At 38.8% G+C, this 72,089-nt stretch overlaps 3 protein-coding genes and 1 long non-coding RNA gene across 5 annotated transcripts; all 4 read right to left on the bottom strand.

The window, feature by feature from the left end:
* Positions 1 to 27,277: 27,277 nt before the first annotated feature.
* LOC139917824 (uncharacterized) lies at positions 27,278 to 33,208 on the bottom strand. Its single transcript, XM_078287613.1, has 9 exons — positions 33,200 to 33,208; positions 32,860 to 32,886; positions 31,558 to 31,593; positions 31,308 to 31,382; positions 31,133 to 31,165; positions 30,806 to 30,871; positions 29,196 to 29,247; positions 28,775 to 28,849; positions 27,278 to 27,462 (listed from the first exon to the last, which is right to left on the bottom strand). The coding sequence occupies exons 1-9, from the start codon at positions 33,206 to 33,208 to the stop codon at positions 27,446 to 27,448; spliced, it is 390 nt and encodes a 129-aa protein (XP_078143739.1). The 3' UTR covers positions 27,278 to 27,445.
* Positions 33,209 to 33,436: 228 nt separating this feature from the next.
* LOC139917825 (uncharacterized) lies at positions 33,437 to 34,140 on the bottom strand. The gene is made up of 3 exons (XR_011784940.2): positions 34,064 to 34,140; positions 33,801 to 33,853; positions 33,437 to 33,503 (listed from the first exon to the last, which is right to left on the bottom strand). It is a non-coding gene; the product is annotated as an uncharacterized LOC139917825 (long non-coding RNA).
* A 12,885-nt stretch (positions 34,141 to 47,025) lies between these two features.
* LOC144542138 (uncharacterized) lies at positions 47,026 to 53,149 on the bottom strand. 2 transcript variants are annotated; one of them, XM_078287763.1, is made up of 9 exons: positions 53,042 to 53,149; positions 51,711 to 52,326; positions 50,457 to 50,501; positions 50,054 to 50,125; positions 49,683 to 49,810; positions 49,067 to 49,118; positions 48,750 to 48,921; positions 48,569 to 48,622; positions 47,026 to 47,253 (listed from the first exon to the last, which is right to left on the bottom strand). In XM_078287763.1, exons 5-9 carry the CDS (start codon positions 49,686 to 49,688, stop codon positions 47,175 to 47,177), a joined length of 363 nt encoding a protein of 120 aa, XP_078143889.1. In that variant the 5' UTR covers positions 49,689 to 49,810; positions 50,054 to 50,125; positions 50,457 to 50,501; positions 51,711 to 52,326; positions 53,042 to 53,149; the 3' UTR covers positions 47,026 to 47,174. The 2 variants fall into 2 exon arrangements, with proteins under 2 accessions (XP_078143889.1, XP_078143888.1); XM_078287762.1 differs by lacking the exon at positions 49,683 to 49,810.
* An 8,713-nt stretch (positions 53,150 to 61,862) lies between these two features.
* Positions 61,863 to 66,896, bottom strand: LOC144542139 (uncharacterized). The gene is made up of 9 exons (XM_078287764.1): positions 66,638 to 66,896; positions 65,602 to 65,637; positions 65,263 to 65,337; positions 64,377 to 64,415; positions 64,002 to 64,076; positions 63,785 to 63,836; positions 63,468 to 63,639; positions 63,287 to 63,340; positions 61,863 to 62,036 (listed from the first exon to the last, which is right to left on the bottom strand). The coding sequence occupies exons 5-9, from the start codon at positions 64,035 to 64,037 to the stop codon at positions 61,970 to 61,972; spliced, it is 381 nt and encodes a 126-aa protein (XP_078143890.1). The 5' UTR covers positions 64,038 to 64,076; positions 64,377 to 64,415; positions 65,263 to 65,337; positions 65,602 to 65,637; positions 66,638 to 66,896; the 3' UTR covers positions 61,863 to 61,969.
* Positions 66,897 to 72,089: the final 5,193 nt, after the last annotated feature.

The raw sequence follows: 72,089 nt of genomic DNA on the forward strand, positions 1-72,089 counted from the left end.
CTGATGGTCCACTAGTATGCTAGAACCATGTGGAAGTAGGCAGTGCCCTTACTTCAAACAAATCTTTCACAATAAAAGTCCCAATAAAAAGAGTGGACAGTCCTTTGCCAGTGTCCTTCCTAATGTTTAGAGATTGGTTAGATACCATTTCTTTTCTCATGACTCAATCAAACCTGCAACTGCTGCAGCCTCAAGGAAGGTAATTTTAAAAGCAACTAAAAGTGTTTTGTTTTCTCCCTGCAGAAGGACTCTTAGGAACAAAGATCTTTGTGAGCTACCGAGACAAACTCTTCAGGGAGTGGCTCAAGTTCAAGAGCAATGCTCTAAAACTTAAGACGCTTTATACATACTGGCTCTCCAACATTAGGAAGGAGAAGAAACTAAAAAATGTAGTTTTGTTGTGGGGGTAAATAGTGTGGCTGATTCATTCAGTATGCGGTCGAGGTTAAGAAGCTGAGCAAAAGTCAGAGGAGTGTGAAGAGGAAGAGGCCCCCTCGATGCCGGGCCCGTCACGGAAGGTTTCATTGTATAGAGGGGCGTCCGTCTGGGAATTTCTCTCAGGGAGATACAATATCCATAATTCTGCAAACCACAAGCCGTGCTCTGCGGCTTGAAACAGCACCCTGCATGCTCCGAGTAAATGCACTTTTTGTTTAGCATCTAATGAGCAGTAGCTTGAATCGGAGTAGCCGGCGGGTACAGAGAATGACAACAAGACTGGAAATGTGGAGGGAGACGCAAGATGAATTCACCGGTGAATGAAATAAATTGGTGTCACGTAATTATCTGCCAGCATACCTGTATAATACATTAACGCTGACAACTCTACACGGTGCCGTCATGTATAGAGGCGCATCTGTCAGGGAATTTACCCAAGAAGGCACAAATTCCAAATCTGCAAACATAAGCTGTGCTCCGTGGTCGGAAATGGTAATCTGCCTACCCAGCATTTAATGAACAATACCTTGAAACTGAGTAGGCAGGTGCTATCCATTTTACAATCGGTTTTGAATAGGCTTCGTAGGCCCATGGATTTCTTCTATTCGAATAAAAGAAAAAGATTTTTTTTTGGCAGCAAGAGTGCACAAGAAGGAAAACTGGACTTAAGAGAAGAAGTGGGATGAAAGAGGATTCTGCAGGTACTCAAAATACAAGATGCCTTGAATATATTGATCTTCTCTCGGTTTTGCTTTATAGATGAGCATCAGTCAGGTAATTTGTCCCGTGAGGATGCAAATATCCATAACTGCGCAAACTCAAGTGATGCTCTAATGCCTGAAATGGCATGCTAAGAGGAGTAACACTGTTGTTTGGCAATAGAGCATTAGTGAAGAACAGTCAGACTTATTTGAGAATTCAAGAGGCAAATGGGTGAATATCCGAAAAGAGGGAAAGCACAAATAAATCCTATTCAGTGCTAAAGTTGGCACCCTGCCTACTGTGAATGAAACAAGAGCCAAGGAGCTTTTTTTTGCTTATTGTTTAGCATATATAAAAACTAGAATTATAAGTGATGAGATGAGCTGTCAACGCAAAGGGGAAAAAACTGGCTTCCCCTGGTGTAAACTCCTGTGTTGAAATACCTATTGCACCATTTGTTTGACTTAATCTCTCTCAGGCATTTGCCGGGATGAGTGTAGCTGCTGTGAACGAGTTTTGAAGCAGGGGAGTAAAAATGACATGGCTGCAGCTGGATTGCATTTTGTTACCCCCCCCCCAAAAAAAAAGTTTGGCATGGTACCTCGACTGGACGTTTGAGGATATATGGGCCACCTGGAGAGGACGAGATAACTGGAGCAGCTTATGTTGTGTGTTTACAGGTCTGTCTGTCCATCTCAGCTGTTGCTGTTGCTGCCAGAGCTACGCTTGGTGATAGGCAACCTGTATATCTTGCTGTTTTTAAAGGAAAAATCCACTCTCCAACATGTCACCATTGTTAAAAAAATGGCGGTGTACCTTGCATTTCTGGGCCCATTTTGTCATTGAACGGTAAACGTCAGGTTTCGGTGTCAGTCCCTCAGAATCAAAGAGTGAGGGCTTCTTTCTAGAACCGCCATTTTGCAACAATCACACAGGGAGAAACCCATCGTAGAAGTGGCAAAGATTCCAATTTCTCCACCCGTAGCCTCAATAGACCATGATGGAATGCAGCTATCGCTATTGCTCTCTCCACCTACAGCTATCCTACCCACAGCTCAACGATCGCACTTACAAGATATTCATACGTCCATACTCCCACCTTTCGATTGAATGCAGAAAGTTCACACCCTTTCTGTGGGGTTCGTAGAAAGTCGTTGTGGGAAATGAAGGAAAAAGGCAACCGAAGTACACGCCATTGCAAAATAACGCCTGGAATGCCTTGAACATTATAGATTGATGAGGTCTAACAGTGGAAGAGCATCTGAGGGTGGAATTCTCCTTTGATACCTGCAGGAGGTGTGATTATATATTTATTGCTCACTGTACTCATTCAGGGTCATCGTGGTTATGGGAGATCATTTACTTTACTCCTTTGTGTTGATGCTCACTGCCAGAGAAGCAGATACAGTAATGATGAAGATGATGAGACTACTTACTCTGATTTGACAGCTGTCAGTCTTGCAAGATCATTAAATAACATTGTAACTTGATAAAGATCCACACACTGTCTCTGACTTGTCGACACTGATCAAAATAGCTTTCAGCTGACTGAAGAAAACACAGCGGTTTTGCACTATCAATTATGAATTGATGGATGGCTGGATGAAACATTATAGTGGAAAGGGTGGCCGCAAAAGTGCGCTCTCTGCCATGAAATCAAACGCCACCAACAAGTTGTTTGTGAGGCAGAACACATCAGAGGAATCTAATGTGAGCCAGGCAGAGCTACTTGCCACTCACCATGGGGTAAGGCACAGTCTGGCTGTTCAGAACCAAAATATAACTGGCTTTCATCACAATGTGCTATCATCTTCTACGGCGTAAATAACATCCGTTCGATATGTTAATTCACTGCACTTTCTCTGAATTAAATTGAATTTTAATTAGTGAGCGTATTTCTTTTCATCAGGCTAATGTTGATTTACAGATGAGCCCAATCGAATGTTTCTTCGAATGCAGATTGATGATAATATAAGCTTGAGGCATGGTAATGTGTATCTTAGTAGCATTTAACAAGGAAAATATGGATTGCTGGTGCTATGTTGTGCATGTCAAAAATGCATTGCATATTTATGTTTTAACCTAGTAGACGTGTTTATTATGGATGGCTTGCGTGTCCATAGAGTTTACATCTCCATTATATTATATAAAAATGGTTATACTATTTACATAAGAACAGCAAAAACGTCCTACAATATATTTTCAATGTAAGGTGGTGAGATAACTTGTTAACAACAGTCACCTTCATAATGAAGAGTTTCATGTTGTTTGACAGTGATGATATTGGTGATATTGTGTGCTATTTCAATTTTACAAGAAATGTATCAGTTTTATTTTGAAGGCGATTTCCTGCAAACTGTAAGCCTAACTCATAGATCCATCTTGCTTTGAGGGGCAGTAGTAATCCTTTTTAATAACCAACACCTTAATCTCACTTAATTATAGACTTTATAGAATTTGTGGAGGGATCTAAAATTAAAAAAGTTCCAAGTTGAGTTTAAAACTCCTATTGTACACTGCAAGCAGAAATTAAAGAAATTCCAGGGGGGCACATCAGGACGTCTGCGATGACCGTTGGCGACTTTGGCACATTGTGATAATTTTGTGGAGTAGTTTCTTTATTGTTATAGTGGGTTAAAACCACAGAAAGCTGAATGGATAGAACGGTCATTCCCATTCAAATCAACGTTACTGGATGGTCGGAGCGGCGGCCATGTTTATGTGTACCGTGGGGCTAGCTTCTGTATAAACCGACTTACGGCAAGTTGAGGAGAGGTTTTTGCAGCAAGGACCACAAGAGCTTTCTCTATCACCTTGCTGCCATGGATTGCTAATATGCTAATGTTGACTAGAAGAGCTAGCTTTGATAAAGCTACATTAACCTCGTCGCTAACGTTAGCTTTCAGTTGAGTTTTGACAGTTTGTAAAACTTTGCCACTTTTGCTGTAGAGGCTAACAAATGCTATTGTTTAGGCTTATTTGCATCACCTCCTGTAATATTTATCAGTGATGTTCCAGTGAGACTGGCATCCTTACAAGCCAAGATCACTTTGATGTCAGTGTGAGGGAGAATTTCACAGCTCTAGCGTGTTGGGTGCTGGTTGGGTGGTAATGCCTCGGAGGGGAGAATCGGGATCAGTGAGAATCAAATCATATAGCGAGCATGGGACACACTCCTATACAGTAGAGCCTCACACTTATACACACATGTGTACACATGATTCACACCACCGCTGCTGCTGTGAATCTTTATACCCGTGTTTGTGTAGGTGTGTGTGTAGGTCCGAGCTGCGTGTGCATATGCAACTGTGTGTGTATATTGTTCATGTTTCTCCGGATGTTATGTGTACGTCTGTGTGCCAGTGTGCATATGTGTGTGTAACCGTGTGTGTTGTGTCCCCATACATAATTAAACCAGTGTGAGATGATGCTAATGCCCCCATGGCAAGGCGGTGTCAGTGAACTAGGCACAGCTTATTTGCTCCCATATGGTTTCTGCTGTAATGCAGACCCCATTCTGTTGGATGTCATTTAATGAGCGCTCCTGCATGGCCGCAGCCACATATGAGGAGGACACCGAGGTCGGATAGAAAATTTCAACAGCCGCTTGCATAGATGTTGGAAATGGGAGGGGTGCGGGTTGTCCGGCCACACCGGCAGTTCTGGTCTCCTGGTTTAGTTCATATATGCATCGACTGAGTTCCTTTCACAGCACTTTGTATGGAGGTGGTGTACAGTTAGAAACCTTTCTTAACATCAGATTTTGACGTATTAATTGCATAGACCCACAAAACTGTGAGGAAGATGTGACATCTCCTACCTGGTAACAGCAGCCTGGAGGAGGCGACGCCAGAAAAACTGCCTTGCCTTTGTTAAGCGAGCCTCACACCTTAACAGCAAAAAAAAAAAAAAAATCATAAATGTTCAACAAATGTGCTTCTAAAACTTTATGGACCATTTGGCTGCTCGTTAAAAGCACTTGTGCCTGGGTTGGTGTATCATAAAGCATCTATCTGACAAACATTTTCACTTATCAAGTCACAAACAAAGAAAAGGTATGCATTTTTGAAGGTTTGTGTTTTTATCATTATTATAAGCTGCTGCATGAGCTTTTAGATATCATTTATAACCATTGTGGCATGGCAATCTGTTGAATTTTGGGCTGAGGTGGATTCCCCAGGCTATATGCTTGTATTTATCAATGTAGAATGAATAACATACAGTGATTTGATAAATTTCCACATTTTTCATGCATATTTTAATTATCCAGACATTTCAGTCACCTGGATAATCCCGTTCCAGATATTAATGGAGTTGACATTTGAAGTCACTTTGGCTGCTGTGGAGAAACATTCCATATATTCAGAAGCACACACACACACACACACACCTCTGACACTAGTGTTTATTCCCCCCCACCCCACCCCCATGCGCGCGCACACACACACACACACACACACACACACACACACACATACACACAATACTACACAGTTCAGTTCAACAGTGTATCACATTGTAAAAAAAATAGTAATACAAAATTGCAAGCAATTGGAGCTATATTATAAAAAAAACTTTCATTTTCTTTTTATTACAGTTGTGTCTATACAGCTATGCTTAGTCATTTGCTTTGAACAGAACTCAAACCCTGAATGCACACTAGATCTACAGGAGGCAGCTGCCTGGCAAAACCTACATCTAACTTTAGAGTAACTGGGGCTTTAGAGTAACTGGGGCGTTGTGATCACTGGAATTGAAGGAGAATTCAATTTTTTCTATAGTTCAGATGGACATAAATGCAGGAAACTGGCTTTAAATAGCTGAAATTGCTCTTATGCAACCTCCACTTCATATGGGAAACAAGCTTCTGTAATTTGAATGTGTTCATACATTAGAAAAATATTTTTCAAATATTGAAACCAGCAGTTGTAAATTGTTCTTCCTCTTCCAGTAATCACAATTATATTCACTTATGTATTTTTCCTTGTTTGCTTCACAGGTTATTGAATGAAACAACTACCCACTGAATGTCCAATATCAAACCAACTTCAGTCTGGTTTTTACGTGTGGGTGGACAAAGCAATAGCATTAGCATTAGCTGTTGTTGCCAGCTGGTGTAGCTGCATTGCATTCTGGTCTCTCTCCTGCTCCTGTGGGTGGACGATGGATTTCTCCCTGTATGATTGTTGAATGTCTCTTGGTGCAAAATGGCGGCTCTAGAAAGAAGCCCTCGCTCTTTGATTCTGAGGGACTGACACCAAAACCTGATGTTTACCGTTGATGTTTTAGATTGCTGAAAATTTTGCTTCAATTAGGCTACAGCTATCGTTGCCCAAGAGCTGAAGACCTGCAATATGGCCGCCGGAGGGTGAGTTAGCCTACATCACCTGAACGCTCTCCATAGACAACTTTTTATCTGTGGAATGAACAGGTTTGCCAGTTCTCTGAGTGGGCAGCAGTGAATGTGAGAATGGTGAACACACACACACATTTTCTCCCTCACACACACACACACCTTTCCAACAAACACTCTCTCTCACACAGACACACACAGGCAGAGTGCCAACGGGTTGCTGTTTGCTGCCTGTGGATGAGTTAATCCTCAAAGTCCCTTTGAATCAAATCACTCAATGTTGCTGCTGGCAGGTTAGCAACACACACATACACACACACCGATAGCACTATCATTGATTTCAGTGCGGGGACCAAAATGCAGACAAGGTGCATTTGGAATCCCTGGCAGGTAGCGCCGACTGTGAAGGCCGCCTGAATAATACGCAGAGTTCTTTTCTATCAGGCTCTGTTACTGCTCGCCGCGGCGCCGTGCCCTGACTTACATGCAGTCACCCGCCTGGAAAGAGATGATGGAGAGATAGATTGGCAGACAGATATATCGGCATTGTCATGTGAAAACCTCAGAACTCTGACTTCGGCGATTTTAACCTGAATTGAAGGATTACGCGGTTCTCTATGGCAGGGGCGTTGTTAGGATTTCAGAACATCCGGGGCTCAGCCCAGAGGAAGTCACAGAACCATATTCGGGGGGTCCGGGGGCATCGTCCCCTGGGAGAAAAATTTTAAAATTTCAACAGCAAAATGCATCAATCTGGTGTAATTTGACATGAACATGGGTGTAAATGAAGCAGCACAGTAAACAGTTTGAGCAGCACTCTGTACAGGCCAACAGTGATACAGTATATTGTAGTCTGTCTGTCTCTCTCCTCAGGCCTGCCTCCTGAATTCTTCTCTTGACACTTATTTGTCTCCTCCCCTCATCTCTCTTTGTCTCTGTCTCCTCCTCTCGTTCATTTCAGGTTTTGCAAAAAATGAACAGAGACACAGTCATCAATTAATATATAAAACTTTAAATGTATATGATATACAGTATGTGCTCCTCACTCCTCATCTGTCTCTTTACTGTAAAAAAAAGATCCAATCCAATCGTAATCCAGTGAGTTATATTTAATCAAAAGTTATATTTCTATATATTTCACTACCTATATCACTATATTATTACAACCTAATAGTGAGCTAGTTTGGTTTGTTTGTTACGTATGGAAACTTAACTTTAAGCATAACTCATTTTAAGAAGTAAATTATTTAACCTGTGATGTCCTTCTGTTAGGAAGCTGATATTTTCAATGCCACATCAAAGATCACCATGAAAAGCCTAATCCATTCTGAATGGCTGGAGGAGTCTACCAGCATAGTAAAATATACAGAGGCACAAATTAAAAATTACATTTTTAAACATTTTCTCACGTTTACGGGAAACAATATCTTAAGTTGAAAATAATGTTTCATGTGAAGAGAATTAGTTAAAATATATATATAAACATATAAAATATATAATATATATATATAGCCTATATATATATATATATATTTCTATAAAAGATAATTCGTTTTTGCATTTAATGTTCAGCAGCCCACATAAGTAGACCTGAATGGGAGGATTCAGTAACTAACTGACTAACCTGCTGACTGGAGAGAAATAGTAACATTTTGTTTACAGTGATCCAATATTATATTGAAGATGTTGAGCTAAAAAAAAAACTGCTGTAGCTTGTAGGCATCTAACCATGAAGCTATCAACCAAGTGTCAGTCAACTCGCCACCACACAGCTGCCTGATTTTTGCTGTCTTTCCAGATATGGATAATCAATCACTTGATTAAACTAACCTATAACATATCTTACCTTTCTTCCTCTTTTGAAAACGTGAAGAAGATCCATAACCTGTCTTTTCCTGACATTGTGTTTCCTGGCTGTAGCCTACCTTGCCTTCTCTGACCCAGACTAGGACCGACCGATTAAAATCATCCATAACGTAGCCTATTTCTTTAGTTCGACTCAAACTACAGGATGACAGATTGGCAGAGCCCACTACCAAACAGACACACTAGCAAGCAGCGACAGGTGAGTTTGATTTGTGTCCCGGCATGTACCTCGATGCACCCAAAGCCGGGCTTCAAAGCTGGCTCACGTAAAATAACCGGCCCGCTCTGACTACTAAGTCAAATTTTTTTTGTTTTGTTTGAGATCCGGGGCTATTCATAAAACATTTGGGGCTGTAGCCTCGGACGCCCAGGCCTAACGACGCCGCTGCTCTATGGGTTGAGAAGATTCTACTGCCCTTGGTCTTTTGAGACCTTTTCGAACCCTGTTGGAAAAATTCAAAAATACATGGAGGTGAAGCTAAACACAAGGCTGTTTTTCTTAGTTTGGAGATACAAGGTTTTCACCCGACAGTGACCATACGCATGGGGAGAACCTCTTATCGTTGCACATGCACCAAATATGTTTGGGTTTTTTTTTTTGTCTCGGTGTCACACCCGGACAAGCCATCAACATTTTCATTTTTTTTTTCTTTTTTTTTTTCAATACACATGATCATTTGTGACTCGGTCTCGGTGACAGTGTTGAGTGACTACTTAATAATACTCTAGATTTTCGTGACAGTGATGAAGTGGAACTATTTCTGTACCCTACTCTGCCATATGCCGCCCTCAGGAGAAAACCTCCCTTCTCCAACCGGTCAGCTTTGCAGCAATGTATAGAAAAGCCAGGCGATTCTGGCATTTTTGAAACTTTACCATGGGTTTTAATGGTTGGTCATGAAATATACCAATCGGGTAGAGTAGCGTGTACACGTTCAATTCCATTAAAAACGAGAAAAACCAAAAACAAGTTGGAGTTATGAGGTTTTCATGTGACAGCAGCAGTACGCAGCCCACCCTGCCTGCCTCGCCGTGATCGATGCCCTCACCGCCTTGGAGACATGAGCTTCATAGGAGAGACATCCGTTGTGTTAATACTGTATTTCAGCAATATCTCCCCTCCATCTGCTCACCGCCCTTCCTTTCTTTCTCGTCTTTTTTTTTTCTCGTCTTTTGCTCCCATGTTGTTTTAACATGGACATTTTTCATGACTCCGTTCTGCAGCGACGTTACGCGCCGTTTCAGTGTCCGGGCATTGGTTTGGTACATAGAAAAGGAGGGAAGGACGGAGGAGAAGAAGGAAGAGGAAGAAAGAACACCTGTGATATTATTAATTCGTAGTAAAATGAATAAAAATACATGGGCGTCAATGCCAAAATTTGTCAGTTTTCTCAATTCCTGATTTTTTTTTGGGAGATTCAAGGTTCTTGCAGGACACTGGCACAATACAGTATACATTCCAGTATATATTATGGTAATGTGTGGCATGTGATCAAGAAATGAGCTAAATTAAACCACAGTGTTGGGGAATATAGCCTGGGATGGGGGATTTGAGCACTAAACCAGCATATGTACTGTATTGTTATTGCCAAATCTTCTCCATTAATCCCTATTCAAATTCCTGCTTTTTGGGAAAATTGTTAACTGGCCATGTTAGACAAAAAAAAAAATACTACCAGAAGCAAGTAAAACATGCAATCCTGTGTATTACTGAACATATTCATACCCATATTGAGCTCATTATAAATTAATGTCTTGTTCTTCTTGCTCTTGGTATACTTGTGCATGTGAATACAATTCTTCAGATGCAGAAGATACACTAAGATGCTCTGTGCTTGGATTTAAACAGTGAACTCTATAGTAGCATATTGTGTGCTAGGTGTCATTCATACTAGCAATTATACCTTTATTAGATTTCCTTGGTTTGAGATGGAGCAACATGGAGGGCTGTGCAGGTTTCTCCCGGGGTGAATTCCTTCATAATCTCAAACTCACGAGGGGGAATATTCTTTATCAGATGAGCCAGTTTTAATGAACTTTCTCCAATGCTTTATCCATATTGTACATAAAAACGGATTTAATTGATGAACTCCACGTAAAAGCTTATTGCGAGTACGAGTTGCAACCGAGAGGAGTAATTAAACTTTAATATTTAAGCACTCTAACTTTTTTTGTGTGCCTCCGTCATCACAGCAGCCGTCGCTCCACTTGCTCCAGCCTCTTGTCTCCCCACTTGCACTCTCTATACACATCTCTATATGATCAACCTATGTCTATCTAAAGTCTAAAAATCACCCCAACAGCTTCTTTTTGCAAGGACAGGTGTTTATTGATTTTGTATTTTTAACCAATTGACGGGGCATTTTATTCAATCTGTTTGAACTCTGGATGTTGGCTGGGTAATGCGACCGTGAGATACCTGTTCTTCACTCTGGAGAAGCTAGGTTGGCTGGGTGGACAAAGCCATTTTCCCCATGAGCTGCCTCAGCAAGCGCAAACAGGCGAAATGTGAGTCATGGCGGTGTACCATGGCACTGATTAATCTGGCAAAGGTGGGAAAACAGCAGTCCCGGGATTCATCATTCAATTCTGCAAATAGTTTGATACCATGACAGGCTCAAACGCAAGAGATTTGGTCAGACGTAACTTCAAAAATCAAACAAATTGTGATTTCACATTAGCTTCCCTGGCAGGATTCATAGACCACAACACCAGGCTCTCAAGGGCGGATGGGGGGTAGAAACCACAGGACCCACACAGGAGGGAAAGTAATGGGCGGGCTGGTTGGAGTGGGGACTCATTATGGAGTCCTGTCGTATCGCCTTGGTTTGAGATGGAGCGACACGGAGCTAACAAGATGGCCATTTGGCATCATCTTGGCCATGGACATCAGCAAACCACAGGGCCACTCTGATACGCAATATGGGATAATATGGGATACTACTCTTTCTACTGTAGAAAAAGAAAATTCGTACATATTTTTACCAATGCACTTTTTACTTTAAGTTTGATCATTATCCCACAATGAAACTGCATAATATGTAATTCCCATCAAAGAACAGAACCATTTCAGGGAATAGCACCTCAGCACTAAGTATGAGTCCATATGGGGAGAACAATTTCTGCAGACGCTCATTAGCGGATTCATCAGCCAGGTGAACAAAGAAGAAATCAATCCTGACAGCGGGAAACCAAGAGGTTTCGTCGAATTTAATCTGAAATTATAATGTAATTACACTGTAATGTGGAATTAATCGGATGAACTTCTCTCTGATTTCCGCTTAAGGGATTGTTACACTAATCAATATGACAAACAGTGCATTTTCAATTAAACCGGATGCTTACGAGGTGGGATGCAACGCGGCTGTGGGGCAGCTGTGACGTCAAATGAAAGGAAAGGGAAATGTCAAACCCGAATGAATCTGTGCTAAAAATTATAACTTGACTGTGCGAGCCGGACACACAAACTGATCATGAATGATCACTGATCATGAAACATGAAGTGCGGTGGGCCTGAAGAAAACCCATCAGCTTTAGTGGCTGAGCTTCAGGGGACTCTGTTAGTGACTCCAGCAGCAGGCACTGCAGTCGTCCAGCAGAACTGTAAACAACAGTGCTGGTTATGAAGCACCGCAGTGTCGATGGGGTGCATACGGCCATGGCATGTGTTACAGAAGAAGTTGAGGTTACTACTTGACCTTGACTACAAGACCTTGCTAGTAATGAGGACTCTGGTTACATCTGGTTAAGTGTGGCAGTGGAAGGGCTGGTTCAAATTATTAAAGCTTTTGTTTAAGAAAAGTGGGCCATGTTAACACTCTGATGAATTTTGAAGTGGACTGTTCATTAAAGATGTGTTTATAATGTTTTATGGATCACATTGAGAATAATATCAGAAATTATATTGAAACATTCTAATGCTGAAACCCGACCCTCGTGGCTTATCTTATCCATTGCCGACTGGACACCGAGGCCTTTTGATCACTTTTTAAAATACAAACAGGCTTTCATCTAATTTGCTTTTAGCAACTTTAGATCTTGTTTTATGTTTATGCTTGTCTTGTTACCCTGTTTTTAATTCATGTGTTATTCATCTTAATGGCTTTTATACAATATTTAAATATTATGATGTAACTTGGTAAACAAAAGGCACTTAAGCTGCCTGATGTCCCGCCACAATCACCATGAAATATTAAACATAAGTTATGCTAATGATCCATTAAGTAAGCTAATTAATGCATTAATTAGCACGTATTTCTATGCCAACATACTTGTCTTAATGTGAACTCTATCTTAAAGCATCAAGGAGTTTCAAGAAGACTTTTCCTCATTAATATGCAAATTTATGCAGCAAGTTGCTCCAAGTAATGTCCATAATGTCCCGCATACTATGAGTCATGGTGGTGGGACATAACAAGTGCTATGTAAATGAAATTTAACATTGCTTTTTTTTTGGTGTTTCCTCGAAATACCTTAACTTATATAAATGAATTCTGTGAGCATAGTCACTTTCTGCATTACATTACAGTCACTCAAAAAAAAACCTTATAATTAAAATTTCCTTTTCTTTCCTACCTGTCCCCAGCAGATCGTCCGTGTGTGTGGGAGGTCGCCAAGGAAGTATCGGCGGGACCAATTTCCATTCCGTGTCCCACCGTGACACAAGCGGGAATTACTGTGACCTCCCACACTGATTGGCCGGGACATAATTTCCAGGCGTCCCGTAATTAGGATTGGAGTTAATCCCTCTCTATCTTATCCCCGCTGTCTTTTTTCCTTGTGAGAGCTGACCTCTATCAAAGATAAGGAGCGCACCTTCCTTCTCTTCCTTCTCTCTCTCTCTCTCTCTCTCTCCTCTCCGCTCACATGGAGACTCCTGAGCCGAGCTGATAAACCTCACTTTTGAAGAGACTTTTGTTGGACATCGTCTTTCTTCCCCCCCCCCCCACCCCTCTGTCTTTCTGATTGGTTGTCTCTCAGTTAATCAGTAGGTAATTAAGACTATCTCATGCTCGTCTCCTCCGTCGCTATCTTCCTCTGTCACCCTCTCACTCTATCTCGCTGTGTGAAAACTTGTCTTAACATTCCCATTCACTTGTGGCTGTTGACAAAGCCGAAAGGAAGGTCGCAGCACATTGAGCTAATTCTAGTAAGGTTTAAAAGTCAGAGTACAAGATAAAAAAAAATGCTTGGCTGAGCGTTTTTGCAGTATGTGCCACCTACAATGGAATTAACCTACTGTAGCTTTCATTGTATGATGAATCCACAGTCTTCTTGAATAGGAGGATGAATACAAGGATGGGAAATGTATTGGCCCACCAGCCTATGGCTAGTACTTTCTCAGCTGGAGTAGTGCAGCATTAGGTAATGGGAATGTGGTTTGATAGAAATGTTTTAGAGATGGACGCCAAATAAACTCCTCTTAACCCAAAATTGATGTGTGTGTGTGCATGAATGCATACATGTCTATTCTATGCATGAACCCATGCGTGTGCGCATTTGTGCATATGGCTTGTGCATGTGTGTGGATTTGCCCTTATCTTTTTTTGTGTCTGCGTGTGTGTGTGTGCGTGTGTGCGAATGATGTACAGCAGTATTAACCAGTGTGTCAGATGTTGCTCCCAGCTGAGCGAGGATTTAAAGTCAGCTTAATGAACAATGTAATTTCACTCTCTGCTCTGTCAGCACTGCACTCAATCCCTTTTTTACTGTCAGAATGAAGGTGCGGGCTATACAGTACTTTACCAACTTTTAATCTTGCTTTTTATGAGTGCAGACATTCCTTTTATTCCCGATTTAAAATGCTAAGCCATTGATTTTTCTGTATTCATTTACAGAACAATTGACGGTCCACCTCCCATAAAGGGAAATGCTCATGGACGGTCTAATGTTAACTTATGAACATGAACAAAGGCTTTTATAAAGAAGCAGATATTCAAGTACCACTATTCAAGTTTAATGTGAAAAGTCATTTAAATTATCATATTAATATTGTTTGTAGGGTGTCTCTCGTGGTGTGTGGGTGGTTGCATATGTGTTTGCAAGGGGGATCTGCATTTCAGGAGGTCAAAAATGCTTCACATGGCATTTCTGTAGAATAGCCAGCTGTTAACTAGTGCACTATTTAGAGATCAGCTGAACATGGGCCTTGACTATGACTTTGTCGTAGAAACGCTTCTCCTTTTTCCATTGTTTGATGTTCCTTCCGAGTATTGTCCTGGGACATTTGTTGCCAAAGTGACAACATTGTTATCCCTCCATCTAATAAGAAGTTTTTCTCCTTCAGTCAGTACCTCTGAGGTACTTCTGACAGATCTCTCAAATGCTTTCAATGGGGAGAAAGGGACATCAAACAAACGGTGTTGGCACACGGTCCCAGAGCATCCAAAGCCTCTTCTTGTCATTTCATCCAAAAGTGACAACGATGTGCAGAGATTGTCATTCTACATCCCTGTGGTAGTTCATCCTGTTCAGCAAGCCCCAATGCAGCAACTCGTCCCTGACCCAACCCAGACTTGGGTATGGCAGTGTGGGATACCGCATATGGTTCCATATGGTACATGCATGTTCTATATGTTGATGAGACTCCTCTGATGTACTGTTTGCAGCCATGTCGACCATAATATGCTATTATGCTTTCATCAACGGAGAGGCATTCGCTTGATGGAAGATCTTATTGGATTCATGGGAAGCTATGAAGATTGGCCTGACCTTATTAAAGGTCAGATTTTGAAAGATTTTGTGTTGTCAACAAATTGAAAGGTGGGGATAATTTCATTGATCCTTCGTCTCATGGCTCCTGATATACTCTCATTCTGGACATCTATATCCTGTGACCATAACATGTGGCTCCTGGGGACAGGGTTGTAGTCAGAAGTGTGAAGAATACCATAGAAACTCGGAAGCTCATCCATGGTCAGGTTCCGTTGCTTGCCCTTGGTCTGGTCATGTCTCTCAGTGTTGGAGGATATAACTTCAGGAAGACATCCTCTGGATCAGGGTTGGTTGCCTTGAAATGTTGTGCTGTAGTGGGTTCATAGATCACGTGTTCTGGAATATTGCTGCTGGCCTCTTTGATCTTCTAAAGGTATAGTCTTTATTTCTGACAATCTGCGGCTTTTCTCTTGATTGCATGGGTGAGGGGTCAGATAGGGGGTCTGAGGACTGCACTGGACAACTTATTGTGACAACTGCTCATTTAGTCACTATTGTGACCAACAAAAACTGGTGGGGTAAAATGGCTTTGTTTGTAGGTTGTCTCTCTTGGCATGTGGGAGCGTGCATATGTGTTTTGTACATATGTCCAGAAAAATACCATAGAAGATATTCAGGATAAAACAAAAAACAATTCATTTTCAGTGTCAGGATGTCCCACAGAGGGTCGCAGGCATCTGTTGGTATGTGAAATGTTGCAGTCCTCTAACTGCCTTGTCTGAACAGGGTTACTGAAATAGAAATGAAAATGTTCATTGTAAATCATATTGTACTGGGAAAAACAATGGATTTTAGAGTACAGTCGTTTAGTTATACAAACATTTCTCAGTGGCAGAATTGCTCTGGAGGCAGGAATAATCTAGTTAAACCCCAATGAGCGAATTACGAAGCCTAGTGCTCTTGCTACTAACTGGAAAAAAATAAATAAAATGCAATCTAGCCATACTAAGTTATCTAGTCTAGCTTACCTTCCAAATTCAAAATTGCCATACCAGCCTATAGCTATCTAGGTAAACTAGTTAGCTAGCATGCTGACGGTTTAACACCATGGTCATGAGTGAAGGAAAACTCACTACCATTTTTATTTTTTTCTATTTGACCAGAGTTCCTTGTTTGCCATTCATGTTAGCTAACTTGTGAGCCAAAAACTGCTTTGGAAGCAGAACTAATTTATTGGTTGAATTAAACTTAAATGGGCAGAGCCAGAGCAGTTCTGCCTCCAAGAAATGTTTGTATAACTTAAACGCACAGTATGTAATTTCTGCCGCTAGGGGTCTCTCAATCAAAACAATAACAAAAGACGTAGTTTGATGACGTTGTGAAGTAGCGTGGAATCATGGGAGTTTTTTTACGGGGACAGCTTCGGCGACAGAACGCGCAGCAAACGGGAATGAATAATCGTGATCCATCACGAGTGAGCAATAAAAACAATAGAATGAAAAAAACAACAGAGTGGCTAGCTAGCTAGTTCTGTGTTTCTTTGGTTAGAGAGAGTGCCTCTAGCCTGTATTTGTTGTTCCATTGCTTAATAAATGTGGACAGATGGAGGGCAGTTAAAAAACAAGGCACTCACATCTGAAAGTTCTTTTGAAAATTTCAAACTATCATTTGTCCGTCAGGAAATAAAAGAAAATGGTTGGCTAGAATTTTTGTTTTTCATTTTGCCATTGGTATGTACAGTAATGGATTTTTAGTTAAGAGGTTGTTGCTCTTATTGTCCCTCCATGAGTTCAATACAAATGTATTGGCAGAGCAAAACTAATCTTACGTTGCCAAAGCATTTACACAACAAGATCGAGAGTAACAGCAATATAACATGAATAGAAAATAAAGTGCTGTAAATCAATTATTCTCGAATCAATTATTCAGTCAACACCATTTACACCAAATTAAATTCACCAATAGCTCCGAACAGAATTAGTGGTCTTTCTCTCTTACTCTCTCTTTGTCTCTCCCTCATGCTCATCTCCCTCCCTCCCCCTCTCTCTCATCCCCTGCGCTCTCTCCTCGATCTCTCCTCGTTTACCGTCTCTATCTCTCCTATCCCCTCTCTCTCTCCTTGAATTTCCATCAGGCAGAGGCTGTAGTGGTTGTTTGATGTGGGGGCGACCGTGTCAGGGTTACGCTGGTGGAGGCTGAGGCCGGGATGTGCAGTGCAAGACCTGGCAGCAGCTCCACCACAATGGAGACAAACAGGCTACAGGCTTGTTATCTGCTGTCTTTCTTTCTCCTTACCGCTCTCTAACTGTCTCCCTCTCTCTCTCTCTCTCTCCCTCTCTCCCTCTCTCTCTCTCTCTCTCTCTCTCTCTCTCTCTCTCTCTCTCTCTCTCTCTCTATCTCGCTCCCACATATTACATTGTCTAATTTGTCCTCCCTGTGTATAGTGCTGATGTTCTTGTAACCAGTGCACCATCATGCGTGGACTAGTGTGTGTGTCTTCAGTTGAAGGTGCTACATGTGCTTTGTTTGAGCGATATAAAATTGGAGCGATCTAAAGGTAAAGGTGCAACGTGTAGCTTTTTTAAACACAGATTTATCATTGTCAAATTAATTGTGATACCTCAGTATAATTACCATAAACAAATGAGACCATGGTCGAGATGATTGGTGGCCTCTGTCTCACTCCGTTGGTATAGTTTGTGCCAGTGTTTCTAAAAATTAAGATCACGTTTCCCATGAACCCTGTTGCTTCCTGTCTTCCTGATATTGCTACTTGTCCTCCTCCCCGGTGTTATTCCATTTGTTTTGAAGGGAAAGTTCAAGTTCGAGTCCTTTATTGTCAAATGTGCAGAAACGCAGGTTTATCTATACAATGAAATGCTTAGGGTGAGGCTCAGGTCAAACAACGTAAACAACCAACAAAGAATAGAAAGAGAAATACAAAATAGGAAATAAAAATATATATGTAAAGACTATGTACAGGGCAGGTCGAACAAAGTGTTTACTAAAATGTGCAAAAGTAGCAGCGGATGTATTGAAACTTGACTATTGCAGAAGTAAAGCAGTAACATTATAAAGGATAATAGCATATAGGCATATAACAATTATAAATATATAAATTATAAATATAATCTATCATAAAATATAATGAATATGAATAATATTAATAATGATAATAATACTCATAACAATAGTAATTAACAACATTAATAATCATCACATAAATAATAGTTAATATAATTTATTATTATTATTATTATTATAGTTACTATCATAAGGGAAAGAAGAGCTGATAATCGCCTTGATGCTGTAGTGAACATGCATTCTGACCAGGTTAGTTGAAACTATGCAGTTAGAATAGTGTGGATTAAAGTTGTATATTAGTTGCAAAGTAAAATGGTTCCTATTTTGTGTTGTAAATCAATCCAGCAAACTTCCCACAAACATTTATGTAAAACAAACGCATATCTGTGATGGTATTGTTTATTTACAGTAATTATACGTCTATATGTCTCAAAATGTATGTAGTAATGATTCCTTGGTGTTAAAATGCTACATAGCATCTTTAAGAACTGATGATGGTTTAATTGGGGACAAAGAGCAGACCACAGTTGGCCTCTGTGGTTTTCCCTCTCTTAATCTCCCATTCCTCGCTGTGCCAGCCTTTCTTTCTCCCTTCTTTCTCTCTTCCTTTTGCCTCTCTCTGCACACCTCTATCCATATCTCCAATGATAGCAGAGCTTGCTTTCTATGCCAGAAAGCACACTGAGGCTCACTAGCTGCCCTGGTGGCTGTCCATGGAGCAAGAAAACACTGTTTGTGTGTGTATTTGTATATGTGCACATTCTTGTGTGTGTTTTTGTTGGTATGTACATGTGAATGCACAGTGTTTATGTGAATGTACAAGGTTGTACAACATGTTGATTGTATTGTTTGTATTGTGTTGTTCAGCACGGTATGTCCTATACTGTTCTTTGCACTGTTTGTGACCTGTCCTGTCTGTCCTAGTACATTGTGTGTTGTTATGTAAGCATGTAAATTAATGTGAGTTGTGTAACTGCACCGTTAACACCAAGCAAAAATTCCAGTACTTTATTGTGTTTTTAAGTGTTTTCTGTTCTAGTGTACAAAGCTCTGTCATCAAAACAGGAGAGATAGAGGGAAAGAAGAAGACAGATTAGTAGGAGGCAAAATATTCACTACACTATATAAATGTACTTCTCAAAAGCACAACAATGGGACAGAACTGCACTTTTCCCTTATCCCTTTACATACAAAACTCATCCGGTTTCTCCTGCAGGTCTAGAGATTTCTTATTACGTTGGTTTCTCGGCTTCCCTGCGGCGTCGTTCATTGATGGAAGGTGAAAGGTTGCACATAGCACTTAATCCTGTCACAGCGTGGCAAGGCACCATTTATTGTAATTGTGATGACTGCACCGCCTCTCCTGATCGGTCCTTATTTTTTACCCTCTCACCAGATGGCGTTGTGTGGGTTATACCCAGGCCCTGGCAACCCCTACTTGTCCCTGCTGAGAGGAAACGACCGCCGAGCCCATCACCTTCCCCTCAGGCTGAACTTAAAAGTTGCAGAGGTGATACTTACCACAGCTCATTAGACTTCTGTTCTCCTTGAGCACAGGAAGGAGCCGGTTCAAGAACCAATTACAGCGTGTAGAGTGTTATGATGGGGAATTTTGCCGCAGTGAATGTGTATTGAGGAACCAGGAGGAGAATATAATTTAGTGAAATAACTACTGAGGTATAAGACATTTGAAGTGTGGTGATTCATCCAGCTATGCCGCCACTGGAGACGACGCTTTTCTGAACAGCCAGTCAAGTGGTGGCTGCCAGCTCTCTTGCAATATGCCATTTTGTGTTCACAATATCCGCAGTATTTTTTGTGAAAGACCGGTCAAATGACAGAAAATTGCCCGTGCCACAGAAAAGTAGGAGCCATGGACTCGTGCAGAAAATCGTTAAAAATTCTCTGCAGTGCCCATCACCACCTCTGGGTGTTACTGAAGAATGGCTGAGCTTTTATCACTCCAGCCTGTACGCACCAATGGCTAAGTACCATGGGGTATGACATAATTTGACATACTTGATCTAAAGGGGAACACTGGCCATTTTAAACATTATAATTGGATTCAGAAGGTAGAACATAATGGAAGATACTGCCTCGATAAGGCCCAGCAGAGCCACTAGATGGCCGTGTCATCACACTATAAAGCCATAAGCTTCCAATGGGAGAATGAACGGAGTATAGAATTGCAACGGAATTATGATCTCAATAACTGCTCGGTTACCGTCTGAATCTCTTTTATGTGAACAATAAATGCTTCTAACACAGAAAAACAATGCCATACCTTTCCGAGTTATTTCATTTCTCAGTAGTCATAGTTTATGTGAGGCCAACTGAAGTCATGGCTAGACCTCTTGTTACCAAAAGACAGACACAGGTTACATTAGCATTGTTATCCAAAAAAGAGTTTGTCTGTTGCTATAAAATAATTACAGTCTAATAATATTGTGTTAATTGCATTATTGTGATGTTTGTATTGAGCATTTGAAATTGAAGGCAGCATTTAATTTGTGTTTTACTCTGAATCATTTCTTTGTCACCTCTGCTCTAATATCGGTCACATTCATTTTCCATTAGCATGCTAACTAATAATTACAATTCCTTGCATTCGTCAATTGTGATAATAATATTAATGTTTCATATTAATTAATGTTTAATATTAATGTTTCATCTGGTATTTGACTTTGCTGTTTGCATTTATTTTGTAATTAACCCTTGATCTTTGGTTCATTAGCTCCACTCATCGTTTGGCACACTAACACAAATATAGATAGCATAAATTCAATGTTAGTGCATGACAAGTGATTGTGAACACACATCGAAATAGTGTGAAGGCTATGACTATGTCTAGGTTTGGAAAGAATCTCTCTGGAGAATCCATTAGCAACCATCCATGAGCTAGTAAACTAGGCTACTTTCCCATGTTCTGTTTGTGACAGTTACATGAGCTTAGCCAGATAACCTAGCTAACTAGAGATAATAAACAACCTCCAGTTACTGCATTATGCATTGATTTTCCTTGGCTTTGGATTAGAAATCATATGAAGTTTGGAACACTATCATTATTTTGAGCGCACAATTTCATAATTTTCACCAACAAATTAATTAACATGTACCCTCAAATTAATGAAATGTACATGTTAGTGTTTGCTCTATTTAGCTTATTTAGCAAGGTTGAAACTGATTTCACCCATTTGCCATAATTAGTTGAATTTACTTGATTGCATTGATTTATTTGGTTTTAATTAGCCTGATATTTAGTTGAATACAGATATATTTAGTTGAATCAGGCTTTTGATAAGGTATGATGGAGGTTTAAAGGTGTAATTTCTTTCAGGTAAACACAGGATAATGTTGCGATGCGAGGCGTTATTGTTAGTAAGAAAAACTAATGGGCTCCACTGTTGTCAATTAGCAAGATTTTAGGGATCTTATAGACGTTACACAACAGAGCAATAGCGCTGTGTTATATATTTGATATACTGTCATGTTGTGTATATAAGGTAATACTTTGTTACTACAAAACACATTTTTTACCTACAGGGCGGCCATTCTGTATTTGTCTGTGTTGCCCTTCCTGTTTTATGTGTACACATTCTAACGAGCCTAACAAAATCAGGACAAGTGGTATATTTAATTGTATCTGATGGGCTATGAAGATATGCTGCCACCTCTTTCACTGTATTGCTGGTCGACTAAAAATAAATAAAATAGTGCTTCACAGTGCATAAACAAGGTTTTAACCAGGCTGGGCCAGCCCACATGATTAATTATGTGGTATATAGCTACTGTTAAAAACTATAATCTTCATATACCAGTGCCTTATGTTGCAATTGGCCACATTATTATTTCCCCTCCTTGGTTTTCTTTCTCTCTCCTCTCCTCTCTCTCTTACCTTTCTTTCTCCCTCCTCCAGTGGCTCTATAGAAACCCTGCAGAGCACTCAGCCTCACCATAGTCTCCAATTGACTAGCACTAGCAAACTCTTTAAGAGATAATGGCAGCATGTGCTCCAGGGAGTATATCACCTTTTAACCTGGTAATGTCAATCACATACTGTCATCCATCGCAATGGTAGTTTGCAGTCACTATTGTCTGGTCTAGCTTTCACCACCCTGGCATAATTTACTCTACTGAAGTGTAACTCCATTGTCTATTGTGGGTGATTGTGGGCAATGTCAAGTAACAATTGTAGCTTTTTATTTCCATGAGATACTCAGGCAACAGTATATGCAAACACATGCACAGGAAGTAAAAAATGAAAAGTAAACTTAGAGGACATGTGGGGTAATGGTAAATGCACACATTTCCCATGGTAAATCCAGTATATCTGCACACTTTCTGATTAATGTGGGTTGAAATTGCCAATCCAAGTGATACAAGACTCCCAGTCCTTGCGGTACCTGCTGACCCTGCGTCCATTGCACATTGATAGAACATCTGTTCGTGCCGTCTACAGCTCCCCAGTTCTACACCTGAAAGTCTTTTGATGAATAATTGAATCACATTAGGGTATTGGCTGCCTAATGTTCACTGACACAGCAGAGCCTTTCTTTAAATCCATAGGCCTAATTGAAAGAGGCAAAAATGGTTTGCTGCATGCACGAAATGAGATGCAGAGTGCGCCCACTGTCGGTCTAACGTCTATGAAAGCTGAAAAGAGGCTCAACCAATGCACTCTCCATTTTCCATTCACATTTTCCATAACATTTACAGTATTTCCTCTGTAATTAGATGTAGTGGTGGTGCTTGGGTAACTGTAGAATCTTGTATCTTGCTTTTTCCTTGTTATTATACTGAGTGTTCATCAAACTTTGATTCATAAGAAAGTCTTCCAAAGGTTTAATCCCAATTCATCCTCTCTCCACAAGTGAAGAGAGGATGACAATGGAGTGAAAGGTTTCTGTGCCTGTTATTTCATTTTTGGGAGAAGATATTGTCTTTATGCTGTGATACCTTTCTTCTGATGCAAATGATGTTTTTACAGGATGACAACACCTATCTTGAGATGAGTGGTCAGCCAATATACCTGTAATATCAGCATGTTAGTGACATGGGGCAGAGAAACCTAGGTCTACCTGCTAACATGTCATGGGTGGAAAAGGAGGCATGTGCTGGAGCGAGGTCCTCCTCAAAGTTCAAGACAGTCACCAACATCATCATCATCTCCTCAGACATCTTGCTCATCGATGCAGGAGGTAATGATCTTGGGAATGTTTGGAGCCTGTGTGAAAGATAAAGAATGATCTTGCCTGGCTGCATTCTCACCACCCACAAAAAAAGCAAATCCCTCAGCAATTCCTCAGACAGCGTCGGAGGAATTTATGGAATCCAGTTCAGATAAATAAAGCTCGCACGTAGGTGAACAATGTAACGTCAGCGTTGTCAGTCGACTCTGTGGAGCAGCTGTAAAACACACGAAATATCAGCTACGATCACCCGTAACAGTTTCTCTGGGACGGGGTTCACTTCACCACATAGGTTGGTACTGCACATAGGTAGGCAGGCACTTTATTTATCCCAGAGCAAAATTCAACAGTCCCAGCAGCAACAAAATTGAGACACAATACACAGCATGACAAAATGCTTTAATAAAGCTAATAAAAATAAAAACACTACATTTGCCCTCTACAATAATGTGATCTATTAACACATCAACATGACACAGTATTACAATAAACACTGACCCCCCATAAATATCAATATTTGACACAGTAAGCAATAGAAAATAGAAATTCTATGTCCTCTCCACACATGCAACACATAAAAGAAAGATATTGCACCTCAGATGTTGATGTTGATCTGTATCCACAGGCTGATGTACAGTATTGTATATAAGACATTTTCATTTCTTTGATCGGTTAACATGTTGCCCAGGCTAACATATTGTTCATGCTGACACACAACTCATAATGGCATTTTGGCACATTGACATACTACAATGACATAGTGGCTTATTATTGTCCTAAAAGGAAGGATACAAGAGATAGCATCCTGGTTTGTCTGAGATTTTTTATTCTGAATAAAACAATACACTAAACCTAGAACCTGCACCACTGATCCTTCTGTCACTATTGTTATCCCTTTCAATGGAGTCAAACAGACTTTATTTAGCCCTTTTCAGGCTGATCCTTCAGCAGCATATTTACACTAAGTGCATGGCAACAGCTATAGCACTTGCTACTCGATCACTTGCATGGTTCATCCGGTCAATCCTTAATGTATATTTTTAGACTTGAAATCTCTGAAGCAATATCGCTGCCACAAAGCTGCCACAGCACCATTAAAAAAAATATGTTTTTGTCACACAAGTTTCAAGTGTTACCTCACCAAAATAAAAGTTCTACGTATGCTCAAACAGTTTAATGTAGGCGATCATTGGTTTATTGGTTTATTAGATAGGATCCCCATTAGCTGCTGCGTGAACAGCCACTATTCTTCCTGGGATCCACACACAGATATCACATACAATTACAGCATATAATATCAAACAGTTTACTGTTAATGTTTGTAACAAACTGTTGATTGCTTAATAATTTAATGTTGCTGTTGATTTAATGTTAATGTTTGTAACATGTAACATCAACGCCTAATAGACCTTTTTCACAGCAGCCATCTTGACGTGTCATAGCAGGTAAACACAGGTGTAACTAATAACATTAATGATGGTTACATCCCATTTTGATGTTCCACAGCCATTCCAATGAGCCAGCATGCACAATACCAGGCCCTGGCACTGGAACTCCTAAATGGAATGGAACCATCATTAATGTTATTAGTTACACCTGTGTTTACACTGCTATGACACGTCAAAATGGCTGCTGTGAAAAGGGTCTATATAGATGTTCATTCTCAAAGACTTGAAGCAGACACAGAAACTGACTTTTATTTTGAAGAGGTAATGTTCTGGAATGAGTGCGACATCACATATTTCTTTACACATCGCTTCAGATATTTCAAGTCTGAAATTATACATTAAGGAATGACCGGAAGAATCATGCAAGTGATCGAGTAGCGAGTGCAACTCTGCAACTAGTGCTGCCATAGCTGTGCATGCACTTGGTGAGTGTAAATATGCCTGTTTTTTCAATTTTGGACCTGCAGTGCTGAGTGTTCCCAAACCCAAATGGCATTTGAATGAAGCTTCTTACAGACCTACAGGCCATAGGAGGTACTGACTACTGATTTCCAGACTTCCTCTGAGCTCAGGAGCGTGTACGGCCCCCTCTAGCATTCTCACAGGCAACACAGCATCTCCTCATATGGAACCAGGTTCCTGGTATACTGGACATTCTGGTGGTGACCCTAGGACGTCCTGATCTTGGTCGATCACTGGCACTCCCTGTACGCCTCAGTCGTTCATGCAGCCGGTGAATGATGCATCTGTGGACGTCGAATCTAGTAAACCTGTAACTCCAGCCTCCATTTTAGACATTACCTGAAGATTCAACTCAGATGTGAAAATTAGCAAATCCCACATGACCTCAACTTTGGCTAGCACTGAAACTGCAGTGAGCATGATTATTGTTCACTAATGAAGTAAACAAAGTCCAATGTAATTAAGTTATGCTACATTCACCCAGCTATATAGCCATTGAAAATCCAAATAAATGTCAAATCTGCCACTGTCTTGAATGATGTTTTGAGGTTAAATTATCATAAATTACAGTGACTTCTTGTGGATAACCTTGTTCCAATGGGCAATTGTTTCAGCAGCGAGTATTAGTATTCTTACTTTAATACATTTTCCCCACGTGGGATAAATCAAGTTCTACTGAAACTGAGATGAGTTTGGGAGCTGACTAGAGGCACATGGAGACTTGCAGACCCCAAATTTCACCACTGTGGCAGTAGGACAGTCATGAGAACGCAAAGGTATGAAGAAAACTGACTCCATGTGCTGTAGAAACTGCATATATACAGTAGCTATTTATAGCTATTCACATAAACTTGTCCCATTTAAAAATTCCCATCCTTCCAGTTGAAGACACTGTTCCACATCTTTACTGCCTCAAAACACACAGAAGCATGACTGATACCCTTTGTGGGAATGTCATTTTGGCAAAATAACAATTTAAATGATTTGTGGCCAATACAGTTTAAGACTTTTGTTTACAACAGGTCATAAGTTGACCTAATAATCACATTAATTATATATGTTCAATAAATAAAGACTGTTCTTGCAATGATAAAACAAAGGCATACAACCGCGAGGCGGTTATTTCTAGTTTAGAATTGAATTCAACAAGTAATTCTCTAATTCTTGAGAGTATGTGCCATCTGATCACTGTTTTGCCTTGTTTTTGTTCTATCCTGCTGTAACGGTAGCAGGTTAAAGTTACCATTCTTTTGGAATCTCATTTAACAAAATTCCATTACATGTAATAAGTTACTTCCACTTCCTTTTGACACTTTGCAAGGGTACACTAAAATAACTGTTTGGCTGTGTCTGTGTAGGCTCTAACAAATTTCACATGCTGACATGACATTTTTGTACAAATTTACATATCCAGCTCTACAGAAGAAACAAAAAACAACATTCTGGTTCATCTTGTCTTCCATGTTGAATATTGTGTATTGATCTTTTTTTTTTGTCACTGGACAAACATGTCAAAAGCAAAGCAAGTGAAATTTGTCAAAGCTAACATGGATGTTAAAGAGAATATAGTCAGGGCTGTTATGGAAAAGATGGATAATTAATGTTAATGTTCTAGTTACCTCTGGATAACACAAATAACACATTTCCTGATAAATCTCCAAGTGAAAGCGAAAACAACACATGGGATATTAAAATCAGCTATTAACCAAAACAGTTTTTAAGTTTCAAGACAGATGCTGAACAATATTGCCCATGGAATATGTAAAGGCATAATCATGGAAAGGACATTTAAATGTATTTGTGAAAATGCATATGAACCCTGTGTATTGTGGATATTTATGTGCAGTCATTGCTCTTGTTTTAATGGAGCTGTGTTCTAAGGTACAATTTGGTACATTTATTTCTATTTTGTCAAACAGTGGCACCCTGCACTGTGTACAAAATTCTGCCAAGTCTGCCATGACATATGTTTATGACCCTTTGGTTAATGTCAAGTTGTCATGACAGAGACATCTAGAACAGTGTCAACCTTGCATTGAAAGTGACATTATCAACCGAATGACACTTAATGACAACAGTCATAAACATTCAAGTTGAACAAGTTTAATTAACCCAAATATAAATCTAACCCAAATAAACACTTTTTTTCCTTCATGTTTGATTGTGGAAATGCAAGGGACATTTTATGGATTATCCACCTCAGTCTTCTTCAGGAGTCCTTTGAAAGGGGAGGGCGCAGGTGCAATCAGTCACCCATTCAGGACACCTGGGGAATAAGAGAGAGAAGAAGAGGACAGGAGAACAGGGGGGAGCACAAAACAGATATCATAAGATAAAATTAGGAATCACATGAAAAAGAAGTGATTAAAAAGTGGTTGAAAATAAACAAATACTCAAAATAATGTCTTCGGAGTGTTTATCATTGAGGTTTTTTTTAAACAGGAGGTATAACCCCTTATTGGGTCCCGGGATGATAAAGTTTAGTTCCACTCATAAATTTGTCAGTCTGCACTGTCCTCTTCTGCTGCTCTACCCAAAATCTTAATAAAAAGTGGATAGAAATATTGTAATCAGATTGTAGATGATGAAAACGGAGTTATCAATGAGTAATGCAGTATACTCTTCTCATCTTCACCTCTATCCTCTTCTGCTCTGTTCTATCTTAACGAATGAACAACCAAAAATGTTGACAGTTTATGAATACTAATGAATATGGATAAAGTGCAACAAAAAACAAAACAGAAATTTAGGGTAGAAATGTATTCAGGCTGTAAATGATTAGATGGAGTTAGCAGCAGGTGAGTGAGTTATGCGATATTAAACTCTTCTTTATCTCAGTTAATTATCTTTCTGCTTGACAAATTCATAGAGCACACATCAGTGACTAATACTCTACATACACTCACTGATGTGTGTGTTGTGTGTGTGTGTGTATCAGATGAATGGAGAATGTGATGAATGAAGTGACTGTGCAATATGTTCTCATAAACCTGTGTATATTAGTTTTGTTAGGTCTGCTGCTCACACTTCTGTCATACATTCATATCACACTGGAATGTGCAGTCAGTGTTGTGTTGAAAACCCCTTACATAATGTGATGGTACACAGAGAATTTTGTCTGGATTTAAAGTCACAAAGACTTTCTCTCCTTATTAGATGATTCTCCATCATCATAATGTACATACACAATAAATGCTAAAAAAAAATTGTATAAACAATATTTTCTAATTTCTCATTTTTATATCAAAATCCCATTACTTTTCCTTGCTGGAATTTTTTCAGCAATTTTTTTTTAGTGGTTACTTCATACGTACCAGTAGGTCTAGATTAAAATTCCAACCAATAATACCATCACAGATTTTTTAACCATCATATAAGACTTGCAACTTCACAACTTCTCACCAACAGTTATAAATTCCTGTGTCTCTTTGCCCAGACAAATCTTGCAGTCACTCTTCATGGTATAATGAATAACTATGATAACTATATCGACCCGAGAACCAAATGGTAATTCTCTGAATCTTCACAAAGTAAAAAGAAAACTGTGGAAGTTATTGTGAAAGTATATAATGACTTACTTGGTTTGTTGCTTGTCGAAGTTGAAAAGGTTTCATCCTCGTCCGTGTTCATCATCCCCATCTTCAGTGTTGCCCCTGAAATGTCAGTCAAGATGATTGATGAATGACGATGATGATGCACTTTCTTTTACTTTCTGGCAGAGCATTTTCTACATTGTAATCCGTGGTGTACAAAAGTATGAACACCAGTAATTACCGATTGATGGTCACTCGGCTTTCGATCTCACAAATAAAATAATAAAACCGACATCAAGAATGTTCTATTCACATTGATCAGGTCCTTGCTTTACTATAATGGCTAGAAACCAGGAAATGTGGATGTAGAATTCATTGCACTCAGAGGTGATTTATCAATAACACAGAGGACAGTCCCTTCACTGATTTATTAAATGTGTGGTACTAAAGTCTGCCTGTTTCTTACCAGTGCTCACCGCTGCTTTAACTGCACCAGTTGAGTTGTCAGCAGATGGGGTCTGAAAAAGGGGAAGTTAATGTAAGATCAGCATGTACAGTGACCATTAAGACATATCAAGTTTATTTATAGGAATAATCACCCCAAAATGAATATCCAGTCACTGAATACCTTTACATGGACACAACAAATACTCTGATTACTCAGAGTAATCAGTTTAAAGCAATATTTTTATCACCTTTACATGGTTCAATATAACGTGATTTCTGCTCCTAACCTAACATGGATTCATTTAATAATCAGTCTATAGGTCTAAAGGAATCAATGTAATAACCACATTTTCCGCCACTCTACTGCTCTGCGCAATGTTGTTTGCTTTGTAAATACAACATCTGCGTAACTGTGACATGTGCAGTTTGAAAAAAAACAAAAGAAATGTGACTAAGGTGTTTACATGTCCCAATAAATGGAAAGATTGAGCAGAAATTTAGGTGTGTTAACCTGGTTGTGCTTAGTCTGAGTATGACCTTACTCTGATTAAGAATAAGATAAAGGTGTTTACATGACAATTTCAATAGTTGGCATATTGTCTTAAAGGAACACTTCACCATTTTTAACCTTATCTCCATATATTGGTCCTCAGTAACACAGGCTATGAGACGGCACCATGTCTGTCGACTCCGCCTCAGGCCTCCAGTAATTCCATCTCAGTCTTTTATCTCTCATCTCAACCTTGTTCACGACTGAAGTTAACTGGACCATCTTTTTTGCAACTCAAAAAAAAGCATAAAATGTCAAGTGTTTTGTAGCCAAACAATTGTCCCATGCATCCAAAAGTGTAAATATTTACCTCATTATCACCTGTATTTTCCTCACTGACAACCTACAGTGCTCTGGTAGGGTTGCCACTGTAGGATGCACGTGACCAGAGCATTATCAGTGACAAAAATATAGAAGATAATGAGTTAAATATTGGACTTTTGGACCCACAGTGCAATCGTTTGGCTATAAAACACTTTATTATGCTGCATGAATGGTTGGAGTGGACATTTTATGTATTACTTTGGAGCTGTAAAAAGATGGCTTGGGAGTAGGCTGAGATGGAACTACGGGGGCTAACTCACTGTGTGTTTGGTGGTCCTACAATCTTCAATGGAGTTTGTGTGTCTTGAAATGCCAATGGGAGAGCAGTTTGTGTCCCCAAACCAGACTACGGGCCGGAAAGTGAGTTTTGAAAGCCAGAAATCTCACCACCTGGTGAAGTAAAAATGTTATGCTATGCGGCAGTAAAAATCATACTTATTACCCATTGAAGAAATTTCAGTTCTTTCATGATAGTGTAATTTGTTTCAAGAGCACAGTAAGATAGTTTTGCATACTGAAAATGACAAAATCACTGCTAACCATTTTTTGAAGGTTGAGATAGAACCACAGAGGCTAACTTGCTATGTGTTTGGTGGTCCTACAAACTTCAATGGAGCTTCGACTGACATGGGGGTGAGTAACTAATGACTGAATTTTCATTTTGGGCTGAACTATTCCTTTGAGTTAAGATATTTTAAGTCAAATTATTGTATTGTTTTTGCCAGAAATCTCAGCACCTGTGTAGGTCTACTTACAGGGCGAAAGGGAAAAGTGAGATCCCCAAACACCACTACTCCATTCAAACCAGCTTCACACTGGACCTAAAAAGGGAATAGTGATAGCATGGTGAACAGGGGTACAATTTTGCCAATTATCAGTAAACCCTAACCCAGGATGCAATATCAAAGGTGTTTGTTTAATACGTACGTGTGTGTGTGTGTGTGTGTGTGTGTCTGTGTCTGTGTGTGTGGAGGGTTAATGAAGAACCTAAGACACTATAGTAAAAAAATAACTATAAAACAAAAATGTTGTGGTGCATACATGAGGGCAAAAAAGTGAGAGAGAATGGATAATTTACTCACTGGCAGAGGCAACTCATCTCCTCTCCTCTGATCCTGTGTGAAAAAACAGCAGGTCAGTTATATTAATGGGTATTGTTATTGCTGGAAAGTCTATTATCATGGGTTCACTATTATTATTCTTTTTTCTCTGCTATTTGGTTCAATAACATGGCCATACATTGGTAGGTCAACTTACAGGGTGAAAGATAAAAGTGAGATCCCCAAACACCACTACTCCATTCAAACCAGCTTGGTCAGCTTCACACTGGACCTAAAAAGGGAATAGTGATAGAGAATGGTGAACAGGGGTACAGTTTTTCCAATTATCAGTATTTCATGGTAAACTATAACCAGGCTGCAGTATCAAAGATGTTTATGTTTAATGTGTGTGTGTGTCTGTGTGTGTGTGTGTGTGTGTGTGTGTGTGTGTATGTGATTTTACTCACTGGCAGAGGCAAATCACACACTTCCCTGTTCTGGTCCTGTGTGAAAAAACAGCAGATCAATGGATTTTTGGATTTCACTTTCTTATGGTTATGAATCCAAAAAGCCCAAAATAAAGTAGTGATGGAAAAGATTCTAACCAAGAGCAAAGGAATAATATATTCTGTCTAGCCATTACAGTAATAGCTGAAGAAGGTAAAAGCTAAAAACTAACATTGCTTTCTAATATCAAGCCAGAAAATATTTACAGGATGGTGTAAATTGAAAAATAGTTGACTAACTATGTTTTGCAATAGCAAATAGGAAGCTTGTTTTGTTTGCCCCTTTGTTGTGAGGGTTTTCAGAGTCTGTTTTCAATCTTTGTGTGCATCTTTGTGTTGCTGACCACATGTGTGGGAGCGGCTGAGAGAAAGTCATACGACAGCAAACACAACGGCAATCAAACTCTGAATTAGAGAGTTATCCCTCTGAATTCAGTTCTATGTTGTTTTTGCACATATCCAATCCAAAGACAAAAGAACATTAGGAGGTCTACTGTACGCGTCAGGAGGAACAGGTGGTCTGAAAGATGTCTGAGCCAGTTTAGCATACGAGACGCCGACCTTGTTAGCCGGTAGCTATGGCATACTGGAAGAGCCTGTTGTTTAATCAAACAGTGGTCGTAGAATAACCAGCTTAGTAGCTCTTAATATTTGGCAACAATATACATTTTTGAAGTACTTTTTTGTTATTTGAAGTAGAGCTTGTTTGTTTGCGGCCTACTGTGATGGTGTCATAACGGCATACGCAAACTCATTCTATCTTGTTGGTAAGTGGTATGGGCAAAGATCTACATTTAAACAATACATAAATACATATACAGAAATACATAAACAATCATCCAAATGCCATCAACACTCACCATTTCAGATATCAGCTGTATTTCAGACATATGATTTGCCGTCAAATTTTTCACAAGCACGATGGATTAGCCTAGCTCTTTAGCTAGCTAGATGATTTTTACATATTAACGTCACTTCCTCCGCCCATGTAACTTCACGTACACAGCGGACATTGTCAACGTGGCACAACGTGGGGCGACGTGAGATGAAGTATTAAAGTAGTAAATATTCTTGGTAAAATTACAATTCAATTTTGTGTAATTTTTTTTAAAACCTTTCCCTTAAATCTGATTAAAAAAAAAAACACAAGTTACTCTTTCAGATAAGGTCTGTCCATACAGTTATCAGAATAAATAAATAACACCTCTAAAGAACTTAAAGGGAATCTACTACACATTATTTAATGATCTCATGTCAGCTTACCTGGGATGCTGAGTAGTATCTCTTTTCCTGATTCTTTCCAAAGTGTTTGGAAAAGCTGCTTCACGTGTTTGGTAATGAGAATGTCCGATAAGCCATGTGTGGTCCAGTAATGTAACAATCCAAGTAATCTCTTGTAGAAGAAGTGGTTTTGAACAGTTTCCAAAGCGAGTAACTTGACTCACACATTTTTATGTGAGATCCATTCATTCTGTGTGACATGAAGAAGCTCCAAGAGATGCAAAACTGAAGAAGCACTTGTCTTATGTTAGAAATATGAAATGAAAAATGACTGAGTGTCATTATGTCATTAACAACAACATCTCTGTGTAATAGTGTCAACCTGAGACATGAGGGTCTGAAATGTCACTCTCAGGTGATTTCTCATATAAACTTAGTGGCTGAGACTGAGACAATCCCATTATGTCGAGGCCCCTCCTTTTTGTAGCCACAGCTTTGGTTCCCAGCAATTGAATTTTGTCCTTCTGCTTTTCTTAAGTAAGAACTGACAGCAGAAAATACAGGAACACTGCCGAGTTGAGGTTGATTGATGTAAAGGATCCATTGTCCAGTTTGTCCACTTGAAAGAACTGTGAGCAGTATCCACATTTATAGAGTACAGCAGTCTGTTCCATTTGGTCCCATGCCTGTCAGGAAAGGAAGACATTTAGTTTATGAGTGTTTTTTTTTTTTTTCTTTAGCAGTTGTTTAGTTGCTTTCAAATATGATCACATTAATCCTTGAACTATTAGTCATAATTAACCCCACAAGTCAAGTCAACACTGTCAAAGCACCACCCCGTCAAATTAGTGCTCACTGATGCCTCTTTCAAATGATGCCACTAGGGGACAGTTCACCTGTATCTAAGTTGAACCTTTGCTTCAATATAGTCAATTGACCTGTTAACAGAATTGTCTTAAGATACACCATTACATCCTCATTACCTGTATAGAAGCTTCTCTGAAGCAGAAAGGTGAGTTCATATATTTGAGTGATGCTGCAAGTGAGATACGTGAAAATTGCATTAGTTTCACATCTGTATAATCAAAACACATAAGGAAAAGCAAACAGATAAACAAAACAGACAATATTCCACTACTACAAAATTTCAAACTATGTCCATCTGTGTCCTATAGTTCTGATTACCTTGATGACTGGATAAGAAACAAATATTTATTCTATAATATTAAAGATTGAAATAGTTTACCTTATAGAGAAATCACGGAGTACCTAATCTTATAAACACTGCCAGACATTGTCTCTGTGAGAGCCTCTCTTGATGACTGAGAAAAGTACAATGATGGGATCAGCTTCCTTGTCCTTGTCTCATGTCTATGACTGACTACCATGTGACTAATTGGAACTAGTTTGACCACATCATGTGATCAATCTTCCTCTTCTGTTCTTGATTCATATTTATGGTGACATTTCACTATAAAATTGGTAAATATAAATACAAAATGGTATAAAATGAAAATAGGCTGTCCATCCAGGTAAGACTCCTGTGCTACTAAGGAGGTGGGCATATTGTGACCCCAACATCCTAAGCATCAGTGGTACTGCCAATAATGCTGATGATATGATAATAATACAGCAATAAATTAGTATAAACTCGACAGCTGTCCACACTCACAGAATCTCCAATAATATTGAAAATACTCTTGTCAGTGCTATATAATGAGGATCTAATGCAGACTCACTGTGCTGTAAACACCCAACTGACTCATGATGTTGTGTTCTCTTACATGACAAGTTAAAACTTGTTTAGTTTCAGTTAATGCGTCACTTTTATGTATGTCAAGTTCAACATCCCTCTCTGTAAAACATATAACCAGACATCCATGCTACCTCAGAACAATTTAACAAGGTAATGGGTCTCAGCAGTGAAAACCATGGTGGGTGGAGAGGCTAGTGAGTTGGCTGTACTGGGGTAAAAACCCTTCTAATTTGTTAATTATTTTGTAAAGACAATGCAAAGCACTTCTTATGTTTTGTTACTGAGAACTTTCAGATTTATTAAGTGAAAAAATAATCTCAAACAATGTCAAATTTGACAATAGGACGGCTCTGACAATATGTTAGGGCAGCTGTTCCAATCTCAAGTAATGGCTGTCTGGGGGGACTGCAGCAGAGAGCTGATACACGAGTGCATAAAGTAACTATGACACTGAAACTGAAATTTGAATGCCATCCCAAGCTTAGTGGGAACCACACCTCAGTGCCTTGCCCGAATTCTTTTAAGACAGACCAGACCTGTTTCAGTTCAACTGATCATACCATTCTTAAAGAAGGAAAGCCTCCAGTTCTTTCAGAAATGAAGCAGGTAGAAATGTGCTGTACTTCACACTGTGCTCCAGAGCTTCCCATTAAAGTTCAATGATCTGATGAGTGGGGATTTCATGGAAGGCATTTGACCTCATGTGCTGTTTATGAAACCAACCTTGAATTTGTTTAGCTTCATCAGTTTAGCATTATCATCTTTCAATATAGGAAAGTCAGGAGGCAATAGTGTTTGCAGTAGTGTTGTCACAAACAGAATATAATTTTGACCTCAATACCAAGTTTAACATCTAAAAATCTATCATATACTTTTATAAAACATGTTTGATATATTTTGTGTAAATGTTACCACCTGTGTAGATGGTCGCTCTTAAACATTCTATTTTTTTTAGTCACTTCACTAGTCTCAGTAGAACAGTCCAGGCTTGTTTGTATGGGGTTGTGTCAGGTGCTGTCTGTCTAGTGTTAGTCGAAAGAAATGGCAGCACTCATAATGTACGGTGGCCCTGAGGGTCAAAACACCACAACATTTCATAAAACACAACGACATTTCACAAAACACGACATTTCACAAAACACAACAATATTTCAGAAAACACGACATTTCACAAAACACAACAACATTTCACAAAACAAATCAACATTTCACAAAACAAATCAACATTTCACAAAACACAACATTTCACAAAACACAACGACATTTCACAAAACAAATGAACATTTCACAAAACACAACATTTCACAAAACATTTCACAAAACAAATGAACATTTCACAAAACACAACATTTCACAAAACATTTCACAAAACAAATGAACATTTCACAAAACAATTAACATTTCACAAAACACAAGATTTCACAAAACAAATGAACATTTCACAAAACAAATTAACATTTCACAAACAAATTAACATTTCACAAAACAAATTAACATTTCACAAAACACAACATTTCATAAAACAAATTAACATTTCACAAAACACAACATTTCACAAAACAAATTAACATTTCACAAACAAATTAACATTTCACAAACAAATTAACATTTCACAAAACAAATTAACATTTCACAAAACACAACATTTCACAAAACAAATTAACATTTCACAAACAAATTAACATTTCACAAACAAATTAACATTTCACAAAACAAATTAACATTTCACAAAACGCATTTCACAAAACAAATTAACATTTCACAAAACACAACATTTCACAAAACAAATTAACATTTCACAAAACAAATTAACATTTCACGAAACACAACATTTCACAAAACACAACATTTCACAAAACACATTTCACAAAACAAATTAACATTTCACAAAACATAACATTTCACAAAACAAATTAACATTTCACAAAACACAACATTTCACAAAACAAATTAACATTTCACAAAACACAACATTTCACAAAACAAATTAACATTTCACAAAACACAATGGCAAAAGAGAAAACAATTCAACATTTCACAGAAAACGGAAAAGGTAGGTCCTTTCTTTGTTGTTACTGATTGGATGTATTCGTTGTCACTCAAGGTAACAGGAAGTGGGACCAGAGCAATGGCTCTGAGAGATGTGTTCCGCTGGTTCAAATTAACAGAAAATAACGCTTCCGGTGTTTAGCCTTCAAAATAAAAGCGTGATATTTTAAACATGTATAAATACTGTTTTAAACCAATTACTTTGTATTTAATCATCAAATTCAATAAATGAACACCCATATTAATGTTTGATGTCAAAATAATAATGAAAAATGCCATATTATGTGCTATTGTTAACTATAAATTCTGCATGTATTACACTTTTTGATATTTCTGACTGGACACTGTACAGTTTAGAGTAACTGCACAAGTTCTATGTCAAAACACTCCTGCAGATGTGTACTTTCACTACACACCAACATTTAGGCCCAAGCTGTTAAAGAAAAGTCATGACAGACCCTCAAAGTCAGCCATACTGTAATAATGTGACATTTGTAGAATAAAGTGGACACTGTACAGTTTATCTTTCATTGTAACTGCACAAGTTCTATGTCAAAACACCCCTGTAGACCTGTACTTTCTCTACACACTATCATTTAGGTCCAAGCTGTGTATTTATTATTTATGTATTTATATCTAATTTGTCCCATTTCTTTTTTTCAGTCACACCTGCCACCTGCCAGTAAAATTAAAAACTGTAAAAAGACTTGAGACTATTGTATGTGTTTCAAATGTGTGTCTTAGATACTTTCTTCTACAAATGTCACAGTGTTAGAGTATGGCTGACTTTGAGGGCCTGTCATGACTTTTCTTAAACCATTTGGGCCTAAATATTAGTGTGTGTGAAAGTTCAGGTCTGCAGGAGTGTTTTGACATAGAACTTGTGCAGTTACACTAAAAGGTAAACTGTACAGTGTCCAATTTAGTCAAAAATGTCAAAAAGTGTAATATATGCAGCGTTTATAGTTAAAAATGGCACATATTATAGCATTTTTCATTATTATTTTGACATCAAACATTAATATGGGTGTTCACTTATTGAATTTGATGATTAAATACAAAGTAATTGGTTTAAAACAGTATTTATACATGTTTAAAATATCGCGCTTTTATTTTGAAGGCTAAACGCCAGAAGCGTTATTTTCTGTTAATTTGAACCAGCGTACCGCATCTCTCAGAGCCATTGCTCTGGTCCCACTTCCTGTTACCTTGAGTGACAATGAATACATCCAATCAGTAACAACAAAGAAAGGACCTACCTTTTCCGTTTTCTGTGAAATGTTGAATTGTTTTCTCTTTTGCCATTGTGTTTTGTGAAATGTTGTTGTGTTTTGTGAAATGTTGTTGTGTTTTGTGAAATGTTAATTTGTTTTGTGAAATGTTGTGTTATGTGAAATGTTGTGTTTTGTGAAATGTTGTGTTTTGTGAAATGTTAATTTGTTTTGTGAAATGTTTTGTGAAATGTTAATTTGTTTTTTGAAATGTGTTTTGTGAAATGTTAATTTGTTTTGTGAAATGTGTTTTGTGAAATGTTAATTTGTTTTGTGAAATGTTAATTTGTTTTGTGAAATGTTGTTGTGTTTTGTGAAATGTTGTTGTGTTTTGTGAAATGTCGTTGTGTTTTGTGAAATGTCGTTGTGTTTTGTGAAATGTTGTGGTGTTTTGACCCTCAGGGCCACCGTAATAATGTCCTTTCGTCTTTTTAATACATGCAGTGTTTCCCCTATAATTGTACAGGCCAGGCCAGCGAGAACCCCTGCCAGCCCAAAAAAATATTTTTTTTAATGTCAAAAATAAAGCCAAATATCCATTCATTCGGAAATCAATAATCATTTGCGTTTGGGAGCTGCTGTGCGGCGCTGTTCCGAAACGTGAGTCAACCTCTGTGTCGTTGCCTGGGAAACTCTTGACACGATGTGAGTGCCACTCATAGAGATATAACACTAGAGAGGACATTACGTCATAGACTGTGGGATAACCGTCCGCCATCTTACCTGGGTACAGTTTACCAGCAACTACAACAGCTGTCTATGGGAAGCAACCACTGTTGTCCTGATCTGGACCAAACTGCTGCACTGAAAGGACCAAAGAGACCAGAGAAGCTGGCATCAACTTCCACACGTCAGTAGAGTAGAAGATAGAGGCTGTTTTATATGCTAAATTTAACTGACACAACTTAAAACACAACATTTCTGGCTAGTAGTCGCCAACAGACTGGAGTTCTATTTGAAACAGTTTGTAACGGTATGTGTTAGCTAGTTAGCTGTTAGATGTAATCTTTACATTTCAGCTGTATGTTAGTTGGCTAGCTCTCTGCTGCCATACAAACACGTTGTTTCTGAGAACAATCAGCACACATCATTCAGCATTATGTCCAACCAGTGTTTATATTCTACTGTGGCAGGTCGCCACCGTAAAGTCGCGACCTGCCATGCTAAACATACGTTCTATAGTGTTTTCTATAGTATTTGTATAGTACTCCGTAGCGGCACCGCTGCTGAAAATGCGATTTTTTTTTTATTAATTGCAGGCTATTTCTGCCAAGACGCACCTTAATGACGGAAGTGACACATAGTGGCGTGTGGTGGCAGACAGAGAGGACATTTATTTGCATATCTGTATAGGCTACTGTGGATTTTAAGTTGATTCAAGTGTAGAGCTGTTTGTTTTTACTGTAGTAGCCTACTTGTTTACATGATGGCATCTATATAAATTATTTCTTTATGGATTATAATCTTAATTGTAGGCTAAGATGTCATGCCAATAAAGTAAAAAAAAAAAAGTGAGGGCTGTGATGTTCACAGGAGTATTATGTGTTGACAGTGAAACTACGCCACCTAGTGAAAGTACTTGGGAGTCAGCAAGACAGAGATAACTGTGCGTGTACAAACCTCGGTTAATAAACCATGTTGCTGTTCAGTAAGTCGTTGTTCGTTTGGTGTATAACTACACAACAGAAACATTACAAGGGCCTATGTCCATTATTACTTGCTTAAATTGGCTTAAAGCTGTCACACTAACCACTTAATGGCATTACATTTGCCTTTTATTGTATATTTTATCTGGGTGTATTGTTAGGTGTGTTTCAGTGATGTTGATATTTAATTGCTGCCAACATCTCTCTATTGTTACAACAACAGATCATTTGGGGGTTTTACATTAAAAATAAGCAGATTTTCATATATACTCTTAATACAACTACTCAGTACCAAAGAGTACCAAAGAAATCTGAGAATTATAAAGTCTTATTGAAAATAGGATTCATAGTTTCTGTAAAGTAAATGCACTATTAAAATACTTCTAGAAGATAATCTTTATGATTTAAAACATAATTACTTAACATAGTTTAGCTATTTTTATCTACAGACTACAAAAAATGCTCATGTTTGGTACCATTTTAGACAGTCACAGTTGTCTTGCATACAGTGAGCTAAATAAAAAGTAGTAGTGATGTCTCAATAAAAAAATATTAGCATTATAATGGCAGCATAAGCCACTTTAACCATTGATTCCAATGACAGTCAGCTGAGAAGTGTACCCAGGTAAGATGGCTGCCATATGGTCCCATTCCAGAATAGGAATTCTCTAGGACATGTCCCCTCTACTGTTATATCTCTATGGTGCTACTGCTATCACACCGTGTCCTAAACGCCGGGTTCAGAACGCATGGGGAAACGCTGTGAAGCGCAGCCAGTTTCCTTTCGGTGCCCATGTTAACCGATTTGACCGTTCAGACCGGCTGCGCCGCGCCGGGAAGCTCCGCTCGCGGCTCGCGATCTGGAGCGCCAGTTTCGGCGTCTGGTCTATTTCCTCTGCGTGCCGCGGCGAACATTTCACAGGAAAACACCATAGAAAACACTATAGAAGGTCATATCTCCATTATATCACCACAGAAGCACAAATATATGAAATGATCAACTTACCAGGGTCTTCACTGTTGTTGATGAATCCATCTGTACTAATGCAAGTTTTAAATGCAACACATTGTAGGATGATGGTCTCTCTGGTTTTGAATTATCACTTGCCTTTTGAAAATTGCGTCTGTTATTGAATTACCACAAAAGTAAACAAGGATACATGTTTAGGTTTGTTTATTTAATTTATTTAGGCCTATGTCATTATTTAGAGAGAGAGAGAGAGAGAGCTCTAGGCTTTCCTAATTATTGCCTGATCACAAGTCACGACTCTTGCTGAGAAAACAAACAAACGTGACAGCTTTGATATGAGGGAGTTTGTGAAGAAAGGGAGAAATTAAGAAGATGGAAGACATAATGTTAGTGTTTGCAAAGGTCATAATGATAATGTTTTGCAAAGGTCATAGGTTACACAGCTTATTTTTATGCAATAAATGCAGCTTATTAAGTATCCTCTCCTTGTGATCACTTTGTTTTAAGTCTTGAATATACCAAGCGAACAAAAATTTGAACGCAAATATAAATTGCAGACCGCCTGCTGCGCCATCTGACCGAAGCCGACCGCGCCAATATGCCATCCCGCGCGCCTCGTCTGTTTAGGGTTTTTTCGGTGCGTACCACCAGGCCTGAAAAAAATTCTAGGGGAAACACTGACATGGGACAAGTTTCAGCTATCAGCCATCATCAGCGTTATGTTACACATGGCAGAAGTGATACGTAAATACACAGATTGAATACTGGGCTGCAGTCGAATAGTCTTTTTTGCTTAGGAAGGTTCCTAACTGAGTGAAATGACCCGGAAGTACCTAAGTGGCAGCCATGATAAGAGCTGTTCGAATTCTGTAAATGCTAAGGAAAGGGGCTTCAATGCTTCCTTACTTAGCTCCTTTAGCATAGGATACACTGGACCATCCTTTACGAAAGGAAAGGAGATAATGCCGTCCCACAATTCTTTGCGGCAGCAACGACGCACCATTCGGCCGTTCACGAAAACAAACGATCATGACCGACAAGGGATGCAGATCATCAAGCAAGTTACCGTTGCTTATTAAGCATTTTCCATCTTATGCCATAACTTGCTAATATGCTTATATGTTTTGAACTTTCAACAATATGTTAAACCCATAGGCGAACTATGAACGTTACGCTGCTGTCGTAAAATGATCAAAGTGAAGTTAACATTGTAGCGTAACCTACCGTAAAACTTCAATTAAAAGCCGAGTCCCAATTAGACGCCGGCCCCTTTTACTGGCCGGGTGTGGCTACACGTTTTGACAAATAAAGGCCGGTCTCAATTAGAAGCCGGTTGCCAGTTTATTTTTTTTTACTTGCATTCAAACGTCACATTTGCTGATCGCCATGGCGGCACAGAGAAAAAAGTACGACCTGAAATTCAAGCTGTCAGTTGTCAAATTTGCTGAGCAAAACTCAGGAGATGCAGCAGCAAGACATTTCTCCGTCGATCCCAAGAGAGTGAGAGAATGGCGAAAAAATAAAGTTGAACTTCAACGTCTGTCCGAGGAAGACGGTAAAAGGGCTTTCTAAGGTAGGCTACCGGTATTTTGATACGTCTCTCTCTCTCTCTCTCTCTCTCTCTCAGTGCATGAGGTTGGCCTAGATGCGCTGTCTCTCGGAGCGAGATCAAATGAATGATTCGTAATTGATATGTTATTCGATAGCCTAATTTTTATACAAGTAATATTCATACTGGTTTACCAGTAAATAAACAATTTGATAGTATTTCCCATCTTTGCTGAGCAGCAGTTTTAGGAATTAAAGGCCTGTCCCATATAGACGCCTGTCCCAAATATAGGCCGGTTGAGTTCAGTGTTTGAAGCAAATAAAAGCCCGGGCTATTAATTGAAGTTTTATGGTATGCTCAGTTTGCATTAGTTATTTCTTCATTCTGAGCATTGTTGTATTGCCAGCCTTTAGGAATATCATTAATTAATTTTACTTCAGTCACAGATGCTGAAACCCTTGCCTTAATAAAGGCCTGTATCAGCCATAACAACTTCAAAGCACAATCAAGTCATTCAAGGTGTTTATTGAGTTGTGTGGTGGTTCTTAAGCTATTATATGCATAGGCTTATAATCAGATCATAATCAGCATATTAACCATAACACAGAAGTCTGTCTTCCAAGAAAAAGGGATATGAGACGTTTTTTAGCCAGATGATGTTTTTAATTCAACATGTTTGAAACTTAAGAATGATGATATGTACAGTAGTAGATTTGTAGGCCTAACATGTTATGCCTATCTTGCATGAATTTAACGATTATTTTCATACAATCATACTAATTGGGATTCATGTCGATAAATATGAGTGGAGGGTGAGCGTGAGCAACCATTCTCAATGTGACAACCATTTCGTTTCACTTTTGTGACTGGTAGCCTATATTCCTTTTTTATTTCAATTCCAACCTTGGTGATGAAGCAATATTTTTCACCGGGTTGTCCACGTTTATATAGCCTGCATGAAACAACACGGTAAGAACACACGGGGCGAAGTATCTAAGATGCGCTTTTAGTAGTCCATCTCCGGAACATTGTAGTTTCACCACAGCAGACCCACGTCATTAACATCCGCCGTTGCATAATTACGTAGCCTAGTGTAAGTGCAGTCGGATTCTCTTAGCACCGCGGTTGTCTTTTCCTAAGTCCTTATGAATTCTCCTTCACATCTTTCCTTGACCTCATGACGTTTTCCAACGAGGTCAAGGAAAAGTGGTTAGGAATAGGAGTTAGGACGTATTTTTTTGACTATTCGACCGCAGCCCTAGTGTCTGTTCTCTCAAACAAAATGGCTTCCTCAGAGGTCACATGTAAATTAACACATCACACAAACAGATGAGCACCACCTAGTGGCTACAACGTTAACTGAATTTCAACAGAAAACTGAACTGAATGTATGAGTCAGTACATACTGTACGTGTAAAATCTATATATATAATAACCTTCATTTGTATAGCACCTTTCATACACAACATGCAGCTCAAAGTGCTTTACATCAATAAAAGGCAGATAAGAGACAGATAAAAAGATAAGATAAGGATAAGATAAGGTATAGTATGCTTCTCACAGGCAGAAAATGACACAGACTGTACTCACCAAAAGAAACGTACCATTGAGCTAATTTCATATATAATTGTACTAGTATTTAATAGATTTGCATACATATGTGAAGTGTTTAATATTTGTGCAAACAATTTGTGAACAATAACCTATTAAAGTCGGTGACAGCAGATCCAGAAGCATGTAGGGGATCCAAATTGAAAATCAAAACATGAGAATGGGAAAAAATGAATGATGTTTGAAATCACCCCACCAGTTACATTTCCTGATTTCCAGACTTCCTCTGAGCTCAGGAGCGTGTACGGCCCCCTCTAGCATTCTCACAGGCAACACAGCATCTCCTCATATGGAACCAGGTTCCTGGTATACTGGACATTCTGGTGGTGACCCAAGGACGTCCTGATCTTGGTCGATCACTGGCACTCCCTGTATGCCTCAGTCGTTCATGCAGCCGGTGAATGATGCATCTGTGGACGTCGAATCTAGTAAACCTGTAACTCCAGCCTCCATTTTAGACATTACCTGAAGATTCAACTCAGATGTGAAAATTAGCAAATCCCACATGACCTCAACTTTGGCTAGCACTGAAACTGCAGTGAGCATGATTATTGTTCACTAATGAAGTAAACAAAGTCCAATGTAATTAAGTTATGCTACATTCACCCAGCTATATAGCCATTGAAAATCCAAATAAATGTCAAATCTGCCACTGTCTTGAATGATGTTTTGAGGTTAAATTATCATAAATTACAGTGACTTCTTGTGGATAACCTTGTTCCAATGGGCAATTGTTTCAGCAGCCAGTATTAGTATTCTTACTTTAATACATTTTCCCCACGTGGGATAAATCAAGTTCTACTGAAACTGAGATGAGTTTGGGAGCTGACTAGAGGCACTTGGAGACTTGCAGACCCCAAATTTCACCACTGTGGCAGTAGGACAGTCATGAGAACGCAAAGGTATGAAGAAAACTGACTCCATGTGCTGTAGAAACTGCATATATACAGTAGCTATTTATAGCTATTCACATAAACTTGTCCCATTTAAAAATTCCCATCCTTCCAGTTGAAGACACTGTTCCACATCTTTACTGCCTCAAAACACACAGAAGCATGACTGATACCCTTTGTGGGAATGTCATTTTGGCAAAATAACAATTTAAATGATTTGTACATAAAATGCAATTTACTGCAGAATAGAATAGTGTGGGAAAGTGGGATCGATTTCTATATTGGTTTGCAAAATGAATGCAACACCTCTTTTATACTTGCCTCTTATTTCTCTCTGTCTTTTATTCACATACACATGCTTCTCCCACAACTGTCCCTCTATCAATTACTGTTGGGCATGAAGTCAAATTAAGATCTCATTGGCTGTTGGGGAGAGAACAGCGATAGCTGCAAGACAGACTGCAGTCAACGTGTCGGGTCACCTTTTTTTTCCTTTCTTTGAGGTGTGATTATTACAACTTTTTAAACACGTTCTCGTTTCCTTTGTGCTGCTATTTGTCCTGTAAAAAGAATCTGTCTTTTTAAAGCTCTGCATTTCGATTTTGCTTCGATGTTTGTTCATTTAGTAGAGAGAATGTGTCTGTGAAATCTCATGTGAATTCAAAATAATACTTATTTGTGCCCAGGTTGTTGTATGTTGTTTGCCCTGTCTCTAGTCATTAAATTGACTTGTTTGACTGCATGGGGTGCATGTTGTTGTTGTTGCATCTACATTTTTGCGCTTCAGTTTGGTTTTTGTAATGTTCTTATGAATTAAAACTTCAGATGGTCGTTTACAGTATACGCTGAGTAAGTTTCATGGTCCTGGGGGACATGAAACACATGCAGTATATTGGCTAATTTAAAAAAATGCATGGTGGTCAATCAGAGATTGCCGGCTTGTTTTGAGGTACAAGGGTTTAATCTGACAGCAGTGATAAAGTCATCCACAAAGAGCCACTACCTCAACAGGCATAATGTTTTCCGTCCGTCCGTCCCATTCTCGTGAACGTGATATCTCAGGAACGCCTTGAGGGAATTTCTTCAAATTTGGCACAAACGTCCACTTGGACTCAAGGATGAACTGATTAGATTTTGGTGGTCAAAGGTCAAGGTCACTGTGACCTCACAAAAGACGTTTTTGGCCATAACTCAAGAATGAATACGCTAATTATGACAAAATTTCACACAAATGTCTAATAGGATAAAATGAAGTGATGACATTTTATATCCAAAAGTTCAAAGGTCAACTTCACTGTGACATCATAATGTTTTGCTTACCACTGTAGCTGAGAAAACGATCTTGGGTCATTCTACAAAAACGGTGGAAGTGCTGTCACTTACTTTTGCAGACACCAAAATCCTTTAAGTTGACCTAATAATCACATTAATTATATATGTTCAATAAATAAAGACTGTTCTTGCAATGATAAAACAAAGGCATACAACCGCGAGGCGGTTATTTCTAGTTTAGAATTGAATTCAACAAGTAATTCTCTAATTCTTGAGAGTATGTGCCATCTGATCACTGTTTTGCCTTGTTTTTGTTCTATCCTGCTGTAACGGTAGCAGGTTAAAGTTACCATTCTTTTGGAATCTCATTTAACAAAATTCCGTTACATGTAATAAGTTACTTCCACTTCCTTTTGACACTTTGCAAGGGTACACTAAAATAACTGTTTGGCTGTGTCTGTGTAGGCTCTAACAAATTTCACATGCTTTGACATTTTTGTACAAATTTACATATCCAGCTCTACAGAAGAAACAAAAAACAACATTCTGGTTCATCTTGTCTTCCATGTTGAATATTGTGTATTGATCTTTTTTTTTTGTCACTGGACAAACATGTCAAAAGCAAAGCAAGTGAAATTTGTCAAAGCTAACATGGATGTTAAAGAGAATATAGTCAGGGCTGTTATGGAAAAGATGGATAATTAATGTTAATGTTCTAGTTACCTCTGGATAACACAAATAACACATTTCCTGATAACATAAATCTCCAAGTGAAAGCGAAAACAACACATGGGATATTAAAATCAGCTATTAACCAAAACAGTTTTAAGTTTCAAGACAGATGCTGAACAATATTGCCCATGGAATATGTAAAGGCATAATCATGGAAAGGACATTTAAATGTATTTGTGAAAATGCATATGAACCCTGTGTATTGTGGATATTTATGTGCAGTCATTGCTCTTGTTTTAATGGAGCTGTGTTCTAAGGTACAATTTGGTACATTTATTTCTATTTTGTCAAACAGTGGCACAGTGCACTGTGTACAAAATTCTGCCAAGTCTGCCATGACATATGTTTATGACCCTTTGGTTAATGTCAAGTTGTCATGACAGAGACATCTAGAACAGTGTCAACCTTGCATTGAAAGTGACATTATCAACCGAATGACACTTAATGACAACAGTCATAAACATTTAAGTTGAACAAGTTTAATTCATGTCAGTTGTCATTACATAGTTATGACAGTGTCATGTCAGCCTTATTCACCCCCCTTCAAATAAAGTGTTACCAAACACCTTTTTTCGTTTATGGTTGATTGTAGAAATGCTAGGGACATTTTATGGATTATCCACCTCTTCTTCAGGAGTCCTTTTAAAGGGGCGGGCGCAGGCGCAATCAGTCACCCATTCAGGACACCTGGGGAATAAGAGTGAGAAGAAGAGAGAATAGGAAGAAGGGGGAGTGCATAACAAATATTAGATAAAGATATAATATAATAAAGATATAATAGGAATCATGTTAAAAAGAACAACAAAAAAAATACTCAAAATAAAATAATGAGTTCTGGAAGCAGGAGGGTCAAATAAGACTATTGAGTTGACTACTGATTGAGACTTTCAACACTTCGGAGTGTTTATCATTGAGGTTTTTTTTAAACAGGAGGTATAACCCCTTATTGGGTCCCGGGATGATAAAGTTTAGTTCCACTCAAAACCTTGTCAGTCTGTACTGTCCTCTTCTGCTGCTCTACCCAAAATCTTAATAAAAAATGGATAGAAATATTGTAATCAGATTGTAGATGATGAAAACGGAGTTATCAATGAGTAATGCAATATACTCTTCTTATCTTCACCTCTATCCTCTTCTGCTCTGTTCCATCTTAACGAATGAACAACCAAAAATGTTGACAGTTTATGAATACTAATGAATATGGATAAAGTGCAACAAAAAACAAAACAGAAATTTAGGGTAGAAATGTATTCAGGCTGTAAATGATTAGATGGAGTTAGCAGCAGGTGAGTGAGTTATGCGATATTAAACTCTTCTTTATCTCACGGCCCAGTTAATTATCTTTCTGCTTGACAAATTCATAGAGCACACATCAGTGACTAATACTCTACATACACTCACTGATGTGTGTGTTGTGTGTGTGTGTGTGTGTGTGTGTGTGTGTCAGATGAATGGAGATTGTGATGAATGAAGTGACTGCAATATGTTCTCATAAACCTGTGTATATTAGTTTTGTTAGGTCTGCTGCTCATACTTCTGTCATACATTCATATCACACTGGAATGTGCATTACATAATGTGAACATAATGTACACAGAGAAATTATTTAAGTCAAATTGTTTTCATTTATCTGGATGTAAGTCACAAAGACTTTGTCTCCTTGTTAGCTGATTCTCCATCATCATACACAATAAATGATATATATATATATATATATATATATATATATAAACAATATTTTCTAATTTTTATATCAAAATATAAAACTACTTTTCCTTGCTGGAAAAATGTTACCATCACAGATTTTTTAACCATCATATAAGACCTGCAACTTCACAATTTTCAAAGCTCACCAACAGTTAGAAATTCCTGTGTCTCTTTGCCCAGACAAATCTTGCAGTCACTTTTCATGGTAATGAATAATAACTATGATAACTATCATAGTTACCCAAATGGTAATTCTCTGAATCTTCACAAAGTAAAAAGAAAATATGAAACTGACCTGAAAAGGTTTCGTCCTCGTCCGTGTTCATCATCAGCATCTTCAATGTTGCCCCTGAAATGCAGGTAATCAGTCAAGATGATTGATGAATGACGATGATGATGCAATTTCCGGTACTTTCTGGCAGAGCATTTCTACATTGTAATCCATGGTATACAAAAGTATGAACACCAATAATTACCGATGGACGGTCACTCGGCTTGCGATCTCACATAGACAGTAGGGACACTGATTCAGAAGTGCATCACACGTCTCGCATGCCGCCAGGTGTCTACAGAGCTGACACACAGTCTTTGCTTCCTCGTCCAGACAGACCTCACAGGCAAGGTCCGGCTCCTGATGATGTATCTCTTCTGAAAACACAGAAAAACACTGAATTAAAAAATAAGCCAGGAAATCCATATGTTCATTTCACTCAATAATGATTTATCAATAGCACAGAGGACAGTCCCCTCATTGATTGATTAAATGTGTGGCACTAGTCTGCCTGTTTCTCACCAGTTCTCACCGCTGCTTCAGCTAAACCAGCTGAGTTGTCAGCAGATGGGGTCTGAAAAAGGGGAATAAAAGCAGAAGTTAATGTAAGATCAGCATGTGGATTGACCTTTAAGACATATCAAGTAAATTTATAGTAATAATCACCCTAAAATGAACATTCAGTCAATGAGTACCTTTACATGGACATAAATATTCTGATTACTGGGAGTAATCAGCTTAAAGCAATATTTCGATCACATTTACATGGTTCAATATAACGTGATTTCTCTACTAACCTAACATGGATTCATTTAATAATCGGTCTATAGGTCTAAAGGAATCAACGTAAGAACCATATTTTCTGCCACTCTACTGCTCTGCGCAATGTTGTTTGCTTTGTAAATACAACATCTGGGTTACTGCATCTGGTGACCTTTGACGTGCAGTTTGAAAAAAACAAAAGAAATGTGATTAAGGTGTTTACATGTCCCAATAAATGGAAAGACTGAGCAGAAATCGGTTGGGCTTACTCTGAGTATGACCTTACTCTGATTAAGATAATCAGATAAAGTTTCAATAGTTGGAGTATTGTCTTAATCGGGTTAAGGTTGAATTATTAGTGTGGGTGTAAACGTACCCCCATGTCTCCATTTCAGTTGGTAGGACCACCACACAATGAGTTAGCCCCAGTAATTCCATCTCAGTCTGTTATCTCTCATCTCAACCCTGTTCACTATTGAAGTTAACGGGACCATCTCTTCGCAGCTCCAAAAAAAGCATAAAATGTCATGTAACATAATTCAAGGGCCGGAAAGTGAGTTTTGAAAGCCAGAAATCTCACCACCTGGTAAAGTAATCATTTTGTGCTACAGGGCAGTAAAAACGTATTTATTGCCCATTAAAGAAATTTCAGTCATTTCGTGATAGTGTAATTTGTTTCAAGAGCACAGTAAGATACGTTTGCATTCTCAAAATAACAAGCTAACTTTGATGCGTAGGTATACTTACACATAAGGGAAAGGTGAGATGCCCATACACCATCACTGCATTCGAGCCATCTGGGTCGGTTTCACACTGATCCTAAAAAAAGTGAATAGTGATAGAGAATGAAGAAGAGGGGTACAATGTTTTGTTTTTAATTCCAATTTTCAGTATTTCTTGGTAAACTATAAGCAGTCTTCAATATCAAAGATGCTTGTTTATTACATGTGTGTGTGTGTGTGTGTGTGTGTGTGTGTGTGTGTGTGTGTGTGTGTGTGTGTGCCTGCATGTGCATTTTTGAGTGTATGTATGTGAGTGTGAAGTGCTGATAAACAAACTAAGACAATATAGTATTTCTAACTATAAAACAGATATGTTGGAGTGCATAAATGAGGGGAAAAAGTGAGCTAGAATGAATAATTTTACTCACTGGCAGAGGCAATTCATCCACTTCTCTGCTCTGGTCCTGTAAGTCCTATGTGAAAAAACAGCAGATCAATGATATTTTACATTATATTCATATATGACAACTTTAAATTTTAGAATTTAGAAAAGATGCCAACCAAGAGCAAAGGAATAATATATTCTGTCTAGCCATTACAGTAATAGCTGAAGAATGTAAAAGCTAAAAATTAACATTGCTCCCTCATATCAAGCCAGAAACTATTTAAAGTATGGTGTAAATTGAAAAATAGTTGAATAATTATTCCTATAACTATGTTTTGCAATAGCAAATAGGACACTTGTTTTCTTTGTCCCTTTGTTGCGAGGGTTTTCAGAGTCTGTTTTCGATCTTTGTGTGTCTCTTTGTGTTGCTGACCACATGTGTCTCTTTGTGACCAGCTGAGAGAAAGTCATACAGCAGCAAACACAACGGCAGCAATTAAACTCTAAATTGGAGAATTATCCCTCTGAATTCAGTTGTATGATGTTTTTGCCCATACATAATCCAAAGACAAAGGAATATTAGGAGGTCTAAACGTCCGGAGGAACAGGTGGTCTGAAAGATGTCTGACCTGGTTTAGCATACGAGACGCCGACCTTGCTAACCGGTAGCTGTGGCATAGTGGAAGAGCCTGTTCTTTAATCAAACAGTGGTCGTATAATAACCAGCTTAGCAACTCTTAATATTTGGCAACAATATACATTGTTGAAGTACTTTGTTTTGTTATTTTAAGTACAGCTTGTTTGTTGCGGCCTACTGTGATGATGCCATAATGGCATATGCAAACACATGCTATCTTGTTGGTAAGTAGGTATGCTTTTATAGGCAAAAGTCTACATTTTAAACAATACATAAATACATATACATAAATACATAAACAATCACCCGAATGCCTTAACAATCTCACCATAGAGTTCAGCTGTATTTCAGACATATTGTCTGGTGTCAACAAGCGTGATGGATTAGCTTTTGGTGCTAACGTATTCAGGCTAGTTCTTCTGTGCATGCGACTTCACGGCATGACGTGGTACGACACGAAGTACTACAATGTTCTTGGTGGAATTACAATTCAATTTTGTGTAGAATTTTTTTTTAATCCTTTCCCGTAAATCTGATACAAAAACAAGAGTTACCATTTAAGATTACGTCTGTCCGTACAATTATCAGAATAAATAAATAACACCACCTCTAAAGAACTTAAAGGGAATGTACTTATTTAATGATCTCATGTCAGCTTACCTGGGATGCTGAGCAGTATCTCTTTTCCTGATTCTTTCCAAAGTGTTTGGAAAAGCTGCTTCACGTGTTTGGTAATGAGAATGTCCGATAAGCCATGTGTGGTTCAGTAATGTAACAATCCAAGTAATCTCTTGTAGAAGAAGTGGTTTTGAACAGTTTCCAAAGCGAGTAACTTGACTCACACATTTTTATGTGAGATCCATTCATTCTGTGTGATCCCAACATGAATAAGCTCCAAGAGATGCAAAACTAGTAAAGACAGTATCATTGTCTCATTAACGACAACATCTCTTGGGGTGGCCTGTGACACAATGACATATGTCAAGCCCCCTCCCTTTGTAGCCATAGGTTAGATTCCCAGCCGTTGCATTTTGTCTTGTTAATGTCTTTGCTTTTCGCCTCTTATTGAAAAGAACAAACTTTGTCATGATAGTTTCTTTTTGAGTATTCACACACTCAAGGTGATTTCACAGGACAGGAAGAGGCAGTAAAGTATCAACGACTTGATCTTGGTTGACGTAAAAGATGATCCACTGTCCAGTTTGTCCACTTGAAAGAACTGTGAGCAGTATCCACATTTATAGAGTACAGCAGTCTGTTCCATCTGGTCCCATGCCTGTCAGAAAAGGAAGACAGCATTTAGTAGTTGAGTGTTGTTTTTTTTAGCAGTTGTTTAGTTGCTTTCAAATATGATCACATTAATCCTTGAACTATTAGTCATAAATAACCCCACAAGTCAAGTCAACACTTGCCCTGCCAATTTAATTCACAGGCTGCTGAAACAAAAGCACCACCCCGTCAAATTAGTGCTCACTGATGCCACTTTCAAATGATGCCACTAGGGGACAGTTCACCTGTATCTATGCTGAACCTGTGCTTCAATATAGTCAATTGAGCTGTTAACAGAACTGTCTTAAGATACACCATTACATCCACATTGCCTGTACAGAATCTCCACTGAAAGATATGTTCATATATTTGAGTGATGCTGCAGGTGAGATAAGTGAAAATTACATTAGTTTCACATCATTGTTGCACAGCAGTGATGAATTCATAGCATAGTTTATATGTTGTATGTATGTTATATGTACGTTTATATACTGTATATGTACTGTATATAATTAAAACACATAAGGAAAGTAAACAATTTCTAAACAAAACAGACAATATTGCACTGCTACAAAATTTTAACAAAAAAAGTCAATTTTAAATCTAATCTATATCTATTATCAATCTATGTCTATCTGTGTCTTGTATTTCTGATTACCTTGATGACTGGATAATAAACATATGTTATTCTTTTCTATAATATTAAAGATCGAAAAGTTTACCTTATGGAGAAATCCCTCAGTTACTAATCTTATAGACACTGTCAATGCCAGACATTGTCTGCCTCTCTTCTTGACAGTTGCGAAAGGTATAATGATGGGATCAGTTTCCTTGTCTCGTAGTCTATGACTAGCTGGTGATTAGCTCTGAACTAGTTTGACTACTCTACCATGTCATTATATGTAAGCAAAAAAAAGTAATACCTGTCACTGACTTTTAGTGTTCCGTCTTCCTTCTTTTTATGACTCATACTTAGTCTGTATCTGTAACTACAGATTTGTAAATACAAATAAAAAATGGTATAAAATGAGAATAGGCTGTCCATCCAGGTAAGACTCCTATGCTACTAAGGAGGTGGGCATACTGTGACCCCAACATCCTAGGCATCAGTGGTACTGCCAATAATGCTGAGCATATGATGATAATACAGCAATAACAGCTGTCCACAGTCACAGAATCTCCAATAATATTGAAAATACTCTTGTCAGTGCTATATAATGAGGATCTAATGCAGACTCACTGTGCTGTAAACACCCAACTGACTCATGATGTTGTGTTCTCTTACATGACAAGTTAAAACTTGTTTAGTTTCAGTTAATGCGTCACTTTTATGTATGTCAAGTTCAACTTCATCCCTCTCTGTAAAACATATAACCAGACATCCATGCTACCTCAGAACAATTTAACAAGGTAATGGGTCTCAGCAGTGAAAACCATGGTGGGTGGAGAGGCTAGTGAGTTGGCTGTACTGGGGTAAAAACCCTTCTATTTGTTAACTTACTTAAAGACAATGCAAAGCACTTCTGATGTTTTGTTACTGAGAACTTTCAGGTTTATTAAGTGAAAAAAACATCTCAAACTCTCAAATTTGACAATAGGACAGCTCTGACAATATGTTAGGGCAGCTGTTCCAATCTCAAGTAATGGCTGTTCAGAACAGCATATGGTGAGATGGTACTCCAAACACAGGGAGTAAGGTGCAGTGATTTTAGTGTTTTCTAGTGGGACTCAGTGATAGACCAAAAGACTGCAGCAGAGATTTAAATGTCGCCCATCCGAAGCTTACCAAGTGGCGCCACACCTCATTTCCACACCTTATTTCCTCTCCACACCGAAATTCCTGTTACACGTTTGCCTCAGTGCTTTGCCAGCACAGACAGACCAGACTGGTTTCAGTTCAACTGATCAAGCATGATGGCACCAAGTTCATATTTTAAATAATGCATGTTTTGTAAATGGCAAATTCTGTAAATATGTGGTAAGTGTGGTGAAGTGCATTCATTACTCATCTAAATACATTACTGTACAGTATACCTTTTCTGAAATATCAGACTATTCTTAAAGAAGGAAAGCCTCCAGTTCTTTCAGAAATGAAGCAGGTAGAAATGTGCTGTACTTCACACTGTGTACTCCAGAGCTTCCCATTGAAGTTCAATGATCTGATGAGTGGGGATTTCATGGAAGGCATTTGACCTCAAGTGCTGTTTATGAAACCAACCTTGAATTTGTTTAGCTTCATCAGTTTAGCATTATCATCTTTCAATATAGGAAAGTCAGGAGGCAATAGTGTTTGCACTAGTGTTGTCACAAACAGAATATAATTTTGACCTCAATACCAAGTTCAACATCTAAAATTGATACTACTATATGGCAAACAACAGAAATCATCAAGCTATGTGTTGTATCACATATTTTTTTTATGAAAAACATGTTTGATATTGTTACATTCCCTGTATTTTCTGTGTTCTGTTGGAGGTTTGCCTTTTTTCTCCTCTCAGTCTCTCTCTCTCCTTTACTTGTTCTCTCAGGTTCCTGGTTTGGTGACCAGTGCAAAGGAAGGAGGTGTCAATCAACAGCAACCAATCGGTGGCCTCCTTGATGTTATATAAAGCCCTGGCACTTCCTGGAACTCTTTCTCTGCTCGCTGTTGGTCTGTTGTACGCTCATGGCTATTGTCTTTGTTTTGTTTAATTTCAGTTATTAAGGCCAACCTTATGTTTGTTTATATGATAGAAAACTGGAGCAGATAAGGGGCCCTACATTTGCCGCAAGTAGGGAAGTCATGTTGTTAGACCACTAGGTTACGAGTGGATGCATTTTATGTTACAACCCCAGTATGGTAGGAGAATGAAGGGTGAGGGGAGACCACATAAACATGATTATTGTGATGGTAAAATGGGATGAATGAACCAGCAGGAGGACAGAAACACACTGATACATAGGAGTATAGTGAAATATTGTTTTTACAATATTCACTATTTGCAAGGGAGGTGTTGAAACACAAAGGAAAACAAGGAGCCAGAGGGATGCCAAATCAAAGTAAAGAACAAAACCAAACCGAACTAACTCAGAAGGAGAGGTCTAACTCACTATCTAGAGAAAAGAAAGTTGAAACAAAAGCCTACTCCTGTCTATCTGCTCTATCTAACCAAACAAAACTTGGGGCATCCACTCATAACCTAGTGGTCTAACAACATGACTTCCCTACCTGCGGCAAATGTAGGGCCCCTTATCTGCTCCAGTTTTCTATCATATAAACAAACATAAGGTTGGCCTTAATAACTGAAATTAAACAAAACAAAGACAATAGCCATGAGCGCACAACAGACCAACAGCGAGCAGAGAAAGAGTTCCAGGAAGTGCCAGGGCTTTATATAACATCAAGGAGGCCACCAATTGGTTGCTGGTGATTGACACCTCCTTCCTTTGCACTGGTCACCAAACCAGGAACCTGAGAGAACAAGTAAAGGAGAGAGAGAGACTGAGAGGAGAAAAAAGGCAAACCTCCAATAGAACACAGAAAATACAGGGAATGTAACAGATGTATTTAGACTAAATGTTACTACCTGTGTAGATGGTCACTCTTAAGTATTATATTATGTGTAGTCACTTCACTAGTCTCGGTTTGGGGGGGTGTCAGGTGCTGTCTGTCCCTGTCAGTGAGCTTCGACCTGCCCCTGTTCCTCTTTGCCAGTGCAGTTTGTCCGTGTTTTGCATGATATTCAAGACTGTTACCCTTGCCAAAATAAATATTTTTTTGTGACCAATGCTGTTAGGTTGGCAAAGGGGAAACTGGAAGAAAAAACTTCTGGGAGCAGCATTACGGACACCAGGTGTTTATTTTACAAAAAGTGGTGGATCCATGGCAGAAAAACACATTTACAAGGAAAAACAGAGCAACAAAACAAGAACATTTGCCAAAACAAATAACAGAAAAACAAGCTTGGTACAAAACTACACTATGCCCTTTTAGCTCAGGGCTGTCGCTCTGTTTAGCAGCCTAGGTTCTAGCAGCCTGCCTAGCAGCCTTCTGCCCAGAGTAATGCTGGTCAAAAATGAACGAACGAATCATTTGTACCGGATCATTCTCGGGCTCGATACATACCGAGTCTGTAGTGGTACGTACTGGTTCCTCCCACTTCGAGTTTCCAAAGCTCATTAAACGACTGAATGATTGCCATGTTAAATTAAGACATCGCACTTTCCAACCCGCTCTTTGTGGAAGTAGTATATATTATTGTTCATTCAGGATTTCTTCAGGATCACTATCCAAGCTGTCCGAGACAAGCAGTATCGATACTTCCATGTCGAGTCGTTCCTTGAGTCGTTAGAGTATTCCATATATGGATTACGTACGTACTGAAACTCGAGAACCCGAATGAACGGCTCAACAATGTGGTACTACTTCCTCATTGAGCGAGCCGTTCATTTGGGTTCTTGAGTTTCAGCACGTACGTAACCCACATACGGAATACTGGAACTCGACTTGACACGGCAGCGATACTGAATGCTGGAGTTGCTGCTCGTCGCCAACAGCCTGCAAATGACACTGTGCCTGCGGTACTTTACCACAAAACAACTACTGTTTTGTTGCAGGGACGATACGTTGATAGACATGGTTTCACTGAACAAACAAATAATATTCTTTGTATGACAACTGTATGTTCTTGTATTGAGCGGTTGTATAGTTTTGTGTCATGTTTCCCGACTTTTGTTTTTCCCCTCAGGGCTTGCCGTACTTAGATACTGCTTTGTTGAATGATTCGTTCATGTGCCGGTATACTAAAACCTCCAGCTCGACTTGACATGGCAGGAGTATCGAACGCTGGAGATGCTGTTTCTCTCGGACAGCCTGCAGATAATGTGTCTGCGGTTTCCAGCTTGGTTGGTAGTTGTTTATCCTTTTGGTGTAACTAATCTTGTACTTTGTCTTAAGCCATATTACAAACAAATTGAAATGAAAGTATGCTTTTGTAGTTTGTTAATTATTTTCTTAACAAACAATTACACACACCAAATTTGAAAACTATTACAGTGCTTCTCTCACCATATGAATAGACAAGTATAATCAATAAAACTAAAAACTGTTAACATTTACCAACATGCATGACTTCATGAGTCACCATCTAAAATATAATAAAATAGAAACAATTAACATTAATTAAATAGGATATCTTGCCCTCTGCTGGCCTAAAATGAGTACAGCACAATGTCCTGTGTGTAGGCACACAGGACATTACCCGGACCTGTATGAAGACCAGATAGCTCCGTCTAAGAAAAAGCTCGAAAACTCGAAAGTTCGATTCATTTAGATGTACTGATCCGACATGAACGAATCAACAAAAAGACTCGAACATCCTGGCACTACAAACCTCTACTAGGCCCAATCCCAAACCAGCCCCTAACCCCTCGCCCTATCCACTCTGTTTGCGCGTTCACGTGGAGGGTTTGCCATATTAAGGTACGTCCCAAACCAATTAGCGGGAGTGTAAGTGGACTGTAAAACAGTCTGCATCAGTGCAGACTCAAACGTCCGCTAGTAGGAAGCACACCTGCAACAGGAGAATGGAGGAAACACCAGACAAATGTTAAGTTCCGTCTCTCTACTTTGTCAATATTTTTGATCATTCACACGCACCTTTGTTTTCCTCACGCTGACTTTACAGCCTCAAACAAAATCACGGAATGTGTTGTGAAGTTTAAAACTAAAAAAGGAGAATATCACTTGGTCCCTAAGGTCGCTTGACTTGTAGCAAACCCATAAATGCCGTTCTGCATGCAAACAAAAATAGTCCAGTTTACTTCACATTTCATTCTCATGGTTTTGGATGTTATGTGTTTACAGTGACGGTTGCAACCTGTTATCATTGCCTCTCGTAAAATTTGCAATGGCAAAACAGCCGGCGAGCACGGCGTCTATCGGTTGCCATGGTGATGACTGCTTCCAATTTTTCCGGTAGAGTGGCGAGGGTGTCCCATAGTTTGTCAATTTATTTCTACCCTTCCCCTTCATCCGAAGCACCTCCACAGCTGCAAGTGTAACTTGATTTGGAGTGACACTTGGTGCTGAAGTGGTAGTGGGTAGGGGCTGGTTTGAGATTGGGCCCTAGGCTGCGGTCGAATAGTCTTTTTTGCTTAGGAAGGTTCCTAACTGAGTGAAATGACCCAGAAGTATCTAAGTGGCAGCCATGATAAGAGCTGTTCGAATTCTCTACATGCTAAGGAAAGGTGCTTCAATGCTTCCTTACTTAGCTCCTTTAGCATAGGATACACTGGACCATCCTTTACGAAAGGAAAGGAGATAATGCCGTCCCACAATTCCTTGCGGCAGCAACATAAGCGACGCACCATTCGGCCGTTAACGAAAACAAACGATCATGACCGACAAGGGACGCAAGTTACCGTTGCTTATTAAGCATTTTCCATCTTATGCCATAACCTATGCTCAGTTTGCATTAGTTATTTCTTCATTCTGAGCGTTGTTGTATTGCCAGCCTTTAGGAATATCATTAATTAATTTTACTTCAGTCACAGATGCTGAAACCCTTGCTTTAATAAAGGCCTGTATCAGCCATAACAACTTCAAAGCACAATCAAGTCAACATTTCAAGGTGTTTACTGAGTTGTGTGGTGGTTCTTAAGCTATTATATGCATATGCTTATACGGGGCGAAGTATCTAAGATGCGCTTTTAGTAGTCCATATTCGAAACATTGTAGTTTCACCACGGCAGACCCACGTCATTAACATCCGCCGTTGCATAATTACGTAGCCTAGTGTAAGTGCAGTAGGATTCTCTTAGCACCGCGGTTGTCTTTTCCTAAGTCCTTATGAATTCTCCTTCACATCTTTCCTTGACCTCATGACGTTTTCCAACGAGGTCAAGGAAAAGTGGTTAGGAATAGGAGTTAGGAAGTATTTTTTTGACTATTCGACCGCAGCCCTAGTGTCTGTTCTCTCAAACAAAATGGCTTCCTCAGAGGTCACATGTAAATTAACACATCACACAAACAGATGAGCACCACCTAGTGGCTACAACGTTAACTGAATTTCAACAGAAAACTGAACTGAATGTATGAGTCAGTACATACTGTACGTGTAAAATCTATATGTACAGTATGCTTCTCACAGGCAGAAAATGACACAGACTGTACTCACTGCCAAAAGAAACATACCATTGAGCTAATTTCAATTTTTAACTCCCTGTACGCCTCAGTCGTTCATGCAGCCGGTGAATGATGCATCTGTGGACGCTGAATCTAGTAAACCTGTAACTCCAGCCTCCATTTTAGACATTACCTGAAGATTCAACTCAGATGTGAAAATTAGCAAATCCCACATGACCTCAACTTTGGCTAGCACTGAAACTGCAGTGAGCATGATTATTGTTCACTAATGAAGTAAACAAAGTCCAATGTAATTAAGTTATGCTACATTCACCCAGCTATATAGCCATTGAAAATCCAAATAAATGTCAAATCTGCCACTGTCTTGAATGATGTTTTGAGGTTAAATTATCATAAATTACAGTGACTTCTTGTGGATAACCTTGTTCCAATGGGCAATTGTTTCAGCAGCGAGTATTAGTATTCTTACTTTAATACATTTTCCCCACGTGGGATAAATCAAGTTCTACTGAAACTGAGATGAGTTTGGGAGCTGACTAGAGGCACATGGAGACTTGCAGACCCCAAATTTCACCACTGTGGCAGTAGGACAGTCATGAGAACGCAAAGGTATGAAGAAAACTGACTCCATGTGCTGTAGAAACTGCATATATACAGTAGCTATTTATAGCTATTCACATAAACTTGTCCCATTTAAAAATTCCCATCCTTCCAGTTGAAGACACTGTTCCACATCTTTACTGCCTCAAAACACACAGAAGCATGACTGATACCCTTTGTGGGAATGTCATTTTGGCAAAATAACAATTTAAATGATTTGTGGCCAATACAGTTTAAGACTTTTGTTTACAACAGGTCATTCACAGCAACTTGAGGTTGTCTTAGTCATCTCCTGATCAGTCATATACTGTATGTACATAAAATGCAATTTACTGCAGAATAGAATAGTGTGGGAAAGTGGGATCGATTTCTATATTGGTTTGCAAAATGAATGCAACACCTCTTTTATACTTGCCTCTTATTTCTCTCTGTCTTTTATTCACATACACATGCTTCTCCCACAACTGTCCCTCTATCAATTACTGTTGGGCATGAAGTCAAATTAAGATCTCATTGGCTGTTGGGGAGAGAACAGCGATAGCTGCAAGACAGACTGCAGTCAACGTGTCGGGTCACCTTTTTTTTCCTTTCTTTGAGGTGTGATTATTACAACTTTTTAAACATGTTCTCGTTTCCTTTGTGCTGCTATTTGTCCTGTAAAAAGAATCTGTCTTTTTAAAGCTCTGCATTTCGATTTTGCTTCGATGTTTGTTCATTTAGTAGAGAGAATGTGTCTGTGAAATCTCATGTGAATTCAAAATAATACTTATTTGTGCCCAGGTTGTTGTATGTTGTTTGCCCTGTCTCTAGTCATTAAATTGACTTGTTTGACTGCATGGGGTGCATGTTGTTGTTGTTGCATCTACATTTTTGCGCTTCAGTTTGGTTTTTGTAATGTTCTTATGAATTAAAACTTCAGATGGTCGTTTACAGTACAGTGAGTATGTTTCATGGCCCAGGGGTTCATGAAACACATGCACAAAACATTCGCTAATTTCAGTCAGAGGTTGCTGGCTTTTTTTGAGGTACAAGGGTTTAATCCGACAGCAGTGAGAATCCGCAAAGAGCCACTAGTTCAACTCAGTTCGGTGCTAGTTTTTCTACTTCTTCCCTTTAGTCACATTAATACCACAAGTCTCCTCAAATAGTGTAACACAGTATACTAGTACCTAGTAAATTTGTAACACCAGCATGTCAAACTTCAGCCAGATTTACAGTAGAATTTTTTTTAATATCTTTAATAGCTCCCCATTTCATCTGTCACAGCATCCTAGGTCAAATTCTACACATTTATTTTTCCATCTGTTTCTGAAAAAGTAAACGTGGGTCTCCCCTGTATCCCTTTGATCTGTGGGTTCTATGTCTGGCCTAAGTGGTTCTTATTGATGTTCCTATGATTCTATTCTATGCCGTTTATATTTTGTCTTTAAATTTGATATTAAATTGCAATTATTTTTATGAAGTGTCTTTGAATACCTTGAAAAGTGCAGTACAAATAAAATCAACTACTACTACTATTACTTTAAAGGGTCTATGTGCAATATTTCTGCTTTCCTGAAGCCTAATATAATTAGTAAATATCAGCAGAGGTTCCCAAACGGTAGTTGAGTGAAACAGCCACGACGTTTTCTGCATTCAAAAACACATGAGTGGGACGGGGCTAATGTTTTTGTTGTTGTTTAAAGGCTCTCCTACCACGGCAAGGTCCGGTCAAAAATCTGGCAGTTGTTTTTGCCTTATAGGCAAAACTGTGTCCATCGAACAAAAAAAAATGCGCTAACTCACTAAGGGCAGAGTGTTGCAATGACAGCACAGAGTTATCATTACAAAAAGATATCATTTATTAAGTTAAATTAATTAAAGACAACAAAAAAACTACAAAAAATTTGTATAAATAAAAGTGTGGGGAGTTGGGGAGTCCTCCTCAATCTTCTTCAGGAGTCATTTTAAAGGGAAGGGCACAGGTGCAGTCAGTCACCCATTCAGGACACCTGGGGAATAAGAGAGAAGAAGAGGACAGGAGAACAGGGGGGAGCGCAAAACAGATGTAAAATAAAATTAGGAATAACATGAATTAGAAGTGATTAAAAAGTGGTTGAAAATAAACAAATACTCAAAATAAAATAAAACTTTCAACACTTGATGTCTTCGGAGTGTTTATCATTGAGGTTTTTTTTAAACAGGAGGTATAACCCCTTATTGGGTCCCGGGATGATAAAGTTTAGTTCCACTCAAAACCTTGTCAGTCTGTACTGTCCTCTTCTGCTGCTCTACCCAAAATCTTAATAAAAAATGGATAGAAATATTGTAATCAGATTGTAGATGATGAAAACGGAGTTATCAATGAGTAATGCAATATACTCTTCTTATCTTCACCTCTATCCTCTTCTGCTCTGTTCTATCTTAACGAATGAACAACCAAAAATGTTGACAGTTTATGAATACTAATGAATATGGATAAAGTGCAACAAAAAACAAAACATAAATTTAGGGTAGAAATGTATTCAGGCTGTAAATGATTAGATGGAGTTAGCAGCAGGTGAGTGAGTTATGCGATATTAAACTCTTCTTTATCTCACGGCCCAGTTAATTATCTTTCTGCTTGACAAATTCATAGAGCACACATCAGTGACTAATACTCTACATACACTCACTGATGTGTGTGTTGTGTGTGTGTGTGTGTCAGATGAATGGAGAATGTGATGAATGAAGTGACTGCAATATGTTCTCATAAACCTGTGTATATTAGTTTTGTTAGGTCTGCTGCTCACACTTCTGTCATACATTCATATCACACTGGAATGTGCATTACATAATGTGAACATAATGTACACAGAGAAATTATTTAAGTCAAATTGTTTTCATTTATCTGGATGTAAGTCACAAAGACTTTGTCTCCTTGTTAGCTGATTCTCCATCATCATACACAATAAATGATATATATATATATATATATATATATATATATAAACAATATTTTCTAATTTTTATATCAAAATATAAAACTACTTTTCCTTGCTGGAAAAATGTTACCATCACAGATTTTTTAACCATCATATAAGACCTGCAACTTCACAATTTTCAAAGCTCACCAACAGTTAGAAATTCCTGTGTCTCTTTGCCCAGACAAATCTTGCAGTCACTTTTCATGGTAATGAATAATAACTATGATAACTATCATAGTTACCCAAATGGTAATTCTCTGAATCTTCACAAAGTAAAAAGAAAATATGAAACTGACCTGAAAAGGTTTCGTCCTCGTCCGTGTTCATCATCAGCATCTTCAATGTTGCCCCTGAAATGCAGGTAATCAGTCAAGATGATTGATGAATGACGATGATGATGCAATTTCCGGTACTTTCTGGCAGAGCATTTCTACATTGTAATCCATGGTATACAAAAGTATGAACACCAATAATTACCGATGGACGGTCACTCGGCTTGCGATCTCACATAGACAGTAGGGACACTGATTCAGAAGTGCATCACACGTCTCGCATGCCGCCAGGTGTCTACAGAGCTGACACACAGTCTTTGCTTCCTCGTCCAGACAGACCTCACAGGCAAGGTCCGGCTCCTGATGATGTATCTCTTCTGAAAACACAGAAAAACACTGAATTAAAAAATAAGCCAGGAAATCCACTGGTTCATTTCACTCAATAATGATTTATCAATAGCACAGAGGACAGTCCCCTCATTGATTGATTAAATGTGTGGCACTAGTCTGCCTGTTTCTCACCAGTTCTCACCGCTGCTTCAGCTAAACCAGCTGAGTTGTCAGCAGATGGGGTCTGAAAAAGGGGAATAAAAGCAGAAGTTAATGTAAGATCAGCATGTTGATTGACCTTAAGACATATAAAGTTAATCACCCTAAAATGATTGCAACATAATTCAAATGTTATGTAGTTTGCATTCTGAAAAATAACAAGCTAACTTTGATGCGTAGGTATACTTACGGGGCATAAGGGAAAGGTGAGATGCCCAAACACCATCACTGCATTCAAGCCATCTGGGTCGGTTTCACACTGATGCTAAAAAAAAAGTGAATAGTGATAGAAAATGGAGAACAGGGGTACAATTTTTTGTTTTTAATTCCAATGTTCAGTATTTCTTGGTAAACTATAAGCAGTCTGCAATATCAAAGATGTTTGTTTATTACGTGTGTGTGTGTGTGTGTGTGTGCCTGCATGTGCATTTTTGAGTGTATGTATGTGAGTGTGAAGTGCTGATGAACAAACTAAGACAATATAGTATGTATAACTATAAAACAGATATGTTGGAGTGCATGCATGAGGGGAAAAAAGTGAGCGAGAATGAATAATTTTACTCACTGGCAATTCATCCACTTCTGTGTTGTGGTCCTGTGTGTCCTGTGTGAAAAAACAGCAGATCAATGATATTTTACATTATAGTCATATACTCACCCAAGATTACAATTTTAGTGTCTTAGAGTTTACACCTACAGGAGGATTTCGGAGTATTGCCTTAGGGTTAAGATTTAATTATTTCTCCATTTCAGGTTTGTAGGACCACCAAACACACAGTGAGTTCACCCCTGTAGTTTCATCTAAGCCTTCCTTCAAACTATTGAAGTTAACAGAGCCATCTTTTTACAGCTCCAAAAGAAAAAGCATGAAATGTCCAATAGCTCATGCAGCATAATTCAAGTGTTTTGTAGCCTAAAGATTGCACTGTGCGGCCAAAAGTCCAACATTTACCTCATTCTCTCATATTTTCGTCAGTGGCAATGCTCTGGTTGCACATGTAACCTACAGCGCTCTGGTGGAAGACTGCTTGCTACTGAAGGGTGTCCACCAGCAGAGCATCGCCAGTGAGGAAAATATAGGTGATAATAAGCTAAATATTGGACTTTCAGACCTGCTGTGCAATTGTTTGGCTACAAAACACTTTATTATGCTGCATGAGCTGTTTGTGAGAAATTTGGTGGATATCTTGTGCTTTTTTTTGGACCTGTGAAAAGATGGCTCCGTTAAATTCAATAGCTTATGAGAAGGTTGAGATAGAACCACAGAGGCTAACTTGCTATGTGTTTGGTGGTCCTACAAACTTCAATGGAGCTTCGACTGACATGGGGGTGAGTAAATAATGACTGAATTTTCATTTTGGGCTGAACTATTCCTTTGAGTTAAGATATTTTAAGTCAAATTATTGTATTGTTTTTGCCAGAAATCTCAGCACCTATGTAGGTTTACTTACAGGGCGAAAGGGAAAAGTGAGATCCCCAAACACCACTACTCCATTCAAACCAGCTTGGTCAGCTTCACACTGGACCTAAAAAGGGAATAGTGATAGAGAATGGTGAACAGGGGTACAGTTTTTCCAATTATCAGTATTTCATGGTAAACTATAACCAGGCTGCAGTATCAAAGATGTTTATGTTTAATGTGTGTGTGTGTGTGTGTGTGTGTGTGTGTGTGTGTGTGAGTGCTAATTAAGAAACTAACACACTATAGTATAGTATGAATAACTATAAAACATATGTTGTGGTGCATACATGAGGGAAAAAAGTGAGCGAAACTGAATAATTTTACTCACTGGCAGAGACAATTCATCCACTTCTCTGTTCTGGTCCTGTAATTCATATGTGAAAAAACAGCAGATCAGTGATATTTTAAATTGAAAAATAGTTGAATAATTATTCCTCTTGGTGTGTGTCTTTGTGTTGCTGTCCATGTGTGTCTGAGCGGTGAGTCATACAGCAGCAAACACAATGGCAATTAAACTCTGAATTAGAGAGTTATCCCTCTGAATTCAGTTCTATGTTGTTTTTGCACATATCCAATCCAAAGACAAAAGAACATTAGGAGGTCTACTGTACGCGTCAGGAGGAACAGGTGGTCTGAAAGATGTCTGAGCCAGTTTAGCATACGAGACGCCGACCTTGTTAGCCGGTAGCTATGGCATACTGGAAGAGCCTGTTGTTTAATCAAACAGTGGTCGTAGAATAACCAGCTTAGTAGCTCTTAATATTTGGCAACAATATACATTTTTGAAGTACTTTTTTGTTATTTGAAGTAGAGCTTGTTTGTTTGCGGCCTACTGTGATGGTGTCATAACGGCATACGCAAACTCATTCTATCTTGTTGGTAAGTGGTATGGGCAAAGATCTACATTTAAACAATACATAAATACATATACAGAAATACATAAACAATCATCCAAATGCCATCAACACTCACCATTTCAGATATCAGCTGTATTTCAGACATATGATTTGCCGTCAAATTTTTCACAAGCACGATGGATTAGCCTAGCTCTTTAGCTAGCTAGATGATTTTTACATATTAACGTCACTTCCTCCGCCCATGTAACTTCACGTACACAGCGGACATTGTCAACGTGGCACAACGTGGGGCGACGTGAGATGAAGTTCTACAAATATTCTTGGTAAAATTACAATTCAATTTTGTGTAATTTTTTTTAAAACCTTTCCCTTAAATCTGATTTTTAAAAAAAAGTTACTCTTTCAGATAAGGTCTGTCCATACAGTTATCAGAATAAATAAATAACACCTCTAAAGAACTTAAAGGGAATCTACTACACATTAATTAATGATCTCATGTCAGCTTACCTGGGATGCTGAGTAGTATCTCTTTTCCTGATTCTTTCCAAAGTGTTTGGAAAAGCTGCTTCACGTGTTTGGTAATGAGAATGTCCGATAAGCCATGTGTGGTCCAGTAATGTAACAATCCAAGTAATCTCTTGTAGAAGAAGTGGTTTTGAACAGTTTCCAAAGCGAGTAACTTGACTCACACATTTTTATGTGAGATCCATTCATTCTGTGTGACATGAAGAAGCTCCAAGAGATGCAAAACTGAAGAAGCACTTGTCTTATGTTAGAAATATGAAATGAAAAATGACTGAGTGTCATTATGTCATTAACAACAACATCTCTGTGTAATAGTGTCAACCTGAGACATGAAGGTCTGAAATGTCACTCTCAGGTGATTTCTCATATAAACTTAGTGGCTGAGACTGAGACAATCCCATTATGTCGAGGCCCCTCCTTTTTGTAGCCACAGCTTTGGTTCCCAGCAATTGAATTTTGTCCTTCTGCTTTTCTTAAGTAAGAACTGACAGCAGAAAATACAGGAACACTGCCGAGTTGAGGTTGATTGATGTAAAGGATCCATTGTCCAGTTTGTCCACTTGAAAGAACTGTGAGCAGTATCCACATTTATAGAGTACAGCAGTCTGTTCCATCTGGTCCCATGCCTGTCAGGAAAGGAAGACATTTAGTTTGTGAGTGTTTTTTTTTTTTTTCTTTAGCAGTTGTTTAGTTGCTTTCAAAAAGTTCATTCTAAACTCCTGTCTATCAGTTAATCTATTTTCAAACTATGTCCATCTTTGTCTTGTAGTTCTGATTACCTTGATGACTGGATAAGAAACAAATATTTCTTCTATAATATTAAAGATTGAAATAGTTTACCTTATAGAGAAATCACGGAGTACCTAATCTTATAAACACTGCCAGACATTGTCTCTGTGAGAGCCTCTCTTGATGACTGAGAAAAGTACAATGATGGGATCAGCTTCCTTGTCCTTGTCTCATGTCTATGACTGACTACCATGTGAGCAGTTTTGACCAAACATGTGATCACTCTTCCTCTTCTGTTCTTGACTCATATTATGGTCAAGCCAGCGGCTGTATTTCCTGAGGAGACTGAGGAAGTCTGGTATGAACGCAACATCCTCACAAACTTCTACAGAAGCACCATCGAGAGCTTGCTGACTGGCTGCATCACAGTCTGGTACAGAAACTGTTCTGCCCACAGTCGCAAATCACTACAGAGTGTAGTGAAAGTGGCACAGCACATCACTGGCAACAGACTCCCTGCCATTCAGGACATCTTCCACCAGCGGCGCCTGCGGAAGGCACACAATATCATCAAGGACCACAGCCACCCAGCACACAGACTGTTCTCCTTGCTACCGTCTGGTAGACGATACAGGAGCATGGCTGCACGCACCACCAGACTTAAAAACAGTTTTTACCACCAGGCCATCAGGCTTCTGAACTCATAAAATTGGTACCCCTCATTACATTTCTGCTTGTCTGCACTATTTAGATAAAAATTGCACTATTCCACGGACTGCTGCTATTCAACCAGGACTGATACACACCCTCTGTGCAATACACTGTCACTTTTATGTACATAGATCTCAAAACAAAGGGGAAGGAAAAAGCAGGAGTGAAAGGCCCAGGTCAGGGATTTCCAGGGAATAGCCAACTTTCCAAACGACATTGCACACACACACACACACACACAGACGCAAATGCACTGTTGTTCCTGCAACACCAGCAACACCAACGTTGCTGCGTATATATTCTGTTAATATTTATATTTTTTTTGTATTTTGCTATATTTTGTTAGTATTTTGCTTATATTTTGTAAATTTTTTTTTGCTTATCGTGTCACCTTATCTGCTGAGCTGACCTGACTCTCGCCCAGTACTTTTCATTGTATTGTTGACCCTGTGTTAACCTACATATGACAAATAAAACAAAACTTGTAACTTGACATTTCACTATAAAATTGGTAAATACAAATACAAAATGGTATAAAATGAAAATAGGCTGTCCATCCAGGTAAGACTCCTGTGCTACTAAGGAGGTGGGCATATTGTGACCCCAACATCCTAAGCATCAGTGGTACTGCCAATAATGCTGATGATATGATAATAATACAGCAATAAATTAGTATAAACTCGACAGCTGTCCACACTCACAGAATCTCCAATAATATTGAAAATACTCTTGTCAGTGCTATATAATGAGGATCTAATGCAGACTCACTGTGCTGTAAACACCCAACTGACTCATGATGTTGTGTTCTCTTACATGACAAGTTAAAACTTGTTTAGTTTCAGTTAATGCGTCACTTTTATGTATGTCAAGTTCAACTTCATCCCTCTCTGTAAAACATATAACCAGACATCCATGCTACCTCAGAACAATTTAACAAGGTAATGGGTCTCAGCAGTGAAAACCATGGTGGGTGGAGAGGCTAGTGAGTTGGCTGTACTGGGGTAAAAACCCTTCTAATTTGTTAATTATTTTGTAAAGACAATACAAAGCACTTCTGATGTTTTGTTACTGAGAACTTTCAGATTTATTAAGTGAAAAAAACATTCTTTTAATTCAATTTAAGACAATTTCAATTCTTTTAAGACAGACCAGACCTGTTTCAGTTCAACTGATCATACCATTCTTAAAGAAGGAAAGCCTCCAGTTCTTTCAGAAATGAAGCAGGTAGAAATGTGCTGTACTTCACACTGTGCTCCAGAGCTTCCCATTAAAGTTCAATGATCTGATGAGTGGGGATTTCATGGAAGGCATTTGACCTCATGTGCTGTTTATGAAACCAACCTTGAATTTGTTTAGCTTCATCAGTTTAGCATTATCATCTTTCAATATAGGAAAGTCAGGAGGCAATAGTGTTTGCAGTAGTGTTGTCACAAACAGAATGTAATTTTGACCTCAATACCAAGTTTAACATCTAAAAATTTATCATATACTTTTATAAAACATGTTTGATATATTCAGTGTAAATGTTACCACCTGTGTAGATGGTCGCTCTTAAACATTCTATTTTTTTTAGTCACTTCACTAGTCTCAGTAGAACAGTCCAGGCTTGTTTGTATGGGGTTGTGTCAGGTGCTGTCTGTCTAGTGTTAGTCGAAAGAAATGGCAGCACTCATAATGTCCTTTCATCTTTTTAATACATGGGACGCGTTTCAGCTATCAGCCATCATTAGCGTTATGTTACACATGGCAGAGGTGATACGTAAATACACAGATTGAATACTAGACTGTCTGTCTAGTGACCTGTAGTGTGAAGTGAAGTGCGACTGGGAAGTGCAGTGCAAAGCAACAAAGCAAAGAGTGCGTATCGCCAAAAAACAAACAAGAATCTTTAATGTTAGCACTTTAACAGTGTTTCCCACGGAATGCGAATGTACTTGTTGTGGTAGGTGAGTTGCTGGGCGAGGGGTGGGGGGTCGTTTTATCTGTCAAACAAATAACGAAAGACCTGTATATATCTAAAGTGCTCCCTTTCAAGTACTTTTCAAGTACAGAACAGTGCTACACTGTTCTGTGTACAGAAGAATAGAAATGAGGCCCCATTTACAGAGAAATCTGCTTTTCTGCCCCTCTGCCCTGCTACATCTCTCTGCTGTCAGTCTCACCTGTATCTTTACATCGTTACATTACTAGCCTTTAACATTGTTACATTATCTACTCTGTTTTACTGCTCTTTGAAAAAGAGAGGGAAGTGACGGCTAACTCCGATTGGTTCTCTGGAAAAAGAGGGAAATTGTTTACCAACTCTGATTGGGTAAAGAGAAAGCATGAATGAATGAATAATAAGTAGTCTTCCTGATTGAAATTGCGTAATACTTCACTAAGACACATGCAGAAAATAAAACTTGTCCCACATGGCTGTCCTGTCTCCCTGATTTGCCAGATGTTGTGCAGTGGGGTGCAGGACAGGCATCGCACAGTACAGGACACAAAGTGATTTAATGCTTTTTCTGCTATTGAATGTTGCTGACAATTCCTGGTGGGCTTGGTTAGCTGGCAATTTTCTAGGACTGGACAAATTTATTCACAGTTTCAGAATATGTTTGTTGGGTTAGGTTTTGAATTCCAATTTGTTATACACATGGGATTGTTTTATTTTTTTTCCACAAAAAAGCCAATTCACTAAGACAAGAGAGTAAAACATTGCCATTATTTTTTCAAGGGGAATATCATAAGTTTTTACCATTATTGGCTGCTTATTGTGGAGGAATTGCTACTCCTAAAGATAATGTTTATCAGTATTCTAGATGTTGATCTTTATGATCCAGCCATGAGGAAGGCAGCGACATGGTTGGTTGGTTGTTGGTGTATAATGTAAATAATACACTATTCAGCATTTCCAAATCATGGAAATGAGTCTCAGGCTTACTACTGGTGTGTCCCTACTGTATGCGAGTACTAGCATGTCCTAATAAACCTGGGTCCAGCAGTGAGGGACTTTATTTACACAGTTTGGGTCCCCACGTGACAAGAGTACTAGCCTGTTTTAATGACTGCATTTCTCAAATGGGCCCTGTGCTTGAAAAAGTTTGATACACTGGTAGAAAATGTAAATACAGATGATGCAAATGTGAGAATATGTAAATAGGAAATTGTAAATTATGTAAACAGTTGATCATTATGGTTAGTTTGGTTATCTGATTAAATATTTAATTTGGTGGTCATGGTTATTCAGCACATGAGGCTGATGGGGTGGAGATGCTGCCGAATCACTTTAATGATCATGTTTCTTAATTATTTACACACCAGCTGCTCCAGCGCTAGAGGTCAAAAATAAGGCGGAACACCATTCAGTTTAAGAATTTATGTTTTTCTTGTGGTCTAGGACAGACCAATTTAAATTTTTTAACATCAACAACTCTCTTCCAAAGCTGGAGACCAGAATACTGAGACTTGAGCCTGTAATGCTATAAAGTTGTAACACCTTAAAATCTAGGTCTGCTCCATAGCGAATGACATTGGGACTGTGGGAGCACCCAGGGGATGCTGTGGGGATAAAGATACGCTTTCGTATTCAGAAATTATAACGCTTTGATAGGGTCATGGTTTTTTGGGTATGGAGACTCAAATGATTGTTCATGGCTTAAGAATACGCAGCGCCGGATCAAGTTCTCTATGAATTACAGCCCTACCGCTGGCCATCATTGTACAGGACAGTCACTGAGCTGCTGATGCTCATCCACTGGCTGTGAGAGGTGGTCAGTTCAGAGTAGCATGATTCAACATCTGCTGAAATTTGAGCTGAAGTGATTTTTAATATAAATCAATGGAAACCCTGGCAGGCCCTTGCAGAAAAAATCACATGTGAGTGTTCCCACATGTGATCTTGAACCACATGTGGTTTTTGGACACATGTGGTTTGGTTTTTCACATATGATTCAAACCACATGTGAATATTCCCACATGTGATCTTAAAAGCACATGTGATTCAACATGT

Source organism: Centroberyx gerrardi, chromosome 13, assembly GCF_048128805.1.
Source record: "Centroberyx gerrardi isolate f3 chromosome 13, fCenGer3.hap1.cur.20231027, whole genome shotgun sequence".
NCBI classification, from domain to species: Eukaryota; Metazoa; Chordata; class Actinopteri; order Beryciformes; family Berycidae; genus Centroberyx; species Centroberyx gerrardi.

Coding starts and splice junctions, on each gene's coding strand:
- LOC139917824 (XM_078287613.1), bottom strand. Junction 31,594..32,859: donor GATACTACTCAGCATCCCAG/GTAAGCTGACAT, acceptor TTTTTCACACAG/GACCAGAACAGGGAAGTGTG. Junction 31,166..31,307: donor TCACTTTTATCTTTCACCCT/GTAAGTTGACCT, acceptor TTTTTCACACAG/GATCAGAGGAGAGGAGATGA.
- LOC144542138 (XM_078287762.1), bottom strand. CDS start 50,086: ATGGTGTATGGGCATCTCACCTTTCCCTTATGT. Junction 48,623..48,749: donor AGCCGAGTGACCGTCCATCG/GTAATTATTGGT, acceptor CCTGCATTTCAG/GGGCAACATTGAAGATGCTG. Junction 47,254..48,568: donor CGAGGACGAAACCTTTTCAG/GTCAGTTTCATA, acceptor CTTATTCCCCAG/GTGTCCTGAATGGGTGACTG.
- LOC144542139 (XM_078287764.1), bottom strand. CDS start 64,037: ATGGTGTTTGGGCATCTCACCTTTCCCTTATGCCCC. Junction 63,837..64,001: donor TCACCTTTCCCTTATGCCCC/GTAAGTATACCT, acceptor CCCCTTTTTCAG/ACCCCATCTGCTGACAACTC. Junction 63,341..63,467: donor AGCCGAGTGACCGTCCATCG/GTAATTATTGGT, acceptor CCTGCATTTCAG/GGGCAACATTGAAGATGCTG.